The sequence below is a fragment of the Microcaecilia unicolor genome, chromosome 7, assembly GCF_901765095.1.
Source record: "Microcaecilia unicolor chromosome 7, aMicUni1.1, whole genome shotgun sequence".
Lineage (NCBI taxonomy): Eukaryota > Metazoa > Chordata > Amphibia > Gymnophiona > Siphonopidae > Microcaecilia > Microcaecilia unicolor.
The window spans coordinates 29,736,167-29,808,255 of record NC_044037.1 but is presented as its reverse complement, the minus strand read 5'-3'; the positions used below and the strand labels follow the sequence as shown (position 1 = coordinate 29,808,255).

The following is a 72,089-nucleotide window of genomic DNA, read 5'->3' as shown; positions in this document are numbered from 1 at the left end:
GCTTGATAAAGGCAATGGCAGAGGAGGTAACAGGTGAGGCTTGTGAGTAGAAACATTAGGGCAATTCTGGAGTGCTGGAACATCAGGACCGGAATGGAACCTGGAAGATGTCAGTGAACCAGGGAAAAAACAGTCTACAGCAACCACAGAGCCCAGTCACCTGGCGGCAAGGCGAGTATAGGCATGGGATATAGTCACAATTGTGACAGCAGGGCAGGCAACGTGGCAGCGACGGAGACCGACACTGGACAAGGCTTCGGGCTGGCGGGGGTTGGGGACCCCTGCCAGCCAAGGTATTTGCTACGGCAGTGGTTGGGGAGCAGCAGGGCGGAAAGGCGGCAGGGGGGGTGGCAGCAGGGTGGCAGACGAAAATGTACCCCCCCCCCCACCTCTGACTCTGGCCCCCTCCCACCATGAGGTCTGGCTACACCCTTGGTTCACCCAATGCAGGCTGACTTCTACAGGAGATGTTGGTGGTCCAATGGTCTGGTGGGAGATAGGGGGTAGGGCTCTGAGACATACTGCAGCTCCATAGAACAGCTGCCTCTTTTTTTTTTTTAAACAGGAACTTATGCCAAAGAAGGCACTCCAATTCAACTAAACCCCAGGCATTAAACTGGGTCACGAGAACAAGCCCAGGAGGGCAACCCAACTCAACTGGAACACAGCTGTGAAGCTGGTTCAGGACAGCAAGCCAAACTCAACCGAGTCTTAGTGTAAAACTGGCTTAGGAGCAAAAAAAAAAAAAACCAAAAAGGTTGTTAAAGCTCAACTGAAACTAGTTATGGACCAGGTCAGGGGCAGGGGCAGGGGCTGTTAGCACATCATCCGTCCACTTGGGAGATGGAGGAAAAACTGAACATTCTATGCTCTATAATACTCTTAAGGGGCAATTCACAAGAACTATTTTCTTCCTCTGTCTCCATCCACTGGTAGAGGGACACAACCCATTGGTCTGGACTGGTTTAATAGGATGTTGTGAAATGTTAGTGTGCAATTTCTATAACACACAATTTCAAGGGGGCATGAGCACGGCAGAAGCAGGTCTAGCACTTACAAACTTTATACATGTAACTTCTTAGTTCACAGAGAATCCACGTACGTGGAGAACTCAATAGAGCCCACGGCACGCAAAGTGTAAACGTTGTGTTTCGGCCGGATGGCCTACATCAAGAGTCTTGTGGCTAATAACGATGATAAAATATGATGTAGGCCATCCGGCCGAAACACAACGTTGTGTCGAGTCATTTTTAATGTGGAATTGTGTTATTATTATTTGTTTGAATATTATTAAATTTTGTTTATTCTAAACTTAACTTCAGGTCCAATTATTGGATAGCCTGGCTCATATTCCTACCTTTTTGTTTACACCTCTTAGTTCACCCCTCAATCAGGGTTACAGGCTAAGCTCTCCAAGTCAGGTACCCGGGACCAGGGCACACAAAACAAATTCAGAATCTGATAAGCTGGGCACAGGCTGGGGCCGGAATAACTTTGGTAGGCCGAAGTTTACTCTTCCCTTGGGGCACACCAAGGAGGTTTGATTGAGGAGACAGCATGACGTCAAAAAGTTGAAGCCACTTAGGTTAGTCTATATTTTCCCTTTCCCACACAGCCGTCATGCTGCATGCACTCAAAACAAAGCAAACAAACCTATGAGCTGCTGCATCCCATTGTCGTTTCTTATTCTTCGTAGCATTTTTTATATAATCTCACTTATATTTTCAAACATGCCAGCTTGTAAAGCATACGGATGTACAGAGGCACAACCTCCGCAACTTTTGCAAATTGGGCTTCCCACGGGATACACTACTTACACCAGTTGTACTCAGAAGAAGGGACGCTGAAGTCCTTTGAAGACTTGGCATCAGAATATGGGATAACTAGAGGGGATTTCCTTGCTTTATTTCAATTACGCCATTACTTGCGGACCCTCCCCCCAGTCTCTTTGAGTATAGAAGTTTGGGAGTGGTTGTTGGCAATCTTAGCACTAGATGCACAGTTGGCAGTCCCCCTGAAATATTTCCACCTGGTACTTAGAGAACATCTTGGGGAAAATGATTATGGTAGATTGGCCCAACAATGGAATAAAGAGATGGCAGTGACCCTTCGGCCTGACCATTTGAAGGCATGCATTCTGAATATTCCCAAAGCAACGGAAAGTGTGACGTTGAGAGAGACTGCCTACAAGTTTTTTACACGGATATTCATTTCCCCACACAGGTCATGGAGGGCAACTATGAGGGGAGATGATAAATGCTTGAAGTGCGGCCATGCTCCAGCAGATCTCGGACACATGTTTTGGAGCTGTCCAAGAGTTGTTGACTTTTGGAGACAACTTTGTGGTTTCGTGTCCAACATCTGGGGAGTTACTTGGCATAGACGGCCGATGTTACTGTTTGATAAATTTCATTTTTCGCAGCCTCCCCCAAAGGGGTTGAAGGCCTTTTTAAGGAAAGCAGTCATAATAGGGAAGAAAACCATTCTTCAGTCATGGATCCCTCCTGACAGCCCGGTTATTTTCCAGTGGCGATCTAGGATGATCTTCCTCTGTTCAATGGAACGTACAGAGGTGGGTGACCTAGCTTCACGCAGAGGGGATGACGTTTGTCGTATGTGGTCCCCCTTTTGGGACTCCCTGACAGCGGTGGCACGCAGCAGAATATTAAACTTTTAGACTGGGTAGAGGAAGGGATGGTTCTAGGGAAAGAAATGGGGGGGGGGGGGCAATGACTTTGCTTCATATGGGTTCTGCTTACTTGGAGTTAAATGCTGTCTGGGAACTTTGGTATTACTAGGTTTTCAATTGAGAGAAGATGCTACTTTGCAATGTCAGCTTTTCATCATTCATTATTAGTACACTTCATACATCAGACTTATTTTACATGAACCTGTATAACTCCAGATGAAGTAGACTGTTAGAAGAAGGGTTGGGGGGTGGGGATTTTGAGGGGGTTAATAGTAAAGCATATGATGCAGATGGAACTGTTTGTATGGTATTCGTTCTGTTCTTCATCAATAAAAATGAGTTAAACATAAATCATAATCAATGTGTCATTTGGAGGGGCTGGTTATAGGGACACCCTGGTGGTATGTGTTGTATTTATGCAGAGATTTTTTTTTTCTCCTGGTAAAAAGCCACTAAAACAAACATCATTTTATGAGAATCAGGCAATCAACATTCAGAATTTCTATTTATGTATTTATTTCTGGCAGTTATATCCCACATAAAACATGAATTAGGTTGAAACCTAGGAGCATTTAAAATCTTTTTTTCCTGTGCCTAGATCAAAAGAGAAATATTTTTATAACAGAATAACTTTTCATAGGAAGAGTAGTAATTTATTATAAATCGTAATCAATGTGTCATTTGAAGGGGCTGGTTATAGGGACACCCTGGTATGTGTTGTATTCATGCAGAGATTTTTTTTTTTCTCCTGGTAAAAAGCTACTAAAACAAACATCATTTTATGAGAATCAGGCACTCAACGTTCAGAATTTCTATCTATTTATGTATTTATTTATGGCAGTTATATCCCATATTAAACATGAATTAGGTTGAAACCTAGGAGTATTTAAAATCTTTTTTATCCCCTGTGCCTAGATCAAAAGAGAAAGACGGTTTGCAGGAACTTGCTCCTTTTGTTTTGTTGACTGCAGTGGTATATTATAAAAATGCACTTAATATTGTTTATTAATACTATTTAAAAGAATGATATTAAATAATGAGGGCAAAGCTACCTTCATGCAGAAGACCAGAGTCAGTCTAAATGTGCCAACGTTTTCCAGTTCTGAGAGATACATTTATTTCTTTTTCGAATCAGTTTCAACTTCATTTTCTCAGTTATTACCCAAATGCGAACACAATTATAATGTTAATTAATACGTTTTGGATGTTACTGAATTGTATTATTCTGTCTCGTTGCATTTCCAGTTTTGGCACAGTATAAGTCATCACAAGGACAAAATATAAGAAAACCAATGGACTACATTAGGAGCTTAGAGCCCATTTAGTTATCCCCCTTGTTGAAGATTTTGCAGTGATTTGCTTGTCTGAGAATAATTTCGGCAGCAGAGAGTGGATGGTGACATCGTTGAGATTCTGATGTTCATATTCTTTTGTCGGATAAATACTAATTGGTGCATCATTCAGGTTTTTTTTGTGGTACAGATCTGCTGAATGTTTTTTGAAATTAAGATTCTTTTTTCTTTGTTACATTTGTATCCCACATTTTCCCAACTTTTTGCAGGCTCAATGTGGCTTAGATATAACAGTTAACGGCGTTAACCGATTCCGGTCTGAACAAATACATGGTATGAATGAATATAAAGCGATATTGTGGTAGAATGAGGTACAAGCATGGTAGGTACAGCTGGGGGGAACTTAGAGAGGGAAAGGGAGAAGAAGAGTCAGGTAATGTCCGTTACGGTCTTTGGTTACATTGTGTCGCAACTGACCGGGTATTTTTATGTTGGGTCGGTGGGGTATGCTCTTCTGAACAGGTCTGTCTTTAGTACTCCGCTAAGCTAACCGCCTTTACCACATTCTCTGGTAACAAATTCCAAAGTTTAATTACACGTTGAGTGAAGAAAGATTTTCTCAGATTCGTTTTAAATTTACTACATTGTAGCTTCATCGCATGCCCCCTAGTCCTAGTATTTTTGGTTACTTAGATTAAACACTTTCTCTCATAGTTTCACATATTGCGTTTTTTTCCCTTATTATTTGTTGTAGAGACCAATGATAACACATTGCTCCAAATACAGTTGAGGTGAATCCAGTGGGGGTACAAGTATTAATTATAGAATTGCCTCACTGGGAAGTTTTGAGGTTTCGATTATTTAATTTATGAATATATCTCGAAGGAAACGGTGAGAGATTAACTGCTTTGTATACAAACTAGTAATAATTTGTAGCACTGACTATATACCAGTTTGCATTTCCATATACAGTGGGGGAAATAAGTATTTGATCCCTTGCTGATTTTGTAAGTTTGCCCACTGACAAAGACATGAGCAGCCCATAATTGAAGGGTAGGTTATTGGTAACAGTGAGAGATAGCACATCACAAATTAAATCCGGAAAATCACATTGTGGAAAGTATATGAATTTATTTGCATTCTGCAGAGGGAAATAAGTATTTGATCCCCCACCAACCAGTAAGAGATCTGGCCCCTACAGACCAGGTAGATGCTCCAAATCAACTCGTTACCTGCATGACAGACAGCTGTCGGCAATGGTCACCTGTATGAAAGACACCTGTCCACAGACTCAGTGAATCAGTCAGACTCTAACCTCTACAAAATGGCCAAGAGCAAGGAGCTGTCTAAGGATGTCAGGGACAAGATCATACACCTGCACAAGGCTGGAATGGGCTACAAAACCATCAGTAAGACGCTGGGCGAGAAGGAGACAACTGTTGGTGCCATAGTAAGAAAATGGAAGAAGTACAAAATGACTGTCAATCGACAAAGATCTGGGGCTCCACGCAAAATCTCACCTCGTGGGGTATCCTTGATCATGAGGAAGGTTAGAAATCAGCCTACAACGACAAGGGGGGAACTTGTCAATGATCTCAAGGCAGCTGGGACCACTGTCACCACGAAAACCATTGGTAACACATTACGACATAACGGATTGCAATCCTGCAGTGCCCGCAAGGTCCCCCTGCTCCGGAAGGCACATGTGACGGCCCGTCTGAAGTTTGCCAGTGAACACCTGGATGATGCCGAGAGTGATTGGGAGAAGGTGCTGTGGTCAGATGAGACAAAAATTGAGCTCTTTGGCATGAACTCAACTCGCCGTGTTTGGAGGAAGAGAAATGCTGCCTATGACCCAAAGAACACCGTCCCCACTGTCAAGCATGGAGGTGGAAATGTTATGTTTTGGGGGTGTTTCTCTGCTAAGGGCACAGGACTACTTCACCGCATCAATGGGAGAATGGATGGGGCCATGTACCGTACAATTCTGAGTGACAACCTCCTTCCCTCCGCCAGGGCCTTAAAATGGGTCGTGGCTGGGTCTTCCAGCACGACAATGACCCAAAACATACAGCCAAGGCAACAAAGGAGTGGCTCAGGAAGAAGCACATTAGGGTCATGGAGTGGCCTAGCCAGTCACCAGACCTTAATCCCATTGAAAACTTATGGAGGGAGCTGAAGCTGCGAGTTGCCAAGCGACAGCCCAGAACTCTTAATGATTTAGAGATGATCTGCAAAGAGGAGTGGACCAAAATTCCTCCTGACATGTGTGCAAACCTCATCATCAACTACAGAAGACGTCTGACCGCTGTGCTTGCCAACAAGGGTTTTGCCACCAAGTATTAGGTCTTGTTTGCCAGAGGGATTAAATACTTATTTCCCTCTGCAGAATGCAAATAAATTCATATACTTTCCACAATGTGATTTTCCGGATTTAATTTGTGATGTGCTATCTCTCACTGTTACCAATAACCTACCCTTCAATTATGGGCTGCTCATGTCTTTGTCAGTGGGCAAACTTACAAAATCAGCAAGGGATCAAATACTTATTTCCCCCACTGTGTATATATATGTATATATATATATATATATATATATATATATTAAATTTAAGCCAGCCATAAAAGCTTGGCTGTTCCGTCACGCCTTAATACCTCATAGGATGTTTGCCGCTGTAGGTTCAGTTCGCTTCTGTATTTTGCTTAAACTGTCTCCAATCTCCCTCCCTCTTACTCCCTTTCCCTGAAACCCTAGTTGTTACTCTTAGCCTAGTTTGGATGAATGAATGTGACACTTTCCTATCAACATATTGTAGTTCCTTTCCTCTTATTGTTTTTTTTTTTAATTTGTACACTGACTAGTTCTATCCGTTAGTTAAGGTGGTATATTAAATTTGCCAAAATAAATAAATTGCTTGTTTGCTGTTATCCGCTAATTTTCAGCGAAACTTAACTACTACTACTTATCATTTCTATAGCGCTACTAGACGTACGCAGCGCTGTACACTTGAACATGAAGAGACAGTCCCTGCTCGACAGAGCTTACAATCTAATTAGGACAGACAGACAGAACAACAAGAGATAAGGGAATATTAAAGTGAGAATGATAAAATAAGGGTTCTGAAAAGTGAACAAGGGTTAGGAGTTAAAAGCAGCATCAAAAAGGTGGGCTTTTAGCTTAGATTTGAAGACGACCAGAGATGGAGCTTGACGTACCGGCTCAGGAAGTCTATTCCAGGCATATGGTGCAGCAAGATAAAAGGAATGGAGTCTGGAGTTAGCAGTGGAGGAGAAGGGTGCAGATAACCAGTTATCGCCACTGAAAATTAACAGTGCCTAAGTGAAAACCAGCTATTTGGGGGGGGGGGGGCATTCTGGGGGTGGACTCAACACTCGGCCAGTTAACTGCCGATATTCATCACTTAACCAGCTAAGGTGACAGCACAAATGGGACCTCATAAAACACAGTCCTATCTTTATGTGGCAACCCACGGCTGGTTAAGTTCTGAATAACGACTTAGGGGCCCTTTTACTAAGCTGCGCTGAAAAATGGCCTGCACTGGTGTAGATGTGTGTATTGGATGAGCGCAGGTCCATTTTTCAGCATGCCTGTAAAAAAGTCCTTTTTTTTTTTTTTTTGCTGAAAATGGATGTGCAGCAAAATAAAAAATCAGCGCACGTCCATTTTGGGCCTGAGACCTTACCGCCACCCACTGACTTAGCGGTAAAGTCTCACGCATTAACTGGGTGGTAATCGTCAGCAAGCGTACACTGCCGATTACCACCCAGTTAGCGCCACGTGGTAGAAAATAGAACTTATTTTCTGCCGCCTTTTTTGCACGCACGTAGAAATTAGAATTACCGCCCGGGGCATGTGGTAGCCGGGCAGTTCTATTTTGACACACGTTGTACTCATCTAGGCACCTACGTGTCTTAGTAAAAAGGCCCCTTAACTGGCTACGTGTTAGTCGGTGCTGCATAAACCAGATAATCAATAACAAAGGCCGGACATGGCCCAGCATTGAATATCCAGGAATAACGCCAGCAGCGGTTAGCTAAATACTAACTGCTGCTGGCTGAATATTTACCACTAAGTGTTTGTATGTTACAGAAATACAACACTCTTGGAAATAATCTGGCTGATATTCAGCCAGCAGCGGACAGCGTTTTTTTTGGGGGGGGGTTTTTTGTCTGCTGCCAGCACTACAACCGGAAATTCAATGCCGTGCCCTATCCGGGCTTTGGTGTTGCATTTCTGGGATTTTTTTTTTAAAGCCAGCTATCACATGACCAGTTAGGATAATACGCAGACTTAACCGGCCATGGGTTAGCACATAAAGATAAGACAGCTGCTATTTATGCGGTCCTATTTATGCGCTACACCTGGCCGATTAGGTCTGAATATTGGGACCTAACTGGACTCCGTCTCCAGAATGCCCCCGAAACTCCCCCGACATAACCGGCTTGAAGTTCAGCACTAACCGGTCATTTTCAACAAGGATGACCGGTTAATGACTGGACAGCTGCGACCAAGTGAGTTAAGCGGTCAGCAGCCGTTTCCAGCCAATTAACTCGCTTTGAATACCAACCGGAAAAAAAGTTACAGGAGCTTTTATTTCGGTCTTTTCAGCTACAATTTGTTTTACTTTCATGCTCATTTTCAAAGCACATTGACTTACAAAGTTACATACTAACCTTTACATACTAAGCTGTAACTTTGTAAGTCTATGTGCTTAATGACCCCTTTTAATTTCTTGCAACACTGGGACAAGTTTGGGCAGCCCTGCCATAGTGACATGAGCAAAGGTGGGATAGGAACATGAGAGCAAGAAAACAGCAACATTTAAAGGAGTTTCTGATGCCCCCTTCTACATGCAGATATATTCAATGTTTTGCTACTACACAAGTACCCAAGACTTAACATTCTGTCTTTAACTCCCTACTTGTGCCACTGTTAACTCTCAAGTCATTGTCATTGCAGTCCTTCAATGTTGTTGGACAGAGGTAAGGCACAGGAGAAAATCCTTAGATCACTGAAGGGCCCTTTTACTAAGCCGTGTAAGCATCTACGTGTGCCCAACGCACGCCAAAATGGAGTTACCGCTCAGCTACCGCGTGGCTCTTGCGGTAATTTCATTTTTGGTGCGCGTCCGAAAAATATTTTTTATTTCAGACGCACACCAAGTGGCATTTGGTGCGCGTAGGTCATTACCGCCCGGTTACTGTGCGAGACTTTACTGCTAGGTCAATGGCTAGCAGTATTACTACTACTACTCATCATTTCTACTAGACATACCCTGCAGAGCTTACAATCTAATTAGGACAAACAGAACAAGAGATAAGGGAATATTAAAGTGAGGTTGATAAAATAAGGGTTCTGAACAAGTGAATAAGGGTTAGGAGTTAAAAGCAGCATCAAAAAGCTCTCAGACCCAAAATGGACGCACGACAATTTTCATTTTGCCTTACGTCCATTTTCGGCAAAAAATTTTAAAAAGCCATTTTTTACAGGCATGCTGACAAATGGATCGGCACACGCCCAAAACCCACGCCTACCCTACCGAAAGCCATTTTTCAGCATGCCTTTGTAAAAGGTCCCCTAAGGTTTTTCAGTTTTAACTCCTGTGGTTAGGGGCAGTTGCCAGTGCTGTGGGTGCAGTGGGAACTTAAACTCCTTCACTGTGTCTAGGGAAGGGAAATTTGTGTTGCATTTAGTACCTCCATTGTTTTGAAAAGTTGTCTCCTGTTGCTGGGAGCTAGATGTGGAGACTGGAAAGGTGCAGTAATGAGGAGGCTGTTACAAGTTACAGTGCTAATTTGGCCATCATTCTTCTATCTCAACACGTATGTATCTCAATATATGGAAATGGCCCCAAGTACCTGAAGAACAGGATCACACATCTCCAAGGACACTAAGGTCGTCCCAAGGAGTATCCTTACCAACACCCTCTCCAAAACACATTACACAACGTGATATCCCCAAGCGAACCTTCTCCAGAGTAGCCTCCACACTCTGGAATGCACTTCATGAAAGGCTCCGCTTAACACAAGACTATCTCTACTTTAGGAAGCAGGTGAAAGCTTGGCTCTTCAACCAGGCCTTTAATGGAAGAACTAACCTGTATGGTGTACAGTGCTGCGTATGCCTTGTAGCGCTATAGAAATGATAAGTAGATAGATAGTCTCACATACACACAAGGAGTGACACGGGCTGTACGTACTGCAGCAGGACATTATCCACTCCTACCCTAGCTGAGATGGTTTTAATCACCTCTCTGACCTCATGTGCAACTTTCTTTAAATGTCCCCTTATTGTCTAACTCCTCTTACCCTCGTACCTATCTATGGGCTTCTTTTACAAAGCCGTGCTATCAATTCCCATGCAGCAAATGACAGAAAAACCATAGGAATTGAATAGGCTTCCTCTCATTTGCCATACCCTATGCCGTCTAATAAAATGTTTTATTATGTACTGTATTGACCTTGTAAATAGTATACTATGCCATACCTTGTATTGTTATCTGAATATTTTTACTGAAGTAATTGTCTATTGCTTGTTTGATTTCTTCTTACTGTACACCACCTTTGAGTGAATTCCTTCAAAAAGGCGGTAAATAAATCCTAATCAATTAATTTTAGGAGTAATTATAGAACTCCGCACTTATGTGGAAAGGCCAAAAAGGTGACTTGAGCTACTGAAAAAGTTGTCAGCAAAATCCAAATTTCAGTATTTATGTGCCTTTATAAATTAGCCACCCAGAACTATCACCAATATTACACAAATTATCTTGCACACATATATACCTGCTCCAAGGTTGTGTGCACATGCACAAATATTGCAGTTTTGCCCACACATCATTCACTTTGAATGGGCTCTGTCGGCATAAGCGCCGGGACAGCCGCTAACACGGCTTAGTAAACAGACCCCTTAATGTGCATACAGAGCTATGCAGTTTTATAAAACCCTTTCTTATGTGAAAACAGACTTTAGATGCAGGAAAAAAGCTTTATAGTAGTGTAAGTGGCTATGCCTAGACTGAGAGATTGCCTGCTTTGTTTGGAAGGGCAAGAGGTACAAAGTTCAGATTAGTAGCAGAGGGTGAACTTTCTTCCTCTCCTCCAGTGACGTTCCTGGCCTGGATAGCACCCGGGGCGGAGCGCCGATGCGCCCCCCCCTGGGTGCAGCACACCCCCCCCTCCGGCGAAATGACACCCCCCCGGGTGCACGCCGCTGGGGGGGGGGTGCCACGGCGCGCACCTGCTCCTCCGAGTTCACTAAACTTCGTTCGTTCGCTGCAGCTCCCTCTACCTGGAACAGGAAGTAACCTGTTCCGGGGCAGAGGGAGCTGCAGCGAACGAAGTTTAGCGAACTCGGAGCAGGCGCACGCCGCAGCACCCCCCAGCGGCGTGCACCCAGGGCGGACCACCCCCACCGCCCCCCCCCCCCCCTTGGTACGCCACTTCTCTCCTCTCAGATGGACAGATTAGCTTTCTGCCTCCTCCCCTCCCCACGTTCTTTTCCACACATGACTCTCTTAGCCCGCACTCCTTCTTCCTAGGCCTGCCACCACCAGCTTCAACCTTCCCTCAGTTGTATCTTTGTCTTTATAATTTTTTCTTTCTTTTTTTTTTTCCACATATCCTATTCTCTCTGATTTCTAATTTTTTTTCTTCTGTTATCCATTTTATTCTCTTAGCATTTCCTTTACAATGTCTTGTCCTTTTCTTTAGCTTGTTATAAATTACTATTTCTTTTGTTTCCCTTTATCCTACCTATATGCTTCCATTACCTCTCCTCCTCCTGCTCCAAGGGAGTCTTTTACTAAAGATTAGCTCGAGTCATCTGCTTCAGCGCCCATAGGAATAAAATGGGACCTGCTGCAGATAACTCAAGCTAACCTTTAGTAAAAGGCTCTCCAAACCCCTTATTCCCCACACACATTCTTCCTTCTAACCTCTCCATAATTCCCCTCATCCTTCGCCTCATCTCTCCCTCCACCCTTCCCTCTTTGCTTCTCTCCTCCACACCACCCTCTTCACCCTTCCTTCTCTCTACATCTGACCCTTCACATTCATCTCTCATCCCCACCTTCTCTCAGAAATTCTTCCTCTCCTTTCCCCCTTCCTCACCTTCCCTCTCTTCTTGCTTTTTTCCTTCTCTTCCTTCCACCTTCTCCAACCTCTCATCTCTTTCCTTCTCACTCCTCACATTCATCTCGCCTTCCTCCTCCCAAGTAATCAACAGAAATCAAACAAAATTAAAACATGGAAAAGAAAATAAGATGATACCTTTTTTTTTGGACACGGCTAACACACCTCCTCCCAAGTACACACCCTCTCCCTCTTTTTCTTCTCCCCTGCCTTTTCCCTTTCTCTACCTGGCATACTCCCCCCCCCCCCCCATCCTTCTAGAACACCCACTCTCCTCCCCACTTCACTCTTTTTTTCTTCTACCCCCGACACTCTTCCTCAGGGGCAGCAAAACATCTCTTTACTTGGTTGAGCCAAACAACCAAGCTCTGTCCCTATCTCCTTCCGCTCTCCCTGGTGCTGATGCTGTGTGGAACAAAAATTGGTAGGGCCACGGTACCTATGGCCCACCCCATTCTACTACCTATATGCTTCCTTTTTCCCCTTCCCCAACACATTCTTCATCTGTCTCCACTAATTAACACAAAACCCTGCAAATGGACACTCAAGAGTTTTACCATACCATCCCAGCACCACGTCCAAGAGCTCATAATGTACCAGCCCTATCTATCATGTCAGCAGTACACTTCCAGTTGGGGAAAAAAAAAAGAGGACAAATATAAACAGAATCTCTTACCTCAATTACATATGGAAAACACAGATTACCATACAGTAAATAATAAGAGATTATAAATTAGAAACAAACATGGAAGCAAAAAAAATGGAAAACCCATGAAACCCCAGACTCTGTTAACAGTGGAATACTGAAGAAAGAAAAAGAAAATGCATTCCCTCTGTACAAGACAAAACATATGTAACATACATTGTCAAAGTTAGCATTTCTCTTACTCTAAAAACTGAAAACAAATACTTTGTACCTTTCATCATTTAATATTTCCATTAGAACTATAGGCCATTCTAAATGATTCAAGAAAGCTCTTAAAACTTACCTTTATCAATTGTTTAATAAGTAATGATATAGAATTTTATTATTGTAGCTTGCATGGAATGCCTTGCTTATGATTCATTAAGCCACAGGGAGCACTTTTGGGATCTTGCAGGGTATAAGTGCCTAATGTAAATGTAAATGGTCTAACTTTAGCATTTGCACTTCTATTTGCTTAAGTCTTTTTTCCAGGATTGAATTTCCATTACCTGCTTTTTCATTTCCCCCTCTTCTTCCCTTCCTCTTTCTCTAATACTAATCCTTTTGTATTATCTCCCCCCCTCTAATTTCTCTTACCTGCCTTATCATTTTCTTTTAGCTAGATTTTATTCCTCCTCCCCCTCCATCCCTGCGTCCCTCCTCTTCTTACATCTACTTCTCTAGTCCTCCCATTTCCACCTCTGTCTCTTACTCTCATCTTTCTTTCAGCCACCTTCTAGTTCCCCATTCTCACCCTCTGTACTCATACCCTACTCCGCCTCCTCTACCTTTACCTCTCATCCCCTCACCAAACTCTTTACTTCCCTGTCACTCATCCCCTCTCCATCTCCTCATCCGGGCTCCCATTGCTCCTTTACATATTATATACAGGTACAAAATAAGTACCTGTATATAATATGTAAACCGCTTTGACTGTAACCACAGCAAGGCGGTATATCAAGTCCCATCCCCTTTTCAATGCATTTGACAGCTTCAAGTCGCAAACAGTGATCGATGCATGAAAGAGGATCTGTGCATCTCATTTGCATGCGATCACCTTTGTGCATTGGTTGCTGTTTGAGACCCAGCATTTTTCCCACGGAACCTGTATAACAGATGTCGCTGTGCATCAGCACCTCAGCCAAGCTCTGCCGGTCCCGTCCTCTCTGACGCACACGTCCTGATGCTGTGGGGGTGAGACCAGCAGAGCCTGGCCGAGTGCTTCAGTAGACAGCTCGGTGCTGGTTGCTCATCTTTTAGTACCAACAGTCATGGCAATGGAAAGGTACCACAGGATAGGGCAGAAGCTGGGTGGGAAGAGGGAGAAAGAGGGCTTAATTCTGAACTAAATGGGGAATAGGAAAGAGGGAAGTGGGCACTCCATTCTGCAGTGTTTGAAGGAGCAAAGTCCCCTCACCCCCCCTCCCAAATGACATCAAATGGGTAACTGTGCACTTCACCCACATTTTGCCCTGACTCATGTGTACGCCCACTTTCAAACTACACGTCATCACATTCTAGCACCATTTCATAAAAAAGTGTGTAACTAGACTATTGTCATTTACAGATTTTATGCGCATACATAAGCACATATATGCCAGTGTTCCGGTCATTTACAGATGTTTTGGCACCTAAATACAGGCACACTGTTATAGAATTATCCCCCGTCCCCACCAGTGTATAAAAAGTAGTCAAGCACACATAGTTAAATGCAGTTGTCACTTGGTTCCATTATAAACATTTTAAAATGCTTTTCTCTGAGCTAGCTTATGTCAAAAAAAGATGACTATTATTAAGTTTATTTGCAATCCCAGCATGTAGAGTGCTTAGATTTTGTATCTTACAAAGGGTCCTTTCATTAAACCACATTAAGTAGTTAGTGCAGTTAGCGTACAGGAAGTATCTAGTACAAAACTCTTATAATTTATTTATTTATTTTATTTATTTGTTACATTTGTATCCCACATTTTTCTCACCTATTTGCAGGCGCAATGTGTGGCTTACATAGTACCGGAGAGGCGTTCGCAGACTCCAGTGTGAACAAATACAAAGTGATGCTGTGATAGGATAACGTTCACGTGGAACAGTCAGCGGAAGAGTTGAGTTATGTCCTTTATGTACTTTACTTTTGTTGTGTTGCAGAGATCAGGCATTTAAGTTGGATCTGCGGAGTATGCCTTTTTAAACAGGTTAGTCTTTGGTGATTTCCGGAAGTTTAGGTGGCCGTACGTTGTTTTCAAGGCTTTTGCTAATGCGTTCCACAGTTGTGTGCTTATGTAGGAAAAAATGGATGCGTAAGTTGATTTGTATTTAAGTCCTTTGCAGCTTGGGTAGTGCAGATTTAGATACGTTCGTGTTGATTTGGATGCGTTTCTGGTTGCTATGTCATTGAGGTCTGTCATGTATCTCGGGGCTTCACCGTGGATAATTTTGTGAACCAAGGTACAGACTTTGAAGGCAATGCGTTCTTTGACTGGGAACCAGTATAGTTTTTCATGGAGGGGTTTTGCATTTTCCAAATCGTGTTTTTCCGAATGTAAGCCTGGCTGCCGTGTTTTGGGCGGTATGAAGTTTCTTTAAGGTTTGTTATTTGCATCCCGCATAAATTCCATTGCAGTAGTCTATGTGGCTTAGTACCATTGATTGTATCAGGTTGCGAAATGTTTCCCTCGGGAAGAATGGTTTCACACGTTTTGAGATTCCACATTGAGTAGAACATTTTCTTTGCTGTGGATTTCACTTGGCTCTCTAGTGTTAAGTTACGGTCCACTGTAACGCCGAGGATTTTCATAATGGGTTTTGGGCTAATTTTGCGCTTTGCAGGTTCTAACCATATCGGTACAGGTATAGCACACCAAGATTTTGTGTTAGTGTGCAGGAAATACCATGCGCTAACTGCCAAATGTGATGCTAGTTGGATGCTAATGGTTGAGCGCTAATTGCAATGTTAGCATACGACTGAACAGTCAACATGCTGGGAACACACCCACACACTGGTGCGCTAAGGAGCCATTTTGCTAAGCTGAATTAGGCACTAACATGCACCTAATGCAGTTTACAATAGCATAGCACGGGATGTGCTCAGGCATTCTGCAGTAACTGCCAAATTAGCATGCATTAATCATGGTGCTAGAAAAATATTTGTATTTTCTTGGGAGAGGGCATTTCAGGGGGGGCACAGAATGGGCATTCCTGTGCTATACATTGTATCCACATTAGCGTGTGCTAACTGGCTGGCACAGGATTACCATGTCAGCTCTTACTGCCTACAAAATGGATGGTGATAAATATTCACGTGGTAATTTTTTTAATGGCAATATTAGCACATGGCTATTCGTACAAAATAAGAAAATTAGGCATTTTATGGCTGTGGTAAAAATGGCCTTAGCATATGGCAAAATCCATGCAAGGGCACACTAGGGCCATTTGTTGCGGCAGCTTAATAAAAGGATCCCTAATTTTGCTACTTTTGAACACTAAGCCACACTGACAGCAAATTTTAATGCCCTTAAGTAAAGGGACCCCAAAGTTATAATCATCAAAACAAAATTATAAGCAAATGGTTATTGCAGGCAGGCTAGCATTAGTGATACCGAAAATAAACTCTACGATCCAAAGCGATAAAGGACATCAGTTATATTCTATAGATGACTGTGGCATCATCTCCGTTATTAAAAATGCGATTTTTTTTTTTTTTAAGGGCAACAGAGGGGAGTCAAGAGAAAAAGTGCCTGAAGTGCGCGGGCTGGACGTTCGGCTGTGCTGCCCCGCACCGAAAAGCCAAGTAAATTCCCAGAGCACATTTAGTACCAATGAAGAGGGAGGGAGGTACCGGCCAGGCTCTGTCATTACCTCGCTCCCGCTTGGCTCTGGGCTGCTGGGCAGACTTTCTCGAGTGCCGCTGCCAGTCCCCACCCCGTTCCTGACGCCATCCGGCTAATGAAATGCTAATAACGGGGCTCCGAGACCGGCGCTGAACGGGCCAGGCCAATAAAATCCCCCCCCGGAGGCTTGTCTTGTCCTCACATGACGGTGCACAGCTCGCCGGCTCCCGGGGGCCGAGCCACCATGCAGACTCCGAGCCCGGGACAGGAGGGCTCGCAGCAGCCCCCCGCCACCGCCCCTCTCCACCTCCTCACCTCCTACTTCATAGACAGCATCCTGGGCAGCGGAGCGAGGGCCGAATCCCCGCTGCAGAGTAAGTGTCCCGCGCTTTCGTCCACCGCGAGCAGCCGAAAGCCGCCAATCGAGCCGGTCTCTGCAACGGATCGAGCGCTGCCTTCCGTTAATCGGACATCCGCGTGGATGCTCGGGGGTTACCCGATGAATCGCAGGTGCCTCGCCGGGCGCCAACTTCGGGAAGAGTTGCAGCGCGAGGCACAACTCCAATTATTAACAAACAGGACGCGCGCCACTCTGATCCGGGGACCCGGCGCCCCGTTATTACTGCGTGCGCCACTCTCTCTGATCAGGGGACCCGGCAGCGCTCATTCACCAGCGGGGAGACCCCGCTCCCCTTGTGACAGCGCGCGCGCACACAGAATAACCCGAGACCCCCTCTCTCCCCCTAGCGCAGAGCACGTGCGTGGAATGTCCGGGACTCGGCTCCCCTCGTTGCAGCGCGCGGAATGGTCCCGTCCAGGATGCGGCATCCTGCACAGCTCAGCACCTGGCAAGGACAACTGTCAACGGCAGAAGAAGCCAAGAGCTTCTGACTCCGCTGGCTCGCGCTCCTGGAGGGCAGCCCGTGGGAGCTCTGACCTCACCGGCTCGCTCCACTCCTTTAGGCTCGCGCTCCTGGAGGGCAGCCCGTGGGAGCTCTGACCTCACCGGCTCGCTCCACTCCTTTAGGCTCGCGCTCCTGGAGGGCAGCCCGTGGGAGCTCTGACCTCACCGGCTCGCTCCACTCCTTTAGGCTCGCGCTCCTAGAGGGCAGCCCGTGGGAGCTCTGACTTCACTGTCTCGCTCCGCTCTTTTAGGCTCGCGCTCCTGCAGGGTACAGCGCAGCGGCAAGACAAATCGAGTATTGCATGTGTTTGTTGTTTCTAACCGTTTAGACCTCACGGTGAACTCCTTTTTTTTTTTTTGACTGCTGTGTTATTTCTGTTGACTTTCTCCCAGGTCTGGATGCTGAGGAGTCTCCGCGGCCTGAGCATGTAGCCGCCCCCTGTCCGGCCGGCTCCTCGAAGCCCAGCGCCCCATACAAGGTCAAGAGCGGGCTATGTACTGGAGCCCCTCCGGTGAGAGCAGAGGAGGAGGATCCCAAGCGGGCGGCTGGAGGCTCCGAGCCAGCCGGGCCCCTTAAGCGAAAGCAGCGCAGATACCGCACTACCTTCAGCAACCTGCAGCTGGAGGAGCTGGAAAGAGCCTTCCGCAAGTCCCACTATCCGGACGTGTTCACCAGGTCGTGCGCCTCATTCTTTTACTAGATCTAGAGCAGGTTAACTGAGGTGGACGGCACATTTCCTCGGTATTTCTGTATTGTCCAGTCCCTCGGGATCAGCTATGCGCTCATGCAGTCCCTGTGGCTCACTCATTTTGCAGCTTATCTCCTTTAAATTGTCCAATATTACTCCAAAATAGAGTTTGGAAAGATGATCATTTTAATAAGAGTTGTTTCTTGTCACATCCTCTGAAAGAAATTGCTAGAGAGAAAAAGAACACTGAAATGGGCATGTCTCAACAAGCCCTGATATCTTGGAGGGAATGACAGGAGCTCCTCCTGAAAGCATATCACAAGATGAGTAGAAAACGGTAGCATTTATCCAAAAGCAGGAAGAAAGTGGGTATGTTTATGTCTGAAGATTATGTGAGTGCTTGGAATTTGGGTTCCCAACCATTAGGGGTTTTCAGCTTGTGGCATGCTGAAACTTCATTAGAAAAAATGTTAGCACGGTGACATGGAAGTGGTTGTGTGCTAATTCACGCATTGTATTAGGGGATGGGAACTAGGTGGAGAGGGGGTGCGGACTATGTACCACAGCACGCAGTATCTGCTACATGCTAACTAGCACTTTTGCAGTTAGCACAAGTTTATTTAGCACCTCAGTAGACGTTAAGTGTATTTGCACTAATTGCAACCAGGTTTACATGCGCCAGTGCAGTTTTCAGTGTGGTAATTGCAGAGGACATATCGGGCACACTTCCAACACTTAACCATACAGCCTTTGCACGTTAACTTTTGCTGTTAAGTCACAGTAAGTGCAAAAAACTTTAGTCTAAGACCCCCCCCTCCTAAGAGTCATAACAAGGGAATAAATATGATCTGTTGATATTATAAGCTAAAAAAATGAATGAGTGTAAGTATAGGGAGCTTAATTTTAACATTTACACAGGTGTCCTTTTACTAAGTTGGGGTATAAAGTGGGCTTAGCACACCCTTACACAGGTTTTCTCCCACGTGCTGAGCCCATTTTCACTGAAGCAGTAAAATGGCCAATTTTCAATATTTTCACTGCACCAGTAAAATGGGCAATTTTCAAAATTTTCAATTAATGGGCATGCGATAGCGTTGCCATTAGCAAATGACTATTACAAAAAAAAATTAGCGGGTGAGCACTTATGACTCATATTTTCTAGGCGGTAAGGGCTCATACAGTAATCCTGTGCTAATCAGTTAGCGTGCAGTAATGTTGCTGTGTTAACACGCACCCTCCGCAATAAAGTTTAAAATATTTTTACTGCACGGTTTGCGCCCACAGATCACAAAATTACCGTAGGATACCTGAGCATGTCCCACGGTGAACCTTTTTAAGCTGTGGTAAGTGTGCAGTAGCACTTATAGCAATTCAGTAAAAGGGTCCCACAGTAAACTGTTAGGGGGGAGGGGAAACTGTTTAAAGGCCTCAGGTGGACTGAGGGGCCGATGCTCAAAAGTCCCCAGAAACAACCACTCACTATTTCCACCTCGGTAAAAGTTACCGAGATGGAAATAGCGAGCGATTCCCAAAAGAAATCACATGCAAATGAACTGCTTGCAAAAACAGCGAACAGCTCGGTCGGGGAAAAGCCACCCACAAAGATATGCATGTGAATTTTTTTGTTTGTTTTGCTTGGAGAGTTCAGTGATTTATTTTTGGTTTTTTGAGGGCGGGGGGGTTGGCATTGTGAGTATGCAGCAAATATTGGGGGGGGGGGGTGACGTGAGTATGTACCAAACATGATCTAAAGATATATAAGTAAAATAGCTAGAATCTAATTATCAAAGATCTTTTTCTCTGTCCATGCCTCTTGGATCAATACCAAATTAGATATCTGTTATACCATCCCTAGTGGGAATTATAGTTTTTAGAAGTATTATCTCCAGCAATCCAGAAATATAAATATTTATTGCAAATTTTTGCTTTGGTAATTTATGCACTGTCTGCTTTTATTTTAGTCAAACTTAGCCGTACAAAATGTTCTTAATTCAGAGGACTGGCACAGATTAGGTTCCAAATAATCTGTAATTTGCACTGATTTACAGTGTACTGAAAGCTACTGGCATGCAGTCAGCTACAAAATACAATAACTTTTACTTGAATGCCTTATAGATATGAAATATTGTTCAAAGGAGCAGGATTGAATTACACTGATGCTTTTTTGAGTGAGGGTTCTCCTTTGGTTAGGCTGGCATTCCTCCATTTCTTTGCCACCTGGCTGGGACAAGAAACCCTCAGCAGTCTACGGGTTAGAGGGTTACTTGCTGTGAAACACTTTCATCACCAATCCTTAACCAATGGGGGCCACTACAGTAACAGCTGCCATCTTCTCTCATAACCTATATCTGAGCATATCACTTCTGCACCCTAATGCCCTCAATTACGGTCCAAGATATTTTTAGCACAACTAATAAACTGCATGGTTTGTTTTTTTTAAGGTGACACAAATCTGTCAAAATCTGAATTGCACCAGTAGAAATACAGATTCAGTACCGACAACCAGGGCTGTGAAAATGTCATTTTCTAAACTGTACATATGTACTGAGTTGCTTTAGACAATGGCAATTTATTTAATAGAAAGTGCTGTAATCTTTGAAAAAAAAAATTCAGTTCTTTATCTAAGTGCCTGGACCCCAGATTTTTGATAGTTTCATGAATTTAAGCACATGTATTCAGTAGTCTCCTCTAGTGCTATGTATGTGCTGCTTTGAAATGTGATGTTTTATGTGAATTTATGAAATCTTCAGCCTGTTTAGTATCCAGGGACAATACAGTAAAAGAGATATGTATTTGCTTTTCCTGTAGGGAGGAACTGGCAATGCGCCTGGATTTGACAGAAGCTAGAGTACAGGTCAGTGATGGCATGTAAATTATGTTCTAAAAATATAATGCTTATGTACAGAATTCATTCAGGTACTGCTTTTAAAACAGTTGTGCTTTGATTTCCTTAAAGTGTTGTGAATTTCATGAGTTATGTGGGCAGTGTGGTTTTTGCCACTGAGATTAGCACAGTATGTGAGGAGGGGGACAGTCTCAAGACCAGAGCTTTCCAAACCTGTCCTGGAACCCAAGTATATGCAAATTTAGCTCATGCCTATGGCATTGTAGATATCCTGGAAACCAGACTGGCTGTGGGGTCCCCAGGTCAGGTTTGGGAAGCTAAACTGCCTTTCCCCGAGAAATCTGCAGGACCTTTAAAAATGAATGTACAAGAATGAGCATTTTAGGTTTTGTATCCTGCTCATTGCAGAATACTTCAAAACCCTGCTACTGAAGCAATATGACAAAATAACAGAACAAATACATTTCAGTTTTCAAAATGCATTTGTTTACTTTTCTTTCAAGTAAACAACCTTTTTAAAATCTGTAAGTAATGCAAACTATCGGAACATCCAGGTAGCTCTCAGTGATGCAGAAAAATCTGGATTTAATTTCTGGATCAGCTCTTTCCACTGGGGCTGTGGATGCTCCACAGACAATGTTCACAAGGGAAGAAAGTGCCACTCATTGTGCTGCTCAGGACTGTTGCAATGACTAAGGGCCACGGAAAGAGCCCTTCCCTTACCGATCCCTTAGCGAAACGGGCATGCATGAAGGAAATTTCATGCAAATGAGCTGCTCGCTGTTAGCTCGTTTGCAAGCGATTTCCTTCCTAAGGAGGGGAAGCCAGTCAGCCAGCTGAGCATGCGCAGAGCAGCCAAGCGTTATGCTAGCTGCTCCACGCACGCCAAAGACCTTCGTACACGCAGAAAAGCTGCGTGTATATTAGCCATCTACAACCAATAAATTGCCGGGCATTGTGCAGCAGAGGGAGAGAGCAGGACCCTAGAAAGAGAGAGTCGGGGATCGGGACGTGCAAGGACGCCCAAATCAAAACTATTTGGACGTCCCTTTCGATTATGCCCCGCCAGGACTCTCTCAGCCAATCAGCTCTTTCCGCACCCTCTTTTTTTTTTTTTTTTTACTTGCATATAAAATTTAGTCATGTAAATTCCAATTAAATCTAACTAGTGCCAATAATTACCAGTTAAAAAGTCAATTTACATGTGCAAATTTGGCACATGCCCAAATATGCGCGCACAGTTTTTTGTGACTTTTATAGAGTTAGGGGTTAGCACATAACTGCAAGGAAGGCGTACAAATGGATGGATGATGGGTAGGCCTTGGGGCATGTCGCCAGCTGATGTTTGCAACTTATAGGATACTATCACTTGCACACATTACATAGTGCACTTAGGCGTTGAGGGCATGCCTAAATTTGGCACACCAATGCTAGCTTTGCACCACTATTCTGTAACTGCTTAAGTGCACCTAAGTGCCATTATAGAATTGGCGTTAAGCCTGCCCCATTGTGTGGCCTACGTCTTGGGGCCAAGTTATAGAATTGTCCTCTATCACTTTTCTAACATTCTGTGTGTTTTGAAGTAAGCTCTTGATGAATCAGGCTCATTGCAGTCCGTTATGCATTAGGGCCTGGGTATTGCAAAATTCAGAACTCTGCAGATCAGTATTCACAGTGTTTCCACAGTACCGACTCGGCTAAAATACCTTTATTTGGCAACATGCCAACATGAGAAAAATTGGAGCAGCCCAAATATCACCTGTTATTAAACCAGGAATTTTGTAGAATTGAAATTTTTGAATTACATTTTGTTTAAAGCGATATTAAGTTCACCCCCTAGTTTGACTTGGTAGATTTCGTTTGTGAGCTAATCAGTACCTGGGAAGACTGCTGATTTATTTTTTTTATTTATTTATTTATTTATTGCATTTGTATCCCACATTTTCCCACCTATTTGCGGGCTCAGTGATAACCAGATGTGACTGGTTTTACAGGTTAACTGGGGATGATCTGTCATTCTTTTCCAATTCCAGAGCCAGGTTCTGAGAAGGAAAAATAAACATATATAACAGGTCCCAGATGTTTACAAGTACATTTTCACTAGGGTGCATAACTGCAAAAGTACAAGCAGACTTTTAAGCTCACACATGAGAAGGCAATTTTCAAACACAAGGTGTCCGCATATATTGGATTAACGGATTAGTATGCAGCTACAAATACATGCATGTGCTTTCATTTTTCAGAACATGCTTCAAAAAAACGCACACACATTACTATTACTACTACAGTCTTATAACCCACAAAATGTGTGGAGTGGAGGAGTGGCCTAGTGGTTAGAGCACCGGTCTTGCAATCCAGAGGTGGCCGGTGCAAATCCCACTGCTGCTCCTTGTGATCTTGGGCAAGTCACTTAACCCTCCATTGCCTCAGGTAGAAACTTAGATTGTGAGCCCTCCTGGAACAGAGAAATATCCAGAGTACCTGAATGTAACTCGCCTTGTGCTACTACTGAAAAAGGTGTGAGCAAAATCCAAATAAATAAGATTCTGGAATCTTAAAGAGTGACAAGATTCCATGCAGAATCTCAAAGAGTAGCGACATTCCATGTAGTACCCAAAGAATAGCGAGATTCCGGAGTGGAGGAGTGGCCTAGTGGTTAGAGCACCTGGTCTTGCAATCCAGAGGTGGCAGGTTCAAATCCCACTGCTGCTCCTTGTGATCTTGGGCAAGTCACTTAACCCTCCATTGCCTCAGGTAGAAACTTAGATTGTGAGCCCTCCTGGAACAGAGAAATATTCACTGTACCTGAATGTAACTCACCTTGAGCTACTACTGAAAAAGATGTGAGCAAAATCTAAATAAATAAATAATGCCACAAAGTTCACTGTGGGTAACAGACAAAAACTGACCAAACATCAGGAATTACAATGTTTAAACCAAACTATACAATAATTTCCAAAAAAAAAAAACAGTTACCATGAATTAATAAAAATTCTTAAAAATAAATATCTTAAGAGCTTTCCTAAACTGAAAATAACCACAAACTCTTAAAAGAAAAGAAGGAAGAGAATTCCAAAACTGTGCAACCTGGTAGGAAAGCATAGATTGAAAAATCCTCTTTACCTTTACATGGCAAAATGAGGGAAAGTTTATTAAAAACTGATTTCTAGAAGATCTAGAAATAAAATAATTTAAAAAAGCAAGATGAACTCCTAGGAGTGGCCTAGTGGTTAGGGTGGTGGACTTTGGTCCTGGGGAACTGAGGAATTGAGTTCAATTCCTGGCACAGGCAGCTCCTTGTGACTCTGGGCAAGTCACTTTACCCTCCATTGCCTGCCGCATTGAGCCTGCCATGAGTGGGAAAGTGCGGGGTACAAATGTAACAATAAATAAATAAGCAGGGGTAGATCCATACAAAGCTTGATAGGTCAAAGCTGATACCTTAAATTGAAATCTCGTTTCTAATGACAGCCAATGCAAACGATATAAGAAGTAATGTGATCATAGTTGTCTGCTGCAAAAATAACTCTTGCTGCTGCATTCTGTACTTGTTATAATTTGGACTTTATCCCCTTACCCCACTAGAAAAATGTTTATATGCAGCCAAAAGCATCCCGGTGATTAGAAATCCAGGTACTTATATATGGCTGACACAAGTGGACTAGCTCTGTATGTACCTGTGTAAAAAGACATGATGTAAGCTTTTCAGAAGGTATATCTTAATGCATTTCAGAAAGTTAATACTTGAAAGCAATCAAAGAAACATCTATCTTTCGAAAATCTCTGAAAACATTCTTCTTCAACAAGGCCTACAATGAGAACGTATAACCTCACTAAGTCCACTCAACTATGAACGCACACCTCCTATAATTACCCTAACAACTCTCTTCCCTCTTCCCTCACCCCTTCCTTAATCGCTACACATTACTAACTGTATCCGATATCCTGTTATGACAATGTTATCAAATCTATGTAAGCCACATTGAGCCTGCAAATAGGTGGGGGAATGTGGGATACAAATGCAATAAATAATAGATACCTACTGTTAAACACATTCATTATGAACGTCTTCATGGAAGCTCTTTTAACTATAAATCAAGTAAAATTTGGAATTCGATTCCAATTCAGATTAGGATTTTACCTATTTGACATTTCGGAAAGCTTTAAAGACTCACCTTTTTAGTAAAAACATTGTGAATCTGTTTAGTAAGTTTATTTTCTACCTTGCTTTGTTACCCGCTTTGATTCCATGTTGATATAAGCGGGGGATATAAATGCTGGGAATAAAATAGAACAGAATAAGAAAATGAGTTCCCTAATACCCTGACAAGTTAAACTTACAAACAATAATACAATTGTGCAATAATATACCTACCTTCCACCAGATACCTTACAGTTCACTGCAGATTGCAGTACAAGAAAACTAGCCATTACTAGGATTTAACACAATATAAAATAGTAATTAGCTACCACACAATGAGCCCTGTGAATACTCACAAATCCTAAAGACTTTTGAAATAAAAATGTTTTCAACTTGTCTGTAACTAATCTAATTTCATTTGGAAGGGAATTCCAGAGACTGTTCTAATATCTTTCTACATCTCAGTCCTCACTGATTTGGAAAATGTAGCTTAAGTTGATTTCAAAAAAGAGATCAACCTAGTGGAGAAATTCAATAACCCACTAAAATGTTCAAAATAGGGTTGGGATTAATAAATCGCTAGAATATAAATAAATAATTTAAATAAATCCCATCAATTGAGGATAGACACAAACCTGAGATGTAACCCTCAAGGATATCCTAAATTGTTGATTTATTATTAATTAGTTAATGTTAATTAGTTATTAATTAGTTAAGTAAAAAGGCCTCAAAGAGCTCAAGGATACTTTATATCTAAAGAGCTGACCGGATCGGTAAGATCCTCTCTTCATCATCGGCCATAAAAAAAACCTTCAAACTGGGGTAATATCTGCCTCTTTTCATTCAAGAGTGATTATTAGAAGTACTATCAACCTTATCCCAGATTATATCCACTCACAAAAACGTTTATGTAATAGTGTTCTCAGGTCCGGCTATCAAACAGTGAGCCTGAATGAAAGGAAGGACACCTATCTTTTTTCAAGTGCCGGTTCGCAGGTTAGCTTATCCTGTGCCTGCTTTCCATTATCCATACAGCTGATTAGCTCTTTCTATTTGCAACTTTTTCACCCTTTTGCCCCAAGCCAACGGTGGCCAGCGTTTCGCGCTTCTGCTTCAGGGTCTTGGTGGCCCAGTTACCTTTGCAAATGGAACAGACACAGTCTATCTTTGCACTGCCTCGGAGCAACAAGAGTGATTTTGTTTTGGAGGGAGGTAGTGCCGGGGGGGGGGGGGGGTCGGGGTCCTCCAGACCATCAGGAAATTGTTATTTAGGGGTGTGGGGGGGTTGGCAGAAGGGGCAGGGTGGTCACTATACCAGCAGGGGTTTTTTGAGTTACTCGAAAGGGGGTCTGTTGGACTCCAGTGGACCCCCTTTCGAGCCCCCCCCCCCCCCCCCCCAGGCGCAACTCAAAAAAACTGTCTGGCAAACTGTCAAATGCATTTGACAGCAACCAATGCTCAAAAGGGAATCCGTGCATCTCATTTGCATGGAATCCCCTTTGTGCATCAGTCACTGTTTGTGACCCGGTAAATTTTCCTGCAGCACCTGTATTTAATGGGTGCCGCTGTGCATCAGCCCCCTCAGACCTAGAGCCATTTCTTCTCTCTATCATTATTGCTCTCATTTCTTCTTATGGGTCCATATATCACTATTTTATGGATGATATTCAACAGTATCTCACATCCACCTCCCCATCTTCTGTTTCAGCTTGCTTCTGACTGGCTATCTTTTTTTGTTGTTGTTGCATCTTAGATGCAATTTCATTTTGTCATCTTGAATGCACCCAAAATAGATGTTTTCTATCCTCCTAGAAATAATGGAAGCTTTTTTTTTTCTGTACACCTCTAGAGTTCCTCTTCACCCCTTTTTTCACTTGAGTATAGTCTTTGATAACTTCTCCCTCTGTTTCCTGTCTCATCTTCTGCTCTTGGTTGGTTACTGAGTTTTCCAACATTCATTCCTTTCACTTTCAATGAAAGTGAGGAGTGGCCTAGTGGTTAGAGCACCGGTCTTGCAATCCAGAGGTGGCCAGTTCAAATCCCACTTCTGTTCCATGTGATCTTGGACAAGTCACTTAACCCTCCATTGCCTCAGGTACAAACTTAGATTGTGAGCCCCTCTGGGACACAGAAATATCCAAAGTACCTGAATGTAACTCACCTTGAGCTACTACTGAAAAAGGTGTGAGCAAAATCTAAATAAATAAATATCCCATTCATCTTTCTTTCCTTGCACATACCATTGTAATCGTGTGCTCACTGGCTCCTCCTTTTGTCTCCATCAGATTCTACAGAATTCTGCAAGAGAAATTCTTTTTCTCCAGTATCCCTGCCAGGGGCGTATCTGAGGTTCGGCGGTAGGGGGGGCAGGGGCTAGAGTGAGGGGGCACATTATAACCCCCCCCCCCCTACAGCCGCCATCGTCGTTGCCGTCGTCAACCCTCCCCCCCTACCGCCATTAACTCTCCCCCGCCTACCGCCAACCCTTTCCCCGCCTACCGCCATCACTTACCCCGAGGTCCGCTCCTGCCGGCTTTTTAAACTATTACTTCAGCTGGCGGGGGACCCCAACCCCCGCCAGCCCAGCCGAGGTCTTCTTTAACTTCTTCATCCTCGTGCTGTTAAAGCTGTACGGACGTCAACGTGCTGCGACGTCAAACTCTGTCCAACTGGAAGGATGCATCATGCAGCTTTAACAGCACGAGGATGAAGAAGTTCAAGAAGACCTCGGCTGGGCTGGCGGGGGTTGGGGTCCCCCGCCAGCTGAAGTAATAGTTTAAAAAGCCGACAGGAGCGGACCTCGGGGTAGGTGACGGCGGTAGGCGGGGAAAGGGTTGGCGGTAGGCGGGGGAGAGTTAACGGCGGTAGGGGGGTCCAGGGCGAAATCTGCGGGGGCCCAGGCCCCTGTGGCCCCACGCAGATACGCCCCTGATCCCTGCTTCTCACATGTGTTTCTGTGCTGCACCCCTGTCAATTAACTCTGTTAGTTCAAAATTCCTATCTAGGTATTACAGTTGATGGCTTAACCCCTTCCCACCTTCTCTGCAGTTTTCTTCCACTGGAGAGCCTTATATTCAGAGTAGACACTTCCTGTTTCTATCCAGCTTGCTTCCACGTTGAGCTTTTTCAGTTTTTACCACTTGTGCTGTGGAATAAGCTGTCATCGGATATTCAGAATGCTTCACTGTCTTCAAAATTAAATGCAAAACTCTCACTTGTTCCACATGGCTTTCCAATGCAATCTGCTGTGCTTCTTTTTCCACCATCCTACTACTACTAATCATTTCTATAACACTACTAGATGTACACAGCACTGTACATGTTAAATGCAGGTACTTTCTCTATCCCTAGAGGGCTCACAATGTAAGGGGGTTTCTTTTCTGTACCTGGGGCATTTTATACAAGTTATTCCCGAAAGTTTGGATTTTTCCCAAGTCAATTTAGTAGCAGTCTATGGACTTGTCCTGTAGGAAACCGTCCAACCCCTTTTTAAACTCTGCCAAGCTAACCGCCTTCACTACGTTCTCCAGCAACGAATTCCAGAGTTTAATTACACATTGAGTGAAGAAACATTTTCTCCGATTCGTTTTAAATTTACTACATTGTAGTTTCATCGCATGCCCCCTAGTTCTAGTATTTTTGGAAAGCATGAGCAGACGCTTCACATCCACCTGTTCCACTCCACTCATTATTTTATATACCTCTATCATGTCTGCCCTCAGCCGTCTCTTCTCCAAGCTGAAAAGCCCTAGCCTCCTTAGTCTTTCTTCATAGGGAAGTCGTCCCATCCCCGCTATCATTTTTGTCGCCCTTCGCTACACCTTTTCCCGTTCTACTATATCTTTCTTGAGATGCAGCAACCAGAATTGAACACAATACTCAAGCTGCGGTCAAATTTATATATGCATCTTTTAGGCATAATTCTATAAAGAGATGCAAGTGAATTCTAGTGTGAGGATCCAAAAAGGGGGGCATGGCCATGGGAGGAGCGTGTTGGGGGCATTCCTAAAATGTATGCGCGTTATAGAATTAGCCGGATCCACACCTGATTTATGCATGGGGATTTATTTATTTTTATTATTTTTTATTTATTGCATTTGTATCCCACATTTTCCCACCTATTTGCAGGCTCAATGTGGCTTACAGAGTACTGTTATGGCTTTCTCGTTCCAGGATGTCAGATACAATTAGTGATGTAAAACTATTAAATGAGGGAAAGAAGAAAAGATTTAGGCGGATAGGTATAGAAAGTAGACTTTCATAACTGGGTGTGTTAGCGAGGTGATTTAATAAGGTTATGGGTTCTCTTTGTAGGCCTTGTTGAAGAGATGTGTCTTCAGAGATTTACGAAAGTTAGTTATGTCGTCAGTAGTCTTCAAGGTAGTGGGTAGTAAATTCCACAACTGCGTGCTCATGTAAGAGAAGGTAGTTGCATGCATCAGCTTGTATTTTAGTCCTTTACAGCTGGGGAAGTGTAGATTTAGAAATTTGCGGGATGATCTTTTGGCATTTCTAGGAGGCAGGTCCACAAGGTTTAGCATGTAGGTTGGGGCGTCTGCGTGGATGATTTTATGTACAATCGTGCAGATCTTGAACGCAATGCATTCCTTCAGTGGGAGCCAGTGAAGTTTCTCTCTTAGTGGTTTGGCACTTTCATATTTAGTTTTTCCGAATATGAGTCTGGCGGCAGTAATTTGGGCTGTTTGGAGTTTTTTGATACTCTGTTCTTTGCATCCAGCGTACAGTGCATTGCAGTAGTCCAGATGACTCAGTACCATTGTCTGTACCAGGGTACACCAGATTTTTATCAATTTAAATGGTCATGCCTAAGTGCAGTCATTGTTCTTGGTGCTAGGCGCTGTTCTATAAACCGCGTCCAACTTTAAGCATGGTTTATAGAATAACGCTAAGCGCTATTTTTTTACACTATTTTAGGTGCTATGTGTAGAATATAATCAAATATATGTTGTATTCTGTGGTTATTTTTGGGGGAATACCCCTTGGATAAGGATTGCTAAATTAGTGTAGTGGAATTAGAAAAGGTACAGAGAAGGGTGACGAAAATGATAAAGGGGATGGAATGACTTCCCTATGAGGAAAGGATAAAGCAGCTAGCGCTCTTCAGCTTGGAGAGAAAAGACAGCTGAGGGGAGATATGATACAGGTATATAAAATAATGAGTGGAGTGGAACAGGTAGACGTGAATTGCTTGTTTTCTCTTTCCAAAAAACACTAGGACTAGGGGGCACGCAATGAAGATAGAATGTAGTAAATTTAAAAGAAATCATAGAAAATATTTCTTCTCTCAACGTGTAATTAAATTCATTGCCAGAGAATGTGGTAAAAAGCAGTTAGCTTAGCGGGGTTTAAAATGTGTTTGGATCATTTCCTAAAAGAAAAGTCCATAAGCCATTATTAAGATGGACTTGGGGAAAATCCACTTCTTATTTCTAGGATAAGCAGTATAAAATGTATCGTACAGTTTTGGGAGCTTGCCAGGTATTTATGACCTGGATTGACCACTGTTGGAAACAGGATGCTGGGCTTGATGGACCTTTGGTTTGTCCCAGTATGGCAAAGTATTTTTGCGGGTTGAAAAAAGGAATAGTAAAATGTTGATAATGAGCATGCACCTACCTCTCCTCTGTACTTGGAGATGTTTTCAAAATAGAAACATATAGGACAAATTAACAATCTTTATTTTGCTAATCCAGCTGGCAAATTGCTCCTCTAAAAAAAAAAATTCCAAAAAGGAAACAAAGCTGTGCAAGAAAAGGCTTCAAGTGTGCCTGTGACAGAGCTAAATCTCATTAAAATATTTGCTCCTGCAAAAGCTGTGTGGTGTACCTTTTTTAATTAACATAGGTCCTTCTTATACTGTTGTACATGTGAGCAAAATTCTCAAATACATGCATACATTTGACAACTAGTTCAGTGGCTGAATTCTTAATATGCCAATGGTGGTCATGGAGTAATATAGTGGGATGGATTCAACCCAAAAATTTCAGAAGACTTGAGCCAAAGTGGTTAGCAATGCCACACACTGCACAATTAGAGTTTGGATTGTTGAATCAACAGACAGGGTGTTTCACCTCCCGCGGGAGGTGGTGGAAATGAAAACGGTAACGGAATTCAAACATGTGTGGGATGAACATAAAGGAATCCTGTGCAGAAGGAATGGATCCTCAGGAGTTTAGTCGAGATCGGGTGGCGGGGCTGGTGGTTGGGAGGTGGGGATAGTGCTGGGCAGACTTATACGGTCTGTGCCAGAGCCGGTGGTGGGAGGTGGGGATATTGTTGGGCAGACTTATACGGTCTGTGCCAGAACCGGTGGTGGGAGGCGGGACTGGTGGTTGGGAGGTGGGGATAGTTCTGGGCAGACTTACATGGTCTGTGCCAGAGCCAGTGGTGGGAGGCGGGACTGGTGGTTGGGAGGCGGGGATAGTGCTGGGCAGACTTATACGGTCTGTGCCAGAGCCGGTGGTAGGAGGCGAGGCTGGTGGTTGGAAGGCGGGGATAGTGCTGGGCAGACTTATACGGTCTGTGCCCTGAAGAGGACAGGTAAAAATCCAAGTAGGGTATACACAAAAAGTAGCACATATGAGTTTATCTTGTTGGGCAGACTGGATGGACCGAGCAGGTCTTTTTCTGCCGTCATCTACTATGTTACTATGTTACTAGTTTGCTTTTCATAGTTTCTAAATTGCTACAGTTTTACCACCACTTTATAGTTTCCCTAACAGGTAAGGTATGCAGAGAACAAAATACAAGGAAGTTTTACCTATAGTGCTGTTGATACTTTTGCACAAAGATGGAAATCTAGCCCTTCATGCACAATTATGAATTTTGGGCCCTTCAATGAAACCCTGCTCTCTTCTTTATGATGCCTAGTTCCCAGGAACACACTGATCAGGTGGTTCTCCACCTCAGTAACACAGAAAAATTGGGGGAAGAAAAGCAAATGGATATTAAAAAGTTAACGTTATAGCTTCTTGGAAGGGCAGAAACATCAGCTAATTACTGACTAATTCACTAGGTAGGAGAGCCATTTTCAATAATGGATTCACTTTTTTGAAAGAATTAGTGCAACTGTGAATTGAACTGAGCAACCTTGTAATTTGTTTTGCAAGTGGTCTTTAGATCTGTAGCAACAGCACAAAGAGACTCTGTGGCAAGTCAGACTTATAACCTTCCAGGCCATAATTAAACTTGATATGCTTAGTGGTTTTTTTTTCTTTTTTGCTTCAGGTGTATTAACATTCTGCCATGTATATATATAGCATTTCGCTGATGCTGTCTTGACAGTATTTAGCAAGTGGGGAAAGCATGCAAAGGCGTGGATTTGGGAATGCTTTCTAACAGATTTGTAGAATATTTTCTTCAGTGTTTAATTTTCATGTTTCAACTTGTTATAGCAGTGGTCTTATTTTTAAGTATTTTTTTTTTTCTTTTTGCATGCAAAGGATTTGCTGTATTGGATGAAAGGAGTATACATGAATTCAGAGTGTAGAGGAAAAAGCACCATCTCTAAGTGATGATAAATTTATCTGTAGTACAAATCTGTGTTGTGCAGTCTTCTACAGCTGTTCAGCCAGGCTCCTGTGGCATGCAAGAAATGTGCACAAGACTAATTATCCAGAGAAGAGAGACAGATATCTTTATTTACAACACAAGGGAGAGCCACAGATCAAATAACTCCAAACACTAGGCCAGGCGTATTTTTCTGGCTCTGGAGCCTTGCACTGAGCCCAAAGCCAATTAATTCTGACATACACGTGCCATGGCCTTTCCTGTTGGAGCCTCATTTCTATAGTAAAAATTATTTTAGGTATATTAAAAGCAAGAAGCTGGCAAAAGAATCAGTTGGATCACTAGATGACTGAGGGGTAAAAGAGGTAATCAGGGAAGACAAAGCCATAGCTGAGAGATTAAATGAATTCTCCGCTTCGGTCTTCATCGAGGAAGATTTGGGGGAGATACCAATTCCAGAAATGGTATTCAAAGCTGACGAGTCGGAGAAACTGAATGAAATCTCTATAAACCTGGAGGATGTAATGGCTCAATTTGACAAATTCAAGAGTAGCAAATCTCCTGGACTGGATGGTATTCATCCCAGAGTACCAATAGAATTGAAAAATGAACTTGCAGAACTATTGTTAGTAATATGTAATTTATCTTTAAAATCAAGCCACATGGGAAGATCACGTGATGTGGTGAGGAGAGGCAGACGTGAGTGTCTGTGGCTGCTCGGGGATCCTCTCCTCTATCCTTTAGCATCGATATAAGAATACCTATAAAAAGCCCGAGCTATCTCGGACCGTGGCGTTGACCCTTTTATGGACAGATATTTGACTCCAGTAAGCAGGATGGCAAGCACGCTGAGGACAAGATGGCGGAGCGAGTACAGGCCCCGCAGTTAACGTGCACGGAATCTGCGATTGCCCAGCTTACGGCTGCGGTAGTGATGGCCTTGGATCCGCGGCTTCAGCAGTTGTCCGAACAGATAACGGGGATGTCGCAACTTACCTCGGAGCTTACCTGAAGAGCAGGTGAGTTGGAATGCCGAGTTTCTGACTTAGAGGACGGCATGCAGACAACCAGCGGGGGAGCTCGCACGCCTACAGGAACTGGTCAGCGCTCAGCAGTGTAAGCTTGATGAGCTGGAAAACAGGGCTCGCAGAGGTCATCTTCGGTCTCTGGGAATCCCGGAGTCGGTGCCTGAAAAGTCCTTGCGGCAGATGTTGGAGCGCTGGTTAAGTCCCTTGTTAGCTGGGTCGGAAGAAGTAGAACCGGTGCGCCTGGAGCGTGCGCACCGCTTGGGTGTGAAATCGGCAGGGGGAGCGGCGGCCCAGAATAGTCATTGCGAAGTTCCGCAACTCAGCGCAGAAGGATGCCTCCCTAATCCGGGTGTTTCAGGACTACTCCGCGGCTCTGTCTGCGAAGAGCCAGCAATACTCCGCAGTGTGTGCCCGTTTGGTGGAGCGAAAATACAAGTTTCAAGTGAGATATCCTGCAGTTTTGAAGATATGGGACAACGGACATTGGCGCGCCTATGAAACTCCGGAAAGCGCGATGGACTGGTTAAACGGAGTCTCTTCGAGTCAGCCATACAAGGAATAAGCTTGGAGGTGCTGCGGAGTTTGAGGGCAGAATCGACTGATGCTGAGGCTCCTACAGTGAAGTTCGGTGTTGATTTGGACATTTTTGGACTGAGAGATGCCAGGTTTAATAGAGAGGTCAGTGCTGAGGGTTTAAACGGTTTGAGTGGGAGAGGGAAATGATTGGGGGAGGGGAGGGGAAAGTGTAGTGAGTGTGCTGTTCGGCGTGGATTAGATGTGGAGAATGTGTGTAGTGAGAGTGTGGGGAGTTATACAGGAGAGGGGGTGGTTGTAGTTTAGTGTGGTAAGGAGGGGGGTGTTGTCTGAGTTGGCGGGGAATGGGGTGATAAAGGGCGCATGATTTAGAGTATGTAATATCTGTCTGGCGGAATGGAGGGGTATGAGTGTCTCAGGGCTATTTGTGGGGGAAGGAGGCTGGTGGTGTAACGTTTGGGGGTTGGGAGAAATGGGAAGTGATGGAGTAGTGAGTGTGTGGGGTAGTGCAAGGCATGTGTGAGTGGTTTGTAAAGGGGGGGAGAGAGTTAGGGGGGTAGATAGCGGGGGAGGGTGGGGGTTATGTTTAGGGAGTCCAAGTCTTGGGCGGGAGGGGAGTGGGGGAGCATGTATGGTAGGTATGAATCGGGGGTGGGGGGGGTGGAAGGTGTCAGAGTGGAAATTTTACGAAAAGGTGGATCTAGTTGTGTCATTCTCTAGGAAGAGGGGACGCCCTTTGGCGTTATTACGTGATTGCTGTAGTTCTCTGTGTTACAGTATGGAGAGTGGTGGGGGGAGGGGGGAGGAGAGGGGTCTTGGGAGCGGGGGAAGGGTAGAGGGGATACCATGACATATGTAATGCTTTTACGTGCTGCCCAGGGGTTTGGCATTTTATGGGGCTGTCAGGTGGTTTTGGGTTCCGGGGTGAGGGCTGGGCACTGGGGAACGCATGATATCTTATGTGTGGGTCTTTCTTGTGTGATTTGGAATTGGGATACTGGATAGAGTGCCGGTTCCTAGACTCATCTCCTGGAATGTATCAGGTATCACTTCCCCAATTAAACGGACAAAAATTTTGTCTACCCTTCAGCGTCACAAAGTCGCTCTGGCATGCCTTCAGGAAACTAAATTGTCAGATTCCGAACATTTAAAGTTAAAACAGCGTTGGGTGGGGGACTGCTTTTTTGCATCAGCGAGGGGTGGGGGGGGTGTGGCGGTTTTGATCCATAAAAATCTGCAATGTACGCCTCGGGTGGTAGCGCGGGATAAGCATGGGCGTTATATATTGTTGCATTCTTGGTGATAGTATTGAAGACTTGGTCTGGTTACATGGAGTAGGATTTTCATGTTCATTTTTCATACTTCTCTATTTGCATATGTATGCAGCAGCATTACTAAAGCTGTTGAAACACCAGAGGCTTCCCATTCATCATCCCGGAAGGTCATCAAAGCCTAGACCTACCGGGATATAGATGGGGGAGGGGACGTTGGTTATAAGCGACGAGGGAGAGGGTGACTATAGTACTCTGGCTGGCCTGGGGTTAGAGTTCTGACAATGCTCGTGGGGAATAAGGAGAGGGGTGGGGTAGAGTAGGGGTGAAAATGTTTAAAATATCTTTGGATGCTGATTAATATTAAGTTGTTTATATGCAGCAGGGTTGGTTTTGAACTCTGTGCGGAACAATGTTTTACTTAGGTGTATAATGCTGAATTTTCAATAAAAATCATTTAAACATAAAATCAAGCAGCATGGTACCGGAAGATTGGAGGGTGGCCAATGTAACGCCGATTTTTTAAAAAAAGGTTCCAGAGGAGATGCGGGAAATTAAAGTACCTCATGAAAGAGTCATGGGATAGGAGGTAGTGTCCTACTGTGGATTAAAAACTGGTTAAAAGATAGAAAACAGAGAGTAGGGTTAAATGGTCAGTATTCTCAATGGAGAAGGGTAGATAGTGGGGTTCCCCAGGGGTCTGTGATGGGACTGCTACTTTTTAACATATTTATAAATGATCTAGAGATGGGAGTAACTAGCAAGGTAATTAAATTTGCTGATGACACAAAGTTGATCAAAGATGTCAAATCACAAGAGGATTGTGAAAAATTACAAGAGGATCTTACGAGACTGGGCATCTAAATGGTCAATGCTGTTTAATGTGAGCAAGTGCAAAGTGATGCATGTGGGAAAGAGGATCCCAAATTATAGCTAGGTGATGCAAGGTTCCACATTAGGAGTCACCGACCAGGAAAAGGGTCTAGGCGTCATCATTGATGATACGTTGTAACCCTCTACTCAGTGTGTGGCGGCTAAGAAAGCAAATAGAATTTTAGGTATTATTAGGAAAGGAATGGAAAACAAAAATGAGGACATTATAATGATAAAGGGGATGGGACGACATCCCTACGAGGAAAGGCTAAAGTGGCTAGGGCTCTTCAACTTGGACTGAGGGGAGATATGGTAGAGGTCTATAAAATAATGAGTGGCGTGGAATGGGTAGACGTGAATTGATTGTGTACTCTTTCCAAAAATACCAGGACTAGGGAGCACACAATGGAGGTACAAAGTAGTAAATTTAAAACGAATCAGATAAAATTTTTCTTCACTCAACGTGTAATTAAACACTAGAATTTGTTGCCAGAGAATGTACTAAAAGCAGTTAGCTTAACAGGGTTTAAAAAAGGTTTAGATGAATTCCTAAAGGAAAAGTCCATAGACCATTATTAAAATGGACTTGGGGAAAATCTACTGCTTGTTTCTAGGATAGGATAGCAATGTTCTACTATAATGGTCTGAATATACAGTACAGGAACTAGTAGAAAATAGAAACGGCCAACTGCTATATAACTGGTATGTTGTTGGGAAAGTCTCATACAGTCGCGTTGGTAGTTTTTACCACCTTGCTTGGTGGCAACCCTTATATTTCACGACAGTTATAATCATCGACAATCCCTTCCTGTTCCCTGGATAGTGCTCAATATTTACTCCACGTGTATAATTAGTTTGGAAATCTTCATAAAAAAACTAATTATACACGTGGAGTAAATATTGAGCACTAGCAAGGGAGGAGGAAGGGATTGTCGATGATTATAACTGTCGTGAAATATAAGGGTTGCCACCAAGCAAGGTTGTTTCTAGGATAAGCAGCATAAAATGTATTGTACTTTTTGGGGATCTTGCCAGGTACTTGTGACCTGGATTGGCCACTGTTGGAAACAGGATGCTGGACTTGATGGACCTTCTTAAGTACATAATTATTGCCATACTTACGTACTTATTGTTTTCCAATTCTTTTGGAGTTTTGCATGGTTATTAAGTTGCGGGAAAAGACAAGCTTTTACCACACCTTGATTTACCACTGGAGTCATCAAACCTGCAGTATATCAGTACTGCAGGTTGCTGATTTTCATGGTAAATGCATAAGGTTGTTTGTGAGCCATCTCATAAGCAGCAGTATTCCAGGAGCATCAGGTCACCAAGCTGTGGCTCGATGCTCCTGGGCCGCATGTTAAAGAGGCTGGCACCCTTAAATTATATTGGTGGCTAAAGCATCCCTCCCCAAATCAAGCCATTGTGCTGTAGCAACCAGACACCCCCTCAATCCAAATGGCCTTTCTAGACACCCCTCAATCAAAAGCCTCCTCCTCCAGGCCTACCTAACTCATATCCCCGGTGTCTAGTGGCCTGTGACTACTTCCAGGATTTAGAAAAACTGCAAGGGACTAACCTAAAGAATCTGAAAGTGTAATAGCTTAGCAAAACGCCATGTTGTGGGTAAAGGGCACATGCTATTGCTTACTGACTTGGCTATACCTTTGCACAGTAGTTACAGCTACCTTGTAAGATTTCTCAGGAAGTCACTAAGAAGCTGGACTGTGTAAATGTTGGTAATGTCTGACTAGCACCATTATATACCTTGCTCAACCAGAAGGATGAGTGTTCAAATTTTGAGTCAATATTCAGCCATTGGTGGTCAGCATTTCTTAAACACCGATGTCGCTGGGTAAATGAAACCCAGATATTCACTGTCAGGTCCTATCCAGAACACCAGCACTGAATATTTGGGTCTTTGGCAGCACCTGGAGGCTCTCTGGGTACAGCCAATGTTCAGTGCCAAACCCGCCATAGCTAACTGGGCAAAGTTAGGACCACTAATTATTTATTTAGATTTACTTTCCAAGTTAGCTATGCAGGCACTGGCTATCGCACTGGCTCCACCCAGACTCCACCCCCTGGTCTGCCCCAGCACTTAGATTCTGTATAGAACACAAAGCAACAATTAGGAGTTATGGGCCTTATTCTAAAAAGTTCATTCGCCTAAATTTACACTCCTAAATTACGAGCCAAATCTATACTGCAATTTATAAATTATGCTCATAAATTTAGGAGCATAAATTTTAGGAGTGTAAATTTAGGAGCATAACCTTTTATAGAATAAGGCCCTATGGGGCAGATTCTATATGTGACGCCTGGATTTCCGTGTGGAATACGCTCGTAACTTAATTGGTGTAACAAGCCAATCAGTGTTTTTAACAGTACTTAACAAGTAATAGCCAGCACTAATTGGCAATTATGACAACTTATGCGTGGAAGTTGCTAAGCGTATTCTATAAGGAACTGTGCCTATATTGGAAAGCGCGCAGTTCAAAATAAACATGCATAGCTTAAAATGTGCGTGTTTATGGACGTTTCATGGGCATTCTGAAATTTCCGCATGTAATTACAGAATACGGGTCAGTGCGCCTAAATGTACGCACGCGGATTTACACCAGGTTTTTATTGGTATAAATGGGAGCACGTAGATATAGGCGCTGCGGTATCAACTAAGCGTAGTCTATAAACCGCACCTAAATCTTATAGAATGTGCTTAGTTCCACACATAATTTTTAGGTGCCATATATAGAGTCTGGCCCTATATGTGGATCTGCCCTATCCCCTATTCTGAATGAAGAGGGTGAGATTTATTAGCGTCTGTTATTTGTTTTTATCAGATTTCACAATTTATTTTTTTTTGTTATTGTTTGTCCGTTGTAGTTTTTGTTGGTTAACGTGTATGTATAATTGTGATCCACCAAGGACTTTGGGATCGCGCAAAATATAATTTTTTTAAAAATAATTAAAACATGCAGGCCTAAATTTCATAGCGCACAACTTCAATGGGGGTGTGGCCATGGGCAGTTTAGGGGCGGGCGTTCCCAGAAATTTGGTGCGTTGTTATGAAAGACCTGCATTTGTGCTCCTAACTGCCATCAGTTGGACCCAAACATTTACACCAGCTTTTGGCAGACATAAGTGCTTTTGCTCATAGTTAGGCGTAAGAAGTGTGCAAAGCTAGTATTCTGTAAACAGCGCACTGTGCTGAACCCTTTACAGAATACTGTCTTAATGTAGATCATGATGACACCTAACTTTGAGGGCCCTGTACCAGGGGCGTAGCCAGACTTCGGCGGGAGGAGGGTCCAGAGCCTGAGGTGAGGGGGCACATTTTAGCCCCCCCCCCCCCCGGCGCTGCCGACCCCCCCCCCCCCCACTGCCACCTTTGACTCCCCCCCCCCCCAAATGCCAACCCTTGGCCCCCCTTCCCGCTGCTGCCAACCCTCCCCCGCCGCTGCTGTCGGGTGCCTTTGCTGGCGGGGGTCCTCAACCCCCGCTGATCTGCAAGGCTTCTGTTTCTGTGAGTCTGACGTCCTTCACGTACGTCCAGGACGTCAGACTCACAGAAACAGAAACCTTGCAGATCAGCAACGCGGCCGGGCCGGAGAAGAGGACTTCGGCTGGCGGGGGTTGGGGACCCCCGCCAGCAAAGGTACGCGACGGCGGCAGTGAGTGAGTGTTGGCAGCGGGAGGGGGAGGGGGGGTCGAAGGGTTGGCGGCGGGGGGGCCAGGTTCCAAATTTATGGGGGCCCATGCCCCCGTGGCCCCACATAGCTACGCCCCTGCACTGTACTAAATCTGACCCTAACTGTGAGTGCTGCGGTTTGCAGAGCCGATAATGCAGCAGCTCTGTCCAGTTAAGTGAAGGAATATCTCCTCCCAACTCACTCAGCACAATTTTAGCAAACAGGAGTCTCTCCTGCCCAGTTAAATCATTCTTGAATATCGGGCCCTATGCCGTCATATTCATGAGTTAGCTTTATCAAATAAGTGGAATATCAGGTAATATGAACTGTATTAATAATGACAAAAAGAGAGTGGCAGTATTTTAAGTCTCTGCTAAAGTTGCCAGCAAACACAGGGGTCCTTTTACAAAGGTGCGCTGAAAAATGGCTTTTGGTAGTCAAGGTGCGAGTTTTTAGCGCGCCTGTAAAAAGGGTCTCTTTTTTTTTTTGCCAAAAATGGATGTGTGGCAAAATCAAAATTGCCACGCGTCCATTTTTTTGGTCTGAGACCTTACCACCAGCCATTGACCTTGCTGTAAAGAATCTGGACAGTAATGACCTATGTGCGTTAAATACCACTTGGTGCGCGTCCGTTACGCGTGCCCGAAAATAAAAAAATATTTTTCAGACACGCGCCAAAAATGAAATTACCACAAGAGCGATGCAGTAGTCGGGCAGTAACTCCATTTTGGCACGCGTTATGCGCGCATAGAAGCTTACACAGCTTAGTAAAAGTGCCCCACAGTATTGGAAAACAGGATGAAATATATTTACAAAACAACCTTTGACCCTCCTGGAGCTGCCACTCCAGGCGATGTTTCCTTCTACTGCTCTTTTCACTGCCTCTTTGATACCTTAATGTACAAGTCCTATAAAGGAGACAACACTCCTCTTGACACCAGCCCCTTTAAATTGCACCAAATTCATGTTAGATTGAGCTGAAGAAAACCAAAGACATTGGTGGGCAACTGATGTAAAGCAATAGATAAAGTCAGCGAGTTGCTTGCATTTTATGTCAGCCCAACAGGGAGGCATCCAAATTGGGCAATGCAAAGTTGCCAGGAGGAAAGCACACACAGCAAGCCACAAACCGTGAAACAATCTCAAAATGTTGTTCCAAGCATGCATCCAAAGCAATAGCAACGTAGGTGAAAAAGTGTATTTGACTGTCATTTACAGGGGCATTGCACCAGCCTGGCCCTTTGTATCTATTAAAGGCAGTAAAGTTTCACATATTGTCAAGAACGTTGAAGATCTGAGGGAGCTGGATATCTTTCAGTTCCGTCGTTGGCCAGTATTCATTATGTGGGAACTATGACTACTGCCTTTTCTGTAGCAGGGCCGCTATTGTGGAACAAAGTGCCTGGACATTTGTGGTTGTGTTGAACTTTGCAGCAGTTCAAACAGGCATTGAAAACTCTCATTTATTTTTGGAAACGTTTGCCGAGATCCAATGACGTGTACCTGAAAGTCTGTGTTAATTATGAGTAGTATGTGTTGAATTTTGTGTGTGTTTTTATTTGTAAACCGCTTAGGTGTAAGCGGGGGAATCAGTTTTATAAATAAATTAATAAAAACAAAACTGTATAATTAGTCCCAGAATGCCAAGTTTCTGAAGGCAGCCATTTTATTTTTATTGTTATAGGTTTGGTTTCAAAACCGAAGAGCAAAGTGGAGGAAACGAGAGAAAACTGAAATACTGGGTAACGTTCCTGGAATGTCGTTGCCTCCTCCACTGGGTCTGTATTTAGATGTTCCACTGAGCACCCCTCCTCTTCTGGACCCTGCATGGAGGTCGGTGCCTGTGTCTACAATGACCATGCCACCTGTCACCCCAGCCTTTGGCCCCGCTGCCTTGGGCTCAGTTGGCCTCAGTAACCTCACCTGGACATCCCTCTTCAGAAATCCCATTTTGAGTCCATACTTTGGCAGGTAGGTGTAAATAGCTGTTTAAAAGTTCTCAGAATCTTATTTTTCAGGGGTAGGGGGATTATGCTTGCTGGGCACATTTCATTGGTGGCTTTGTGGCCCGATGCCTCTGGGTACAAAGAATAACACTTCTTACAAGGTGGTTTACAAGCAGAGTTTTTCTTTTACCATGGGATTCCACAACCTGCAGTACCAGGATCCCACAGGTTGCTGAATCCATGAGGAATCAACATGTGGCAAAATGTGATCCCTTGATGAATTCCCCCTAAGAGAGCGATCTTCATTGAGAATTGTTCACCTACTGAGCTGTCATTCAGGTTTTGGGTTTTTTTTTCCTGTAATAGTTCATGGTAATGTCTTTTGTAGATACATTTGAAAATCGAATATACACAGAAAGTTTGTTTGTTTTTCTTCCCCAACCAAAACACACGCACAAGAATAGTGCTTTTAACTGCATTCCAGGAGGGCATATTTCAGTGCAGCCATTTTACCTACGTAAATGTCTTTTGAAAATTGCCTTTTACAAGCTTTTCATGTCTAAATAAAAGGTACCGTGTATTTCAAAATCCTGCCCTTTCCAGGGATTTGCCCCTGACTTCTAGATATCACACCGAGATTTCTGCTTGGAAATCGAAGCGTATTCCATAACAATGCGCATAACCTAACTGGTTAACAAGCCAGTCAGCGCTGATAATTGCTACTTAAGCAGTTATTGACACTAATTGGCATTAATTAGAATTTGCACGCAGAACAGTAAAGGTGTATTCTATAAGGTACTGCGCATAAATTCTAAGTTGCATAGTTGGAAAAAGGGGGCGTGGCCATGGGCATGGAATGGGCGGGTCATCTAAGCACATTGTTATAGAACAGACCCAGTCTGCACCTAATTTAGGCTTCTGCATTTACACCAGGTTTTACTTGGCGTAACTGCCTGCAACTAAATTTAGTTGCGTGTACGGGCACTTGCCGTATTCTATAAACCGCTCTTGGGCGAATTTCATTTTGGCGCCAAATTTTTAGGTGTGGTATATAGAATATAGTCCTTGGTTATAAAGAAGCAGTGCTACAAGGTATTTTCCAGCTTTTACAGCTAGCAGTTTGATAAAACTACCACACTGATCGTATTTCATTGAAAAAAGGCTGTCATTTTTAATGACATTATGTACTGCCCTACCTTTCACTGATTTCTTTCTATGTTGATAAATGATTACAGCACCAATAATTCAGAGGGTTTTAAATAAAACCATGTCTGCGCTACAGTAAAAACATGCCTTCCAAGTTAAAAGGGAAAATGCATGAAATTATAATTACCACGACAACCACAAAAAAGAGCCCAAGGAATAAGTCCCCAAAGAGAGAGCAGGAGAGCCAAGAAGCACAGCTTGGTAAGCTGAGCAGTCTGGGTAAAGTTTCAGAACTGTCTGCATTTGGGGGTTACATCTTGAAAGCTTCGTTGGGATGGACGTGCACTAAATAAAAGAGAGTTATGCGTATGTCACCTAGAGACAGATTTTCAGCTGTCTGAAAGGTCAGATGTAAGTTCATAGTGCACAGAAATTCGGCCACACAACAAAGGGGACGTCTCAGGGCATGTTATGAATTAACATGCAAAATTTATATTTTCAAAGCTAAGATATGGAATCAGCATGCTGATAGCACACTTAACTTTATGCTCCCAGTAGGTAAAGTTGCCGGCATGTATTTAACCATGGGTGGCATCATTTTTAACTAGCCTTTTTGCTGTCCTAAGTTATCCGGATAGGGGACTGAATATTGTCACTATCCAGGTAAGCTCAGAACCAGCCCACCACTGTCCAGATGATGCTGAGGAAGTCTAAGGACTCAGAGGCCTCAGCATCTCCTGTTCAGCCGGTGCTGCTCTCTGGATGCATGCTTTTGAATATTGACTCAGGTTGTTATGCATGCTTAAAAAACCACAGATTAGTTTGTTGTTGGGCACATAACTGAAAATGTATCCTTGTTTCCTGCTTTGACATGTGCTCTGTAACATACAGCATTGCAAGAGCAGGGACCGAGAAGGCAAGCCTTTATGAATGTTTAGGGTTCAAGATTACATGTATTGCAATTTCTGCATTACAAAGTGAGATGTGGCCAGCTACTACAGCCTGCTCTTTCACGCCCATGCTTTTCAAAAAGTGCAAACAAATGATTTTCAGACTTTTTTTTTAAGAAGTCAGTTTAAATAAGGCTGCCAACATTGGTGCACATCTGATATATTTTTCCCAGTTTATAATCCTACCTGTTCTTCTGTTGTATGGAATAGGGATAGGCAGTCATTTACAATTAATATTGCTTGTGGTTAAGAGTGTGCACTTGGTACACATACCCCCAGATTCTATAAACTCAGATTTGTGCGCTGAAATGTAAAACGCAACTTAGTAGGTTAACGAGTCATTTAACAGTCAATAATTGGTTGCTCATAGATGTTGATTGGCGCCGGTTAAGATTTGAATGCACATCTAGCTGTGCACTATTCTATAACACTGCGTGCGCAAATTCCATATTGTGTAGCCCATGTATATAGGGCACTCCCTTCTTGCCTGTAAAAGGGAGCTGAACAGAAGAGACTAGAAAAAAAGCAAGCCCTTCTGGCAAAGGAAAAACACTTTAGAGTTCAGTTTTTCTCTTTTATAATAATGCTAAAATTTATTAGGGTAAATAAATGGTTACAAAAAATTCTTTTATCTCAGTATAACAGAAAATTGAATTACTATTTATATCAGTCCAAATTTCAGTTTAAGTAAAATAGAATCTCCCTTTCTCTCTGTTTTCCTTCGGAAGCTGACAGATTCTGTTCTAGAATAAAATGTGCTCGGGCAGAAAACTGAAGCTTCCTTTTATCCAATCACTTAATGCCTTCTCTCTTATCTGGTATTCTTCAACTCTGACCTGTAAGGTCATCTTCACATAATTCTGTTTCTTTGTTGTTTTTCTCAAGTATTCATCATTTGCCCTTTGTAACCTCTTTACCTATCACTCATACTGGTCCTTCACTGAAAATGGCTCTGTTTTAATTCAGAGTCTGTTTGAAATAAAGAAACATACACTTTTAAGTTTATAGCCCATTACTAGGGCTAAGCAATCCTGTATATGGTCTGTGAGAAACCCAAGACACAAACTAACTAATTGCCCTACTAGATCAACAAAAAGGAATGTTATACAAAGCTGACTGATCTGAAAAACCAAACAGCTCTGTACACCCAAAAGAGGGTGTGGCCATGGGAGAGGTATGGGTGGGTCGGGGCCTCCTGAAAAGTTATATGCAGTGTTATAGAATTTTAGGGATGTGCACTCACCTTGCATGCCAGGATTTACACCATGTTGCAGCTAGTGTAAGTCCTCGTGCCCAAAGTTTGTTGCGGGAATCGGCGCTATGAGCTGTTCTATAAAGAGCACTCATCCTTTATAGAATGGCGCTGGGTGCTGATTTTTCCTGGCACCTAATATTTGGGGCCATTTACTGAATCCAGCCTATAATGCACACTGGATGCACTATTTGCACATAGAATGCACTCTTTCATAAAAGCATAAGAATAGCTATATTGGATCAGACTACTTAATGGTCCATCTAGCCCAATCTCCTGCTTCCAACAGTGGCCAATCCAGGTCACAAGTACCTGGCAGAAACCCAATAGTAGCGGCATTCCGGAATCCCAAACAATAACAAGATTCCAGAACCCCAAAGACTAGCAACATTCCATGCTACTAATACCAAAGGATGCGCATGCATGATCTACTACACATGCACAAACCATTGCACATGCACACCTTCTTGGGAAAGTACATAAGTTATGCCACACTGGGAAAAGTCCAAAGGTCCATCAAGCCCAGCATCCTGTCCACAACAGCGGCCAATCCAGGCCAAGGGCACCTGGCGAGCTTCCCAAATGTACAAACATTCTATGCATGTTATTCCTGGAATTGTGGATTTTTCCAAGTCCATTTAGTAGTGGTTTATGGACTTGTCCTTTAGGAAACCGTCTAACCCCTTTTTAAACTCTGCTAAGCTAACCGCCTTCACCACGTTCTCCAGCAACAAATTCCAGAGTTTAATTATGCGTTGCGTGAAGAAACTTTTTCTCCGATTTGTTTTAAATTTACTACACTGTAGTTTCATCGCATGCCCCCTAGTCCTAGTATTTTTGGAAAGCGTGAACAGATGCTTCACATCCACCTGTTCCACTCCACTCAATATTTTATATACCTCTATCATGTCTCCCCTCAGCCGTCTCTTCTCCAAATAGTGCATCTTCTTTAAGAAAAGTGCACAGTTGTTTATTTATTGAGGATTTCTATTCCGCTTCTCCTAACTGGCAGATCTAAGCGGTTTACAGACTAATGGCAATCATTTAACAATGAAAAAAATATATATCACAAACGCAAAACTTATTTGTGTGCCCATCCCTATGGAATTTCAGTTCCTACTGGTTAAACAGTATGCCTGAAGTATCTGAATACTGCAGATGTATTGGCCAGAAATTTTAAATCCTGCTACATCCTGAAAGTAGCCAGGTGCAGAGCAAGATTGCACCATAGCACTGGCAGGACAGAAAAATGCTAAAAATTGAAAACGCCATGAGTTTATAGGTCATAGTTCATCTTTGATATCCCGCCTATACCATCACTTATATAAGCCTACACAATGCACATAAAAAGTTGTGCAAACTAATATAGGCAGAGATGAGGAAAACCACAAAGCAAAGGCCTAATCATTGTGCAAACTAGGCAGTTGCCTAGGGTGTCAATATCTGGGTGACAGGAAAGAGCAACTGCAGTCAAGGAAAGCTGTAGGCCCTAATGGCTAGACAAATTAAAAGAGCAATCAGTACCTACTTTTATCTGCAAGGAGGGTGGACAGTCCTCAAATATTCCAATCAGTGGCGTTCCTGGCCTGGATGGCACCCGGGGCGGAGCGGCGATGCGCCCCACCCCCACCCCCGGCAAAATGACGCACGCCACTGGGGGGGTGCCGCGGCGCGCGCCCGCTCCGAGTTCGCTAAACTTCGCTTCGCTGCAGCTCCCTCTGCCCCAGAACAGGAAGTAACCTGTTCCGGGGCAGAGGGAGCTGCAGCGAACGAGCGACGTTTAGCGAACTCGGAGCGGGCGCGCACCGCGGCACCCCCCAGCGGCATGCACCCGGGGCAGACCGCCCCCCCCCCCCTTGGTACGCCACTGATTCCTATTATGCCTTTTTAGAGTATTTATTTATTTAGTTGCATTTGTATCCCACATTTTCCCACCTATTTGCGGGCTCAGTGTGGCTTACAATACATTGTAAATAATGGAAATAGAGTTTCTTACATTACATTACATTACAATTATGGGTTACATTGTGAACAGATAAAGGAAGACAAGGTCAGATCAGTCGCCTTTGGGGCGTGGAAACTAAAGGATATGGTGTAAGGGATTTACTACTAGTTTTTAGAGAGTGGTGTTGGTGTTAGAGAGTGGTTGCTGAACTATCATAATCTCAGTGGGAGGGGGGGGGGGATCTAGGGGCCAGAAATTTAATTGAAAGGGGTGCAAGCAGTGGCATAACCACGGAGGGGGGCTGCCCCCTCCCCCACATTGGGTTCAGGCTCCTTCCATAACTGCTTCACCTAGTCAGTGAATGATAGGAATGCCCAAGCGTCACCAGCTGAAGAGATCCACTGCCCAAACCTACCCCCTGTGCTGCCTCAGCAGGGAGGAAGCTAGCGGCATACTTTCCACCTGACCTTCCAACACCGGCACTCCCACGCATACTTGAGCATTCCCACCAGCCAATGTATGATTCTTAATGCAGGGGGAGGGGGACCAGAGAAGAAATGTGTGGTACACCCCATCCAGTCCACCCCCCCCCCCCCCTCCCAGAAAAAAGTAGACTGCTGCCTACGCCCCTGGCTGAAGATTCACCTAGGGTATATAAGACTCTTATATCAGTTCCAAGGACAGACTGACAGTTTTGTGTAATATATTTTTAAACTAGCCAAAAGGATAACCATATCTAGCAGAGAAATAACCTGTATCGATCTAGGACAGGGATGGGCAACCACAGTCCTCAAAGACCATACCCCAGTTGGGTTTTCAAGATTTCCACAATGAATATGTGTGAGATTGATTTGCATTTATTTATTTATTTGGGATTTATTAACCGCCTTTATGAAGAGGTTCACCCAAGGCAGTGTAAAGCAGGTACAGTTTAACATAAAACTTACAATTTTGTTAACAGCGTAACCATAGTAAAATAACCAAGAATAAACATAAATACAATAAATGAGGTAAACTTGAAAACAGTAAACTGAAACCTAATAATAGAACTAGCATGAAACAGTATCAAAAATATGCACATTTAACAGCACTGGAAAACAAATACCAAATGGCCAGATGTATTGGCCAGAAATTTTAAATCCTTCTACATCCTGAAAGTAGCCATGTGCAGAGCAGGATTGCACCATAGCACTGGCAGGACAGAAAAATAACCAAGAATGAGTGGAGGAGTGGCCTAGTGGTTGGGGTGGTGGACTTTGGTCCTGGGGAACTGAGGAACTGAGCTCCATTCCCACTTCAGGCACAGGCAGCTCCTTGTGACTGGGCAAGTCACTTAACCCTCCATTGCCCCATGTAAGCCGCATTGAGCCTGCCATGAGTGGGAAAGCGCAGGGTACAAATGTAACAAAAATAAAATAGATACTATTGGAGATTCTACATGGAATGTTGCTACTATTGGAGATTCTACATGGAATGTTGCTATTCCACTAGAAACATTCCATGTAGAAGCCTGCGCGGCCACATTGGTGATCTGCAAGGGCCGACTTCTACATGGAATGTTGCTAGTAGAATAGCAACATTCCATGTAGAATCTCAAATAATAGCAACAGTGGAGGAGTGGCCTAGTGGTTAGGGTGGTGGACTTTGGTCCTGGGGAACTGAGGAACTGAGTTTGATTCCCACTTCAGGCACAGGCAGCTCCTTGTGACTCTGGGCAAGTCACTTAACCCTCCATTGCCCCATGTAAGCCGTATTGAGCCTGCCATGAGTGGGAAAGCGCAGGGTACAAATGTAACAAAAATAAAATAGATACTATTGGAGATTCTACATGGAATGTTGCTACTATTGGAGATTCTACATGGAATGTTGCTATTCCACTAGCAACATTCCATGTAGAAGGCTGCGCAGGCTTCTGTTTCTGTGATACGTGCAGGACGTCAGACTCACAGAAGCAGAAGCCTGCGCGGCCACATTGGTGATCTGCAAGGGCCAACTTCTACATGGAATGTTGTTAGTAGAATAGCAACATTCCATGTAGAATCTCAAATAGTAGCAACAGTGGAGGAGTGGCCTAGTGGTTAGGGTGGTGGACTTTGGTCCTGGGGAACTGAGTTTGATTCCCACTTCAGGCACAGGCAGCTCCTTGTGACTCTGGGCAAGTCACTTAACCCTCCATTGCCCCATGTAAGCCACATTGAGCCTGCCATGAGTGGGAAAGCGCGGGGTACAAATGTAACAAAAAAATAAAAACAATAAAAATAATACAATGTTAACAAAATACTAATGATACACCTAATAAGCATGCATTAGAACATTCAACTAACAGTATGATGGTAAAGCTTTTCTACAATACGGCTTACCATATAGCTGAGGGACCAAGAGCAGATTATTTATTTTATTTATTATTATTTGTTGCATTTGTATCCCACATTTTCCCACCAATTTGCAGGCTCATGTTATGTGATGGGGACAAGATGCGTGGTACAGAGTCATTTGGGATAATCTGATGGTTAGGTAAAATCAAGGCAAGTTCTTTGTATAGTTAAGCAAGAGATAAAGAACTGATCTAAGTTACAGTGTGTGCGTGTGCTGCCTCCACTGTATATAAATAGATTTCATGCATATTCATTGTGGAAATCTTGAAAACCTGACTGGGTTGCGGCTCCCTAAGACTGTTGTTGCCCACCCCTGTTCTAGGAACTCTCACATACAAGTTTTGTCCCTTATTTCTTCATGTTTAAATGGACTAACCCAGCAACCACAATGCTTGCCCTTTCTAGTGGCATGTGTTTGTGACAATTCCCTGTATTGGTTCTTGCTGTGTGAAATCCAAGGACAGAGCAGGTGACAGGAGGACGTGACTGATTCGCCTATCCAGTCTCTCCAGTTAGTCTAGCTAGAGCTGCATTTTTAGTCTGCAGTGCTGATACTAGATGAATTATTATAGGCCTTCTTCAAAAAGAACCTTTTGCCGTTCCGTGTTCATGGAACAATAAAATCTGTATTGAATAAGGGCTTCGTGTGTGAAAGTGACCCATGCATTCTAAGGATGACAGAAATCGAGTGAATCCGCAAAACTGGAAGAAAGCGGAGCTTGGCTCAACACTGTGCCACACATTTCAGGGCTATGGGTAGAGAAGTTAACAACCAAATGGATTCTCTTTAAAAATGACCCTTCATTTTTAAGAATGCTGATTCTTTATTTCTTGTAGGTTTCTCAGTGCTCTAAATCCTCTCATGACGACAGCCTCAGTATTAATAAAAGCTCCAGGACCTGCATCGGATCCTGCTCTGACTGCCTTCACTGATCTGGCAGCGGCTGAAAGGAAAACGTCTAGCATCGCGGCTCTGAGGCTCAAAGCTAAAGAACATTCAGCACAAATCCCACAATTAAACCTCATGTCCACTTTTACAAACGCTAACAAAGAGCTTTCGTAGACCCTTGGTGAAACAAACTGCCATGCAAGGAGAGAAGATACGGATTTTTTCCTCGTAACTGGATCAGCTCATAAAGAAGTCTGCTTCATCTCTAAAAAGCATTTCAAATCTGTTTTCAGATAAGATAATTTGTAATAGTGTACTATCTTCCCAATATTGTATCAGAGAAAAAAATAAAAGGGTGCATTTTTTTAAAGCTAACACCTAACCAAAAAAAAAAATATTTCACCATCATTAACAGCACATTATCGACAGTTTCAGTGCTGAACCTATTTTGCACTAGTATCGAAGTTTGCTAATTGTTTTGTAAGGTGTCTAGAGGCAGCTGAAATGGGCATAGGGCTGCTGCAAATTCATGTGGGTGTGTAAGACGCTAGGTTGTCCATTCTAGAAACTGAAGCCTTTTGGTTTCACCCTGATAAAAGTCCTCCTCTTATGAAAATAAAATCATTTAACAAAACAGAAAAAACATTTTAACCACTGCCTTCCAATATCAACCAGCTGTAATTTAAAAGGAAAGCGAAAGTTGATCCAAAGAGATTTGTGTTTGGCTGCAAACTCCAGTTTGCTAAGAAGCGATGGTCAGTTTTTCTCAAACATCAAGTAAATAGTGAGATTGCTGCTACAGAAAAAAAACAGTACAATGATGATGTAGTTTAAAATGAAAATCTAGATGTTAATGGTTATGGAGGATAGTGCTGAGTTTATTTGGTTATTGCAGTGGTTCCTAAGCCTTGCCTGGGGGTACCGCAACCAGTCAGGTTTTCAGGATGTCCACAATGAATATTCAAGAGTTAGATTTGCATGTAATGAAAGCAGTACATGCAAACTCATGAATATTCATTGCAGATATCCTGAAAACCTGACTGGCTGGGATTCCCCCAGGGCAGATTTGGGAACCAGTGGATTGATTGTTTGTTTTTAGTGGCAATGAAAACAATCTCCTATTCAGGAACTAATCCCACCACACCCTGCTTAATTCCCAAACATAAAATGCTGATTCTGAGAGAAGGTATTCAGAGCAAGTCCATAAATTGGCACCTCAATTTAAGCATTCCAGTGCTATGCACAACACCTATTCTATAATGGCATCACAGTGCCAAGATTCTATTCTAGAATAGTAGCCGATGTCAGCTCTCTTATGCCACATAATTTATAGTATGCACATAACTGGGAGACACGCCAATGCTCTGCCTACGTGTACACTCCCCTTGCAAATAGTATGGGGGCAATGTTCAGACCACGGGAGGCAGCCCGGCTGACTCCTGTGGTCGGCAGTGAGCCCAGTTTATTCAATGCCAGGCCATTTCCAATGACCCAGCATTGAATATCAGATTTATTTTTGGTGGCTATAAAAAAACTTAGCCGGCTAAGCCAGTATTCAGAACTGGCCAGCTTAGTGGCCAAAGACAGGACTGCTATTTACACAGGCCCATTTGGCCGTAGAATTGAGCTGGCCAACGTTTGAATACTCGTAGCTAGCCGCCTACATCGCACAATATAGCCAGTTAGCCACTATGCGCTGACCATGAATATTCAACGGGAGATAACTAGCTGTTGGTGAATATTCAGCAGGGGATATAGCTGGCTAAGTGCTATTTAACCAGCCAGGGGAGCCGTTCCTGGCTGGTTAAATAGCACTGAATAACGGGTGATATGGCATTTAGGCACCACCCTATAATATTGTACCTAGACGCCTAACTGTCAGTTTGATGCATGCGACACGTACCGCTAGGCACCAGTTTATAGAATTGCTTCAATTCTGTTTTGTTAGCTGTAGAGAAGGATGTACTTATCAACATGGGCTACTGTTACGACATGTTGTTATTTTACCACTAACTTGTGCTATTTTAGCACAAGTCCCCTTTAGTACAATGAGACCTAGTTATAATAAACTAGTAAAACAGCACATCTTAACAGTAGCCCCACCCCCCACCCCCTCCTTAAAAGGTGTGCTGGATTATAGTCACAGTAGTCTGGGGAAACAGTATTTTTTTATCCCTAAATTATTTGTATGATTGGGTGATGATTATCGTTAATACACAAAGCAATTAGTGAGTCAAGTATCCTATTGTATTTTAATTTCGATGTGAGAAAGGGGAATCGGGACAAGGAGCTTTTATATTGTGTGTAGTATATATGTAGTACAGTGATACTTCGGTTTTCGTCGATAATCCCTCCGAAAACAATCGGCGAAATCCAAAACCGACAAAAACTGAGGCAACGCCACACTGAGCAGGAGAATGCGTGGGTGGCCCTTTGTTTTTGCAAAATTAGCAGCAAGACCACGTGGCCACGCTGGTGAAATCCGAGGCAACTGACGAAAACTGAGACAAAGATTTCACGGAAAAAATCGTCGATAACCCAAGTCAACGAAAACCGAGGTATTACTGTACTTTGCTACTTCATGTAGCTGATTTATGTCTTAACTAAGTGGATTATACTATTGTTACCATGTAACATTTGTAAACCACCTTGATTGTTTTCAGAAAGATAACATATACAAAGTGCTAATAAATAAAATACATTTGGAGTCTTAAGTAAACAATGATACCTTTTTGTATGGCCCAGGGCCAGATTTAGCATTTCTGGCATCCAAAGGCAGAATTGGAGAGTTAGCCATGAGGGGGGGGGGGCCCTAGAAATTGGAGAGCACAATCCTACAACTGGTAGAAGTAAGCTGCCCTTCAGCCCAGGGATTTGATATCTTCCAAATTTTTGCATACAGTGGTTGCCTAGACCTAAATCATGGCCTAATACAATCATCCCAGATGATATTGTAGGACACAAGTTTTTGAAACCCTACAGATCTAAACAGGAGGCCAAGTACCATTTCCAAACTTCATGTTTTATTGATTGTATAGACTGTATCACTACTACCTACTAAGACCCCAGTTTTTATTTGGGATGAATGTGGATGCTAAGAGTCCACATTACAATTTAAACAGCCTACGGTTGTGTATGCCAAGAAAATGCAGTGACTCTATAGCTAGTGTATATCAAAGGAACAAGTTATGCGCCACAGTAAAGCAAAAGAAAGCACCAAAAAGTGACTGATTTGTCGTAGTAGATAGTCTAGGAGATTGTGGATAAGGCTTAAAGATGCATTTTTCAAAATTTTGTTACTGAGGTTTGTATCTTATTTCATACTTTCAAACAAATCATGTTTATTTTAACCAGTCATGCAAGAGATTTGACTCAGCCTCATACAGTGAAAACAATCATGCATGGTGGACAAACCGTGTATAGAACTTTATTTTTAGTGAACAAGTTTATTAGCATTTTAATGATACCTTGTGCACTGTTAATAGAAATCTGATTTGTAATCAAACTATTAAATTAATGTAGATGTTTTTAAAGTTCATGAAGTTGTTTTCTTGAGCTATATTTCTTAAAAAGTGTAATTGACTCGCAGTGCACTCACTTTGCAGTGTACAATATTTGGGTAAATGAAGAATATTATTTTAAAGATATTGTCAGCATAAAAAAAAATTGACCCCTCCTCAGTTCCTTCTTCTAACTTCATAAGGTTTGCCAAGGATAATTAGTGCCCAACTGTAACAATTTTTATATTATGCTTTTTTTCACCCACCTGAACTGTAGTAAGCTTTCAGCTGCATTTTAGATAGAATGTAGAAATCAGAACTGATATATCTAGGTCAGAACATGTACATAAGTAATGCCACACTGAGAAAAGACCAAGGGTCCATCGAGCCCAGCATCCTGTCCACAACAGCGGCCAATCCAGGCCAAGGGCACCTGGCAAGCTTCCCAAACGTACAAAAACATTCTATACATGTTATTCCCAGAATTGTGGATTTTTCCCAAGTCCATTTAGTAGTGGTTTATGGACTTGTCATTTAGGAAACCGTCTAACCCCTTTTTAAACTCTGCCAAGCTAACCACCTTCACCATGTTCTCCGGCAACGAATTCCAGAGTTTAATTATGCGTTGGGTGAAGAAATATTTTCTCTGATTTGTTTTAAATTTACTACACTAGTTTCATCGCATGCCCCCTAGTCCTAGTATTTTTGGAAAGCGTGAACAGACGCTTCACATCCACCTGTTCCACTCCACTCATTATTTTATATACCTCTATCATGTCTCTCCTCAGCCATCTCTTCTCCAAGCTGAAAAGCCCTAGCCTCCTTAGTCTTTCTTCATAGGGAAGTCGTCCCATCCCCGCTATCATTTTAGTCGCCCTTCGCTGCACCTTTTCCAATTCTACTATATCTTGGGAAAGGTGCAGCGAAGAAAAGAATCTGCCAATGTAGACCCTTTTCTAAATTTCCTGCAGAAGTGCACATGTATTCACCAGTATGTGCAGAAGGCGCAACCAGCTTACATAGATACACGGTGAAATATTGAATATAGGAACCTTAGCAGCTTACATGAGGTATGCCAATACAATTCAGAGATTAAGGGGAAGAACTCGAAAGTAAAGGGTGGGCCCAGATGAGCAATTAAATATAAATAGATATGCGAAAGAGCAGCTGTAAATGGTAACATTCAAATATCAAGACATACACGTGAATACATACCCTGTTTCCCCGAAAATAAGACATCCCCTGAAAATAAAACCTAGTAGGGGTTTTGCTGAATTGCTAAATATAAGGCCTCCCCCGAAAGTAAGACCTAGCAAAGTTTTTGTTTGGCCCCGATGAGACATGGACACAGAAACCTTAATTTTTTTCACTGGAACCCAAAGATGAAATAATCCTACCTAATAAAAAGCACATCCAACATTCTGAAGCCACCAGCATTGCAGTGAAGCCTGAAGCCCTGAAGTGTTCGTCGGCTTCGTAATAGCTCCGCTCTCCACTCGCTAGCTCCGCCCTCGGAGCACAGCTGATCACAACACAGTTGCTCGTGCTGTTCCGCCCTCCTGCCCCTTGCTGTCAAAGCCCCACTCTCGGAGCCCTGCCGTCCTCTGAGCCCTTCACTTTCTAGCCCCGCCCTCGGGCTCACGCTGTTCCACCCTCCCGTCCCTCGCACCGTGTCACTCAGTTCCTCACGCTGCTCAAAAAAAAAAACGTCACGGGGGCAAGGGGTCAGTAACGCGGGGGGGGGGTTGAAATTGAAGGGATGGGGGAATCTGCAACTCCGTGGGAGGGGCATGGGCGGAGCTTTGAAACAAACAGGACTGGTTGGAGGTGGTGTTGAATGGTAATGGTAGTAACAAGAAATTCTTGATAGGATTCACAGTTTTGTCTGGTTATGCTGGTTTGTGATGACAACTACTGTACAGTATATAATGTTCATTTTTTTTGTTCAACAATAAATGTGAATTCTTCTTCATGAAAAAATAAGACATCCCCTGAAAATAAGACCTAGCGCATCTTTGGGAGCAAAAATTAATATAAGACACTGTCTTATTTTGGGGGAAACAGGGTATGTAGGTTTTGATTCCCACCAAGCCTCATCCAAATCACACCCCCTTGTTGTCTATACATAGTGTAGTTATACAGGTATAAATACCAGCTGGACAGTATTCAACCAGTGGCAGTCAGCATTTTTTCAAACACTGACTATTGCCAGCTAAATTATCCCAAGATATTTAGTAACAGACCATGTCTCACCAGATATGTGCTGGCTGTGAGGAGTTATGGGGATCCCAGCAAATATTCAGCTGGGTCCGGCATAAACAGATTCTTCATTCTCCCTACGTCCGCAAGGTCTGATCCACCCTCCTCGCCCCAGTACCAGAGGGACCTCCCTACATGCCCAAACCCCTCGCCCTACAAAACGTCCACTCTGCTACTGCCCAATGCCCCCCCAGGCCTACTGTGCCAGGCCTGGTAATCCAGTGGTCATTGGGGCAGGAGTAAACCCCACTCACGCATGCCCTAGTGACTCTAGATTAAAAATGACTATCACAAACTCCAGCAGTAGGCTTGTGGTACTACCACTAGAGGTCAGCCTCTAGCAGTAGCACCACAAAATTACTGCTAGAGTTCGCGGCATCCATTTTTACTGTGGAGCCACTAGGTGCAGAAGTGAGTGGGGTATGTGTCTGCCCTGACCACTGGATCACCAGGCCTGGCACGGTAGGCTTAGGGACAGCTTGTTGGGATTTATAGGGGTGGCAGAGAGGACCTTTTGCAGGGTGAGTGCTTCAGGAGGAGGTTTGGGCATGTATGGGGACTTTCTGGTGTTGGGGGTGGGAAGGGAATTGGAATCAGTAGGAGGAGGCAGCAGGAGCGAGGGAAAATCAACTGCAGGCCAAAGATTTGAATGTCAGGGAAAGAAGGCAAATGCTCCCAGGGAAAAAAAAATCGCAGCTGGAGGTCAAATGAGGTGGATTTCCCTCCATCTCTTGCAAATGCAGAGGGCATTTTAGTTACTGGTTTCCAAATACCAGCTCATTTTCTTTTGTTACATTTGTACCCTGTGCTTACCCACTCATGGCAGGCTCAATGCAGCTTACATGGGGCAATGGAGGGTTAAGTGACTTGCCCAGAGTCACAAGGAGCTGCCTGTGCCTGAAGTGGGAATCAAACTCAGTTCCTCAGGACCAAAGTCCACCACCCTAACCACTAAGCCACTCCTCCACTCCATTTAGGTGTTTTTCCCCCTAAGCCTGAGATGGTTACTTTGAAACCACTGTGGGGTGCTTTGAAAAGGCTGGAGGTGCAGGGCAGGATCGAATTGAGGATTTGCCAAAGCCTTGTCCACTCTCTCCCAAGCCATGACTACTCTGCCCAAAACACATCCCTCCTGCCTTGTCTGTAGTATCTGTGCAAACTACGCATGCTCATCCAAAGCTTTAGGGGGAGGTGTCTGGTGATGGATGTCACATGACTAAGATGGCGGCAAGTATGTAAAATAGAAAGTGATCATGTGGGCTTCACCATCTTGGATTTGTGCAACCCATAGTTGCTGCCATCTTGAAAAAGGGGACTGGTCTGGGCAGAATTATGACATCACTTCCTATAACCACCAAAAGGGTGGGGTTTTGGGCAAAGCTATAACATCACTTAAAGCGATGTTATCAAAGGGTTGGGGCAGGGCAGGGCAGGGCAGGAGGGGCGGGATTTAGCAGAGAGTGGTCAGAGTTTGGTCAGATCTTCAATTTTGATTGACTGATGCAACCAGGAATGGGCACGGCCATCTGTCAAAAAATATACAAATTAGCTTTGACGAAAACTAGTGAACCTTACTACTCATAAGAACATAAGGCCAGATATACTGGGTCAGACTAATGGTCCGTCTAGCCCAGTATCCTGTTTCCAACATCCAACAGTGGTCAGTCCAGTTCACAAGTCTGGCAGAAACCCAAATAGTAACAACATTCCATGCTACCAATCCCAGGGCAAGCAGTAGATTCCCCAATTCTATCTCAATAGCAGACTATGGATTTTTCCTCCAGGAACTTGTCCAAACCTTTTTTAAACCCAGGTATGCTAACTGCTGTAATAACATCTTCCAGTAAAGAGTTCCAGAGCTTAACTATTCATTGAGTGAAAAAATATTTCTTGTTACTGTGTTTCCATGTAACTTCATTGAGTGTCCCCTAGTCTTTGTACTTTTTTTTTCAATTCACTACACCACTCAAGATTTTGTAGACCTCAATCATACCTCCCCTCAGCCGTCTCTTTTCCAAGCTGATTCCAAAGCCAACATCTACCCTGAATCTTCATATAACAATACTCCACGAACTTCTCACATCCAATTTCACAACACAAAGACCTCCCCTGAGTCAGTTATACAAGATTACAAATGATCCTAAAAACTTCAGTGGAATGATTCACCAACCCATCAACTGCCTCCCATAAGAAATCTGTTTACCTTTCAAAATCTTCAACCTATATAAATACACACTATCCCATTACACCTGCCTGTTTTCCTCTGTCTTAAACTTCTTCTTCCTCACTCACTCCTGCCTTATCAGCCTTTTCTGGCACCTCAGATCCTCAACAAACCAAGATTCTGTCCTCATGTGCAACTAACATTGTAATATAGCATACTATCAGGGGCATTTTCAAAAGAGAAGGGCGCCCATATTCCGACACAAATCGGGAGATGGGCGTCCTTCTCTCAGGGTCACCCAAATCGGCATAATCGAAAGCCCATTTTGGGCACCCTGAACTGCAGTCCATCGTGGGGATGACCAAAGTTCACGGGGGCGTGTCGGAGGCGTAGCAAAGACAGGACTGGGGCGTGCTTAAGAGATGGGCATCCTCAGCCGATAATGGAAAAAGAAGGGAGTCCCTGATGAGCATTTGGTCGACTTTTCTTGGTCCATTTTGTTTAATGACCAGGCCTCAAAAAGGTGCCTGAACTGACCAGATGACCACCAGAGGGAATCAGGGATGACCTCCCCTTACTCCCCCAGTGGTCACCAACCCCCTCTCACCCTAAAAAAAAAACTTTTTAAATTTTTTGCCAGCCTCAAATGTCATACCCAGTTCCATGACAGCAGTATGCAGGTCCCTGGAGCAGTTTTAGCGGGTGCAGTGCACTTCAGGCAGGCAGACCCAGGACCATCCCCCCCTACCTGTTACACTTGTGGTGGTAAATGTGAGCTCTTCAAAACCCACCCAAAACCCACTGTACCCACATGTAGGTGCCCCCCTTCAACCCTTACAGCTATGGTAGTGGTGTACAGTTGTGGGGAGGGGGGGGTTGGGGGAGCTCAGCACCAAAGGTAAGGGAGCTATGCACCCGGGAGCAATTTGTGAAGTCCACTGCAGTGCTCCCTAGGGTGCCCGGTTGGTGTCCTGGCATGTGAGGGGGACCAGTGCACTACGAATGCTGGCTCCTCCCATGACCAAATGGCTTGGATTTGGTCGTTTTTGAGATGGGCGTCCTCGGTTTCCATTATCGCCGAAAACCGGGGACGACCATCTCTAAGGTCGACCTAAATGTTGACATTTGGGCGTCCCCGACCGTATTATCAAAACGAAAGATGGGCGCCCATCTTGTATCGATAATAGCGGTTTCCCCGCCCCTTCACGGGGCTGTCCTGTGGGGACGCCCTCAGGAAAACTTGGGCGCCCTGTTCAATTATGCCCCTCCACTCCATACTTTGTATTGCTATTTGAATATTTTTTACTGCTGTAATTGTCTATTGCTTATGTGTGACTTATTCGTGTTGTACACCACCTTGAGTGAATTCCTTCAAAAAGGCAGTAAAAAAAAAATCCTAATAATAATAATGTACTACCATCTTTTAATGTGACTGCTTTATCAGATACCAAAGTCTCTACAAGGGATTCCAATCCCGCATTCCAAACTCCTGCGGCCAAATCACCATCAGCTACAGTAACGTCCTCATCCAGCTGACTCAAATGCTTAATAAAACTCATATCCATTCCCTCAACACTTTACCTCCATACCTCCCTTTCAAAAGAAAAGTAATTTCCCAAAGAACCCTATATAAAATTCAACACTGAATGATCTGTCCATAGTGCCATGAAAACCTCCAAATCACTTTAAAACTCCAAATCATTCATTACAAAACATCAAATCTACGATTTATCACTTTCATGTGTCACTTCCTGAACTTTCAGGTCATATCGACAACGTTTTTTTTTAGAGTAGTAATGAATCAATTGGAAAGGGATCTTTCTTGTTATTTCCAATCTGTTTAAATCAGCAAATAAACCATAATTTTGCATTAAAACTTGCTAAAGGATGTTATGCTTAGCTTTGTACTATGTTTCAGGTTTATTAAAACTTTGATGTACTGCCCTAAAGACATAGCTTATATTAGCTTCTGTCACTAAGGGGTCCTTTTACAAAGGCGCATTAGCGTTTTTAGCGTGCACTAAAAATAAGCACATGCTATATGTTAGAGATGCCCATATATTTCTTTGGGCGTCTCTAGCGTTTAGAGAGTGCTAATCATTAGCGTGCACTAAAAACTCTAGCGCGTCTTTATAAAAGGACCGCTAAGGGATTTATTGAAACATGCAGTTTTAGCAGGGGTGCATAGCAACATAGAGAGATATTTTCGATCAGGGCCACCGAGAGACTAGGCCGGGCCCGAGGCAAGGCCGCCTCGTCTCCGTCCCCCGTTGCTCCCCCTGCCGCTGCCACCCCCCGCCGGTGCTGCCTCCGTCACTCCCCCCGCCGCTGCAGTCCGCGGTCTCACCTGCCTGCCTCCACAGCTCCGGGCCCCCTGCATTCAATGTGGCAGTCGCAGATCGCCTCTCTTCTGGCCTTCCCTCCCTGTGTCCCGCCCTCATCTGATGTAACTTCCAGTTTCTGTGACTGCCGCTTCGAATGCAGGGGGCCCGGAGCCGAGGAGGCAGGCAGGTGAGACCAGGGACTGCAGCGCCGGTGGCCTGACCCCAGCGCCGGGCCCCCCTTGGAGGTCCGGGCCCGGGGAATTTTGCCCCCCCCCCCTCTCGGCGGCCCTGCTTTCGATATGACGTCTAAATCCGAATTGAGATATTTTGCCAAAAGCATCTCAATAAAATGTCTAGCTCACAGCCATAATGGAACCAGAAAAAGTCTAACCCCCCCTGTTTACAAAGCCGCACTAGGGGCTGCCACAACGCAATGCCGACACAGCCCATTCAAGGTGAATGAGCTGTGTTGGCATTACCGCACAGGCAGCTCCTAGCGCAGCTTTGTAAACGGGGGGGGGGGGGTACATTTTGGGTTCAATTATGGCTTTGAGGTAAATGTTTTCATCCTGAACATGTCCATCTGTAAGTACCATTTTTGAAAAAAAAAATCCGTCTCAAAGGAAAAACTTAGAAAAACAAGCCATAGGTATGCCTGTCTGGCAGAATGATGGCTAAAGTGTCTGGATATTTTTCACAGATTAGCCCTCTGTGGCTCTCCAATGTTCCTCCCTTTCAGTGCAGACTGTGGAAGAATCCAGCCAAGGGGGAGGCTTCTACGCACAGGAAGGAGAGACTGAGCTACAAGAGCTGGAGTAGGTCAGTGTTGCCAACCTCGCTTTTTTCCCACTAATTTGGTCTTATTTATTTTTAGAACTCATTGGGTTTTTTTCTGAATTTGCGTGTAGCTTGGTTTTGGGCTTGTTGCCGCTGGCAGCAGGGGCGTAACCAGACCTCGTGGTGGGAGAGGGCTAGAGCCCAAGGTGGGAGGGCACATTTTGGTCTGCCACCCCCCCCCCCCCCCCCCCCGCCGCAGCAAATACCTTGGCTGGCATGGTCCCCAACCCCAGCCAGCTTAAGCCTTGTCCAGCGCCGGTCTCCAGCACCGCCGCCTTGCCTGCCCTGCTCTGTCTTCCCTCACATCCTGCAAGCTCAGTTTCACTAAAAGGAGCATGCAAGACGTGAGGGAAAGACAGAGCAGGGCAGGCAACGCGGAAACAAGGCTTCAGCTGGCGGGGGTTGGGGACCCCGGCCAGCAAAACCAGGGGCCCAGAGGAAATTTGGGGGCTCAGAGGAAATTTCGGGGGGGTCAGGACCCCGTGGACCCACGTAGCTACACCACTGACTGGCAGCATATGTGAGCAAAATGACTCACATACGCTGCCAACTGCCTGAGCCACAAACTCTGGCATCTCACGATTTGCTGAGCTGTGGTCTTCTGGAGTGGGACCCCAGGCGCTAAACAGTGCAGAATGACTTCTCTCAACTTGTTGACTGTCTGAGTTCCAAGACTGGAGCATGCGCTTTGTGTTTCGCGTGAAGCGTGGTGGTGGTGGTGGTGGTGGTAAGAGGGGCGGGGTAAGCACCGACTCTGCAAACTGAGACTACTGTACAAAATCTGCACCCCTCACTCTCAAATATCTATTTGCTTAAGGCAGTGATTCCCAACCCTATCATGGGGGGGGGGGGGGGGCGACCCCAGTCACTCAGGATATCCAGGATATCCACAATGAATATTCATTAGATCAGTTTGCATACACTTCTTCCTGGGAACCCCTGGTGTAAGGGCTTCTTGCTGTCCCTAAATGGGTAAATTGACCTCTAAAACATTAACCCCTGATTGCAGCCAATGTGGGAAGAAAAGCATGGCAAGATTATTTGTAAATGTAGATACTAAATAACCAAGAGAAGCATAATCGAACGGCACCGGCCAAATCGATGGCCAGCCATCTTCGGGGCCGGCTCCGTAAGGGGGCGGAGCCAAGTGTATTTTCGAAATACGCTTGGCGCCGGCCAAATCGCTCACCGAGTTTACAGCAGGATCGCCGGGTTTACATGAGATGGCCGGCTTTGTTTTCCACCCATAATGGAAACCGGGCCCGGCCATCTCAAACCCGGCGAAATACAAGGCATTTGGTCGTGGGAGGAGCCAGCATTTGTAGTGCACTGGCTCCCCTGACACACCAGGACACCAACCGGACACCCTAGAGGGCACTTAAAAATTAAAAACAAAAATAGCTTCCAGGTGCATAGCACCCTTACCTTGGGTGCTGAGCCCCCCCAAATCCCCCCCAAATCCCCCCCAAAACCCACTCCGCACAACTCTACACCATTACCATAGCCCTAAGGGGTAAAGGTGGGCACCTACTTGTGGGTACAGTGTGTTTTGGTGGGTTTTGGAGGGCTCAACATTAACCACCACAAGTGAAACAGGTAGGGGGGGATGGGGCTGGGTCCACCTGCCTGAAGTGCACCGCACCCACTAAAAACTTCTCCAGGGACCGGAATACTGCTGTTAAGGAGCTGGGTATGACATGTCAGGCTGGCATACAGGCTGGCAAAAAAAGTTTTAGTTTTTATTTTTAGGGTGGGAGGGGGTTGGTGACCACTGGGGGAGTAAGGGGGGGTGATCCCCGCTTACCTCCGGTGGTCATCTGGTCTGGGGCACTTTTTTCAGACTTGGTCCTAAAAATAAATGGACCAAGTCCGGCCAGCGAAATGTTCGTTCAAGCCGGCCATTTTTTTTCATTATAAGGTGAAGCCGGCCATCCTGTAACCACGCCCCCCACCCCGTCCCGCCTTCACTACCCTACCAACACGCCCCCTTGAAGGTTGGCTGGCGCCGCAACGAAAAAGCAGTTGGGGCCGGCCAAAATCGGCTTTCGATAATACCGATTTGGCCGGGATCAGGAGATCGCCGGCGGTCTCCCGATTTGTGTCGGAAGATCGCCGGCGATCCCTTTCGAAAATGAGCTGGCAAGTGTCATTTATGAATACCTAGGGCTCTGGTCTTCATTCCCAGTCCTCCGGGGCTGTCGACACTTCAGATTTTCAGGATATTACATGCCTACTACCCCATTGTATGCAAATCTCTCTCATGCACAATCATGTGTATGAATGAATGCAGAGGTTAAGTTATATACAATAATGTGATAAGGGTTTTGTATAATTGAAATTGCAAAATAAAAATTTTTTCGAGTATAACTGTGTATAAGGTTTATAATGCACAATCATTAGGGATATCCTGAAAACCCGACCTGTTTGTGGCCCTTGAGAACACAGAGTGAAGACCAATGGCCTAGGATACCACTGTAGGATCTTCTAACGCCCGCATCATGCGTTTCATGTATCAATTCCTAAAGCCTCTTCAGTCATAATATTTCATCTAAAGCAGTGGTTCTCAGTCCAGTCCTTTGGACACACCTAGACAGTCAGATTTTCAAGATGCCCACAATGAATATGCATGAAATATATTTGCATATAATGAAAGTAGTGCATGCAAATTGATCTAATGCATATTCATGGTGGATATCCTAAAACCTGGCCAAGGACTTGACAACCCCTGGTCTAAAGTGACTGGCTCTGCTGGGCGACAAAAGAGACTGAAATTTGTTGACAAGAGAAAGGGATGCAAAGGGGTGATATAACTGAGAGAACCAGTTATCCTGGTGCATCCTCCCCCCCACCCCCTCCTTCTATAAAAACGAACAAGGCATAAAACGAAGGTGACAAACTTTATGTTAAAAAGAAAAGAGAATTTTGACTATTCCTTTTCTTCAAGAAGGCTCTCAAAATGTTTGCTTAGAAATCTTGATTTGTATTTCTAATTGTAATAAACCTACACAAGTCTCAGTTATTCTGTAGCATTTTAAATGTCACGTTTTTTTTTTTTCCCTGTCCTTCTCATTGTTACATCAGCTAATAGAAATTCAATATAGTCTAATGAGAAGTCACAGCACATATTTTAAAAAGTTACATCTCAGCAAGTACAGTTATATGCTTCATTAACTTCCTTCAGATTTTCACTTTGAAGTCCCCCAGGTGTCATTTAAACTAATTTAATTTCCTCCACATTCCTCTTTCAAAAGAAAAAAAAAACGATTTCCTTTCGCTGTGTGAATTTTAAGCCAGCTGTGAGGACTAATAATATTACGAAGGTATGTAGGTAATGGTGTAATTCTTACAATCAACTTAGGATCAAAGCCTATATGTAAACAAGAGTCCTGCTCAGTGGAAATCTTGCAGGAGATTTTTCTTGGTAATCACGCTATCTAACCTTAAAGACAATCCAAAAAAAAAAAAAAAGATTTTGCTCAGACACATTTTCACAAGTTTTAACAACAAACTTGATTAGTGTCGCTGCAAGGAGAAAAAAAATAGTTTGGGGCAGTGATGTAAAAAAAAATACAGCCTTAGTTTATGACACCTGTTGCTGGAGGATGCATTTGAATTAGATTCTGTAAATGACGCTGAGAAATTAGCGCTGAACAATTTAAGCACTGAGCACTATTCTATAAAGGATCCACACCCTTTATTTATTTATTTATTTACTAGCCGTTAAGCTCGTTAAAATGGGCGAGATTTCCAGCTACCCTCCTCGCCGCCGCCGCTCCCTCCCCCCTCCGTGCCAGGCCCCCTGCACTGGCCTGACAGCGCCTCTCACCTCCGTGTGAAAGCGCTGCAGGCAGCAGCAGATCGCTCTGCTGCTGCCTGCAGCGCTTCCACACGGAGATGAGAGGTGCTGTCAGGTCAGTGCAGGGGGCCCGATAAGGAGGGGGGCGGGAACAGCGGCGGGGATGGGGGGGAGGGTGGAGGTTGGTGCGCGCGATGTTCGTTTCCAGGCTCCAGTGGTAGCGGCAGTGTCCGACAGTCTGACTCCGTTTCCCTCTCTGTTCCGTCCTCTGACGTCATCACATCTTGATGCGAGGGCGGGACAGAGAGGGAAGGTCTCTGCTCCGCATTTGCAGGTGAGTCGGTCACTTGCCATTTATATGTTTGATTTATTTTCTGCCTTTAAATCCCACATTTTCCCACCTCTTTGCAGGCTCAACGTGGCTTACAAATACCGTATTGGCGATCGCCATTTCCGGAATGAGAAATACAGAGTAAAATTCCAGTTAGGGTACAGAAAATATACAATAAAGTTAGAAGAAAACAGATAAACAATTCATTTCAGGTGTTTGAGATCAAGGATAGTGAAAAGCATTCAATAATAACAGTGTGATAGGGTAACCAAATAAAAATAGTTCAATGTTAACTAATTCTGGTACAGTTTTGATTTCATGTTTTTTAATCCTTTTGATAAGTCTCTTTAAACACTTTAGTCTTTAATAGTTTCCAGAAGGCTACCAACTCGTGTGTTGTTTTTACGGCAATCGGCAGTGCATTCCAAAGTTGCGTGCAGATGTAGGAGAAATTAGATGCATATATTGATTTATATTTAAGTCCCCTACAATTGGGATAATGGAGGTTCAAGAATGTACGTGATTGTTTTATCATTTTGGGAACAAACCAGGAAAGTAGTTAGCACACCTTACAAAAGTAGCGCAGGGCTCGCGCGTTATTTATAGAATAGTGGCTAACCCCCAGATTCTATCGAGTGCGCCTGGCATAAATCTAGCTGTATTCTCTAACTACATGTGTAGATTAATTATTTTAACAAACTGTTAAGCGTTAACAGCTCTTAACAAGCAATAACGAGCACTAATTGGCAAAAATTAGAATTCATGCACATACATTGCTAAGCGTATTCTGTAATTGTACTGCGTTTAAACTCTTAATACGTGCAGGATAAAAGGGGCGTGCTTAGGGGCATTGAAATGGGTCTTTCATGGGCAGTCCAAAATCTACACGAATTGTTATAAAATATGGGCCAGTGCGTGTAAATGTATGCACAAGGATTTACACCAGCTTTTTGTTGGTGTAAATGGATGCACGTAGATTTACTCGCATGAACTATGCCTAAGCGTATTCTAAATACTGCATGTACATTTATGCGCAGTATTTAGAATACGCTTAGGTGTGATTGTCTAATGCGTGTTAATTTTAGGCACCATGTATAAAATCGGGCCCTAAGCGCATAAACAGCGCCTAACTTTAGGCATCTCCAATTATACCTGCTGAAAGTAGGTGTAACTGTCAACACCTAAATTAGGCACTTATCAGGTCTATTCTGTAACAATGCATGTAAATTTCTTGGAACATCCCCAAAATGCCCATGGCCATGCACCCTTGAATTTATATGCTATAGGATTTCTGCACAAATCATTACAGAATACTATTCATGTGTAAATCCCAATTAGGGACAATAAACACCAGTAATTGGTTGTGGTACTGATTGGCTCATTAATCAATTAATCAATTGTCAATGCGTGCCAGTTTGCATGCACAAATTTACTTGTCATATATAGAATCCGGGGCTTTGTGTGCGACAACTCACCAAGCAACAATCTGCATTAAACTTGAACAAATCAACTGCACAGGATGCCTTTGGATTTTTTTTATAGAAAATCCAAGATTAACTGAATGAGCATTTTAGTCACAGACTGGAAAACTAGACCTGAAAAATATTCCTTTCTGACTTGTGGGTATTTTTCCTATTTGCTGCTGGGGTCCAGGGAGCAATTCTGCAGGGAAAGCAAAGAGGCACATAGGCAGGTCTTTACAGTGGTGGTATTTCATATTGATGAGGAAGAATAGAGTCAGAGGTTGTATGAGATTGAACCGCCAGATTATGGGTTCTGCATACTGCATTGATTTAACTCCACTCGGAGATTTTTCAAAACTCCGTACTTCCAGCCTGAAAAATATTACCAGGACCTGGTCCACAAAATAGAGCACAGTTCACTGAACTAAAATAAAAGAACAGTAAGCCAGGTGTTTCAGAGAGGGACAAAGAAAGCAACACAGGAGGGTGTTCTAACTCACAAATCTGTATTGACTAAGACGTATTCATGAAGAAAATTAATTTACAAAGTATGCGGCTGAGGTTTGGAACCACTAAGTCCTTTCACACACAGATTAGTGATTACAAACTTTTTTATTCCAGCAATCTCTTTAACAATTAGTTCAGTAATTGGGAAAGAACTATAAATTCAAACATAGAGGGCCATAAATTAATTTCCCCCAAGAGCTTTCCCTTGATTCCCTGGTCTGTAGCTCTGCAGCTGCCTTTACTAACAAGAGACTAGAAAACATGCCTCAAATGAAAACATGGCCTGAAAATAACTTAATTCCTCTAAAGTAGCAGTAATTATCTTGATAATGAACAAGTGAGCAATTATGTAACTTCAGATTAGGTTGCACATAAAAAAAACTAATCAGCATGATAGCTCCTGAGTTCACTTATATAAACACAACAAATATTGATGTACTGTATAAGAAAATGTGGCATCTCTAAAGTCTGCAGTCTGAAGGGTGAAATAAAGTTCATAGCCTTTAATATGTTAACCCTCCATATTCTTTGTTTCCTTAGATACAAGTTAGACCTTGAAGCCCACTATTGTGGTTCATCTGCCTACTTTCTATATCCTGGTGAGGACCCTGGAGTTTCCCCCTTTCTACTATATTTTTAACTAGTGAACCGTGTCTTCCAGTGGACCTCACAACTCCTATGTCCATCACAGTCCCAAGTGTATTCAAAATACTGCCACGGGGATGGTCTCTACCACCTTCACTATGAGACAATCATAGGCCTTGTTATCTTGATTTCCACTAGACCTCCCAGAGCTAATGTTACATCTGATCAGCAAGCTCCACAACAATCCCTACAGCCACCCAAGTCAGTGTGTCTGTTTCAAAAACAAATAGAATTCCAGCCCCCTTATGCTCACTGAAACTTAGGCTTCATCTGTGGTCAGTGGCGTAGCCAGACTGCCAATTTTGGGTGGGCCTGAACCCAAAGTGGGTGGGCACAAAATTTTCTCTCTACCCACCCCCCCCCCCCCCCCCCCCCCAGCAAAATGTAGTCACACTTTTCAGTGAGCTTTCAGAGGCCAAAACCTCCTGCCTCAGGTCAGTATAATGCTGTTACGGTATCCTCTCCTGACCTAAGGAAGGAAGTATTGGTCTCTGAAACTTTATTAACACAGGTACCATATTACTTTATCCTAAATTAAAAATAAAATTATTTTCTTTACCTTTGTTGTATGGCCATTTACTTTTTTTCATTGTGTTGCTCCCAGTCTCTAGATTCCGCTTTCCTTCGTCTTTCTCTTGCCAGGGTTTCCTGTCCATTCATCACCTATGGCTTTTCATCTTTTCCTCACCCTTGTTCGCCACATGCCCCTTCCTCTTATTCTCCAGTCTTTCCCTACTCTGTCCTCTCCCTCTTTCCATCCAGCAGCTCCCCTCTTTCTCTCCTTATCCTTCCACTCATCTACCCTCTCTCCTGATCCTTCCATCTAGTGTCTCTATCTCCCCTCTCCTTCTATCCAGTGCCTATCTCTCTACCCTTTTCTGTTCAGTCTCCTCCCTCTCTCCACATCCTTCTAGTTTCTCCCCTTTCTCTCTGCATCCTTTCATCCATCTCCCCTCTTTCTCTCCCTATCCTCCCATGTCCAGCAGCTCTCTTCCCTCTAGTCCCTTCTTCCTCTTCCTTCCTTGTCCAGCAGCTCTCCAGCCCCTTCCTCCTCTCCCTCCCATGTCCAGCAGCCCTCTCCCTTCCATCCAATCCCCTCCTCCTCTCCATCCCATGTCCAGCAGCTCTCTCCCTTCAATCTAGTCCCTTCTTCCTCCCTTGTCCAGCAGCTCTCCAGTCCCTTCCTCCTCTCCCTCCCATGTCCAGTAGCTCTCTCCCTTCCCGCCAGTCCCTCCCATGTCCCAGCAGCTCTCCCTTCCCGTCAGTCCCTTCTTCCTCTTCCTCCCATGTCCCAGACGCTCTCTCCCTTCCCTCCAGTCCATTCATCCTCTCCCTCCCATGTCCCAGCAGCTTCTCCCTTCCTTCCAGTCCCTTCTTCCTCTCCCTCCCATGTCCCAGCAGCTTCTCCCTTCCCTCCAGTCCCTTCTTCCTCTCCCTCCTATGTCCCAGCAGCTCTGTCTTCCTTCCCTTAAGTCCGTTCCTCCTCTCCCTCCTATGTCCCAGCAGCTCAGCCACTTCCCCCCAGGCCAGCGAATCCACATCCTTCCCGCGCTGTCGCTGCCCTTTTGTCCCGCGGAGGCAGCGTTCAGCGTTTCCTTCCTGCCCTGTCTTCTCCCCAGGCTCTGCTGCATCGTCCCTGCAAGTGGAATCCTTTTCCTTTTCGGCCGTCGCGCTGCGCTGCCATACACATAGGCAGCTTCGCTCCTCCCCCGCCGCATCCATTCTGGCCCTCACTGATGCACTTCCTGTTAGGGCTGGATGATCACGGTGGGGGAGGAGCGAAGCTGCCTGTGTGTATGGCAGCGCAGCGCGACGGCCGAAAAGGATTCCACTGGGACAATGCAGCGGAGCCTGGGGAGAACACAGTACAGGAAGTAAACGCTGAACGCTGCCACCGCCGGACAAAAGGGCAGCGACAGCGTACGAAGGATGGGCGGGCCTGGAGGGAAAATGGGTGGGCCTGGGCCCGTCCAGGCCAACCCGTGGCTACGCCCCTGTCTGTGGTGCCTTCCTGAAGGTCACCCCAACCTTCTTGGAAGTCTGATGCTACTGTACCATTGCTAGCTGGGTTGTTAACTGTCTCTCCATTTAAGTCATCCCAATGCTTTCTTTTTTTGTTTGTTTGTTTGTTTTTTTTGTTACATTTGTACCTCGTGCTTTCCCACTCATGGCAGGCTCAATGCAGCTTACATATTGTATACAGGTACTTATTTGTACCTGGGGCAATGGAGGGTTAAGTGACTTGCCCAGAGTCACAAGGAGCTGCCTGTGCCTGAAGTGGGAATTGAATTCAGTTCCTCAGTTCCCCAGGACCAAAGTCCACCACCCTAACCACTAGGCCACTCCTCCACTGTTGCTACTATTTGAGATTCTACATGGAATGTTGCTATTCCACTAGCAATATTCCATGTAGAAGTCGGCCCTTGCAGATCACCAATGTGGCCGCGCAGGCTTCTGCTTCTGTGAGTCTGACCTCCTGCACGTATGTACAGGACGTCAGACTCACAGAAACAGAAGCCTGCGCAGCCTTCTACATGGAATGTTTCTAGTGAAATAGCAACATTCCATGTAGAATCTCCAATAGTATCTATTTTATTTTTGTTACATTTGTACCCCGCGCTTTCCCACTCATGGCAGGCTCAATGTGGCTTACATGGGGCAATGGAGAGTTAAGTGACTTGCCCAGAGTCACAAGGAGCTGCCTGTGCCTGAAGTGGGAATCAAACTCAGTTCCTCAGTTCCCCAGGACCAAAGTCCACCACCCTAACCACAAGGCCACTCCTCCACTCCACTTGATGGCCCATGCAGTCATACCACTGCTGATCAGGGCCACAACTGCCGTCTCTGTATTGCACTGTTTCTTCAAAGTTCAGTGCAATCGTTCTGATGCTGTTTAGGGTTGTAGCTGCCACTACCCAACCTTTCCCGGAAGCCCAGGGCCGTGATTTCACTGCTGTTTTGGATTGCTAAGATGTTCTCATTTGCACTTGAGTATACATCAAGAACCATGCTACAAGAATGATGTGTCACCTCAAAGAAGAGGTGTGAAAGGAGAACGCCCTTAGAAATGTAATATAGAAAAGGCAATTAAAGAACAATTCTAGTCTGCATGGTTCAAGTGTCAAACTTCTCCCATGCACTGAAATGAAAACAATAGAAAGAAGGGAAAAGGCATCTTGTTTGTTACACATTAGTAATGATCTGTCCATCTCAATGCAGTAAACTGGAAAAATATTGGTACTTCAGGTAACACTTACATATGAAACTTAACAGCCCTTTGATATGAAGTGACAACAATGTGAAGTAAAGCAGAAGAAGAAAAGACAGCTTGAATTACAGCTCCATCATGCTCCAAAACAGTCGCTAGTAAAGTGTATTTAGGTTATGTGCTCAAGAAAAGAATACATTACATTTTGTAAGTATCTAGTCACAGCTAGAGCTTTCAACAAAACTTGACTTTCACACACAATTTAACAAAATAATTTCAGTTTTCTAGTTTCATACGAGCAGGTCTCAAACTGCCCTTTCTCCAAGGTTAGCCTGTACTGATATGAAATCACACAATTAGGACTAGATTCTATATCTCATGCCTAAAAAATTGGCGCTGAAAAAA

The 72,089-nt window shown here is 44.0% G+C and overlaps 1 protein-coding gene across 1 annotated transcript; it reads left to right on the top strand.

Annotated features, from left to right (window-relative positions):
- Window positions 1-16,800: 16,800 nt before the first annotated feature.
- On the top strand, window positions 16,801-54,168 carry ESX1 (ESX homeobox 1). The gene is made up of 5 exons (XM_030210034.1): window positions 16,801-17,014; window positions 17,938-18,220; window positions 21,042-21,087; window positions 41,832-42,118; window positions 50,599-54,168. Exons 1-5 carry the CDS (start codon window positions 16,843-16,845, stop codon window positions 50,822-50,824), a joined length of 1,014 nt encoding a protein of 337 aa, XP_030065894.1. The 5' UTR covers window positions 16,801-16,842; the 3' UTR covers window positions 50,825-54,168.
- Window positions 54,169-72,089: the final 17,921 nt, after the last annotated feature.

Coding starts and splice junctions, on each gene's coding strand:
- ESX1 (XM_030210034.1), top strand. CDS start 16,843: ATGACGGTGCACAGCTCGCCGGCTCCCGGGGGCCGAGCCACCATGCAG. Junction 17,015..17,937: donor GGCCGAATCCCCGCTGCAGA/GTAAGTGTCCCG, acceptor ACTTTCTCCCAG/GTCTGGATGCTGAGGAGTCT. Junction 42,119..50,598: donor TTGAGTCCATACTTTGGCAG/GTAGGTGTAAAT, acceptor TATTTCTTGTAG/GTTTCTCAGTGCTCTAAATC.